Source organism: Lactuca virosa, chromosome 8, assembly GCF_052849685.1.
Source record: "Lactuca virosa cultivar CGN04683 chromosome 8, Lactuca_virosa_CGN04683_v6, whole genome shotgun sequence".
Taxonomy (NCBI): Eukaryota; Viridiplantae; Streptophyta; class Magnoliopsida; order Asterales; family Asteraceae; genus Lactuca; species Lactuca virosa.
This window is the reverse complement of record NC_136433.1, coordinates 4,032,295-4,093,242: the sequence shown is the minus strand read 5'-3', so window position 1 is coordinate 4,093,242 and position 60,948 is coordinate 4,032,295. Positions and strand designations below refer to the sequence as shown.

Genomic DNA, 60,948 nt, shown 5'->3' with positions numbered 1-60,948 from the left:
TAGACAGATCACATATTAGTTGATTAGTATTGGATCGATGTGCAATTAACTCGGCCTTAAACTTTATTATTTATACCATTAAGAAATTGAAGAATAAACTTCTAAAGTAATTAATGACGGTACATATACTTTTGTTTATAACAAGATTACGAGAATAATAGAGAGATATCGATGTATAGTTATCCTACCTGGAATAACCACCCTGCGCATACGAATAAGATATCAGAAGAAAGATAGTCAAAAGGAGGACCATTGCCATTGGTTTCTTAACAAAGAAACACATTTTTATTTTTGTGAATGAATATTATCAAACATCTATTCGGCTTTATACACACATAAATAGATATTTTTCCACAAATAGAACCACGACTTAATCAAACACATATTTTTCCACAATATTGTTTGTTAGCTTGTAGGGATATAGTCCAATCTATAGTATAGTTTAATTTTTAAGTTTTGAGTCTCTAAAAGGCGGTTTCCTCACACTTACAGTAAGCTTTTTTTTAAACAATGATAGAAATATGGTAGTTTGAAAAATAGTGGTAAAAGTAAATCAGTTTTTTTTAATAGGGTCTATTAATTGAATTTGGAATCAATTTAGGGTGAGTTTGGTTCGCTAGAATGGAATGAAATTCGGAGGAAAATGAATCTAATTCCATCACATTCCATTGTGTTCAACTTTATACGATGGAATTGGAATCCTAAATGAAAAAGTTTTCCATCAAATAGGGGAAAACACTTTCCTTCAAGAAAATGATGGGATTAATTATCAACTACGAAGGAAAGTGACATTTTACCTTATTGCCCTTGTTTTATTTCACAACATAACCTCTACCACTAACACCCACCACCACTGCCACCCACCACCACCTTCACCATCGCCACCACCACCTGCCCCCACCACCACCACCACTACCATTACCTACCACCGCCAACGCCACCACCACCACCACCACCGCCACCACAACCTACTACCTCCATCACCACCACTACCATTACCACCCACCTACTGTCACTGTCATCACTACCACCCATCACCACCACGACCACCTACCACTCCTACCACGACCGTCACCACCAGCCACCAACCACCACCGCCACTCCTACCGCCACCACCACCTACCATCAATACCTCCACCACCACTTACTGCCACCACTGCCACTGCCACCACCACCTATCACCATCATCACCACCACCACCACCTACCGCCACCACCATCTACCACAATCACCGCCACCACCACCACCACTACCATCATGGTCACTACCACCTATCACCACCACCACAACCGGCGCCAACGCTGCCAATACCTACCACCACCACTCACATGAATGCCCAATTAATAAAATGAAAATTAACTATTTTTTATAGTTTATAAAATATATATTTAGATGTAAGATAGAAAACAAAGTAAAATTAAGCAAGACAGACAAAAAAGGGCAATTATGTCATTTTATATGGATTACAATTCTATTTCCTGCCAACCAAGGAGTATCTGAAATTAATTCCAATTTCATTTCATGCCAACCAAACACTATATGGAAATCAATTCTAATTCCTGACAGATTCATTTTCTAATTCCAATTCCAATTCCCCAGGAAACATTCTACGAACCAAACAACACCTGAGGACAAAAACTTTTGCATTAATTTCCAACTCTTTACAAGTTTACAACTTTAACCTAAATATATTTTTTTCGTTTACATCTTTTTATCTTTTATTATTCAGTTATTATGTTTTTAAACGTATTATATACACTGCTAGAAAAGTCGCAAATCAGCTACGAAAATTACATACGGAATACCGACGGAAACTGAAGCCCTAATTTTTAAATGTATTATATACACTGCTAGAAAAGTTGCAAATCAGCTACGGAAATTACATACAGAATAACATACGGAATATCGACGGAAACTGAAGCCCTAGCGACGCATTTTGTGACAGAATACTGACGGAATATTGTGTCGTCGGAAATCCGTCGGTAATTACCAATATTGGAATACTGACGAATTTAGAACAAAAAGGATTTTCTATTAGCCGTCACAACCTGTCGCAAAAAAACTTATTTTTTTGTTTTATTATTATTATTATTATTATTCTATTATTATTATTATTATTATTATTATTATTATTGCACTATCAAAAAAAGTTGTGGAATAACAACGAAAAAATTTCGTACAGATTTACAAATTCATTGCATTTCGAAATTTTCATATATTTATCATACATATACACATACATACACGTACACATATGTACTTACATGTATACATACATACATACATACATGACGTGCAATATAATAAAGTTAATAATACATAATAACAATAATTAGGAATTGGAGTGAAATGAACATATGTATATGTATGTATGTGTATATGTATATGTATGTATGTATATGTATATGTATATGTATGTGAGTATGTATATATGTACATGTTTGTATATGAATGAGAATGTGTATGTATGTGAATGTATGTGAATATGTGTGAGAGGATGTTTATTAATGTGAGTGTGTATGTATGTATGTATATATGTGGGTATGTTTATGTGTATGCATATGTATGTATGTGTATATGTATGTTAATTTGTATATATATGTGAATGTATATATATATATATATATATATATATATATATATATATATATATATATATATATGTGTGTGTGTGTGTGTGTATGTATGTGTATGCATATGTATGTATGTGAATTTATATATGTATGTGAATATGTATGTATGTATGTGTATGTGTATGTATGTGAATGAATGTGTATGAATGTATGTGAATGAATGTGTATTTATGTATTTGTATGTACATGAATGTGCATGTATATATGTGTATATGTGTATGTGTATACGTATGTATTTGAATGTGTATGTGTATGTGAATATGTGTGTTTATCTTTATGTGTATGTGAACGATATTAACATCCATAAGTTTGTGAAAGTATAGATAAACATGTATAATAGATGAGTGAAAAAAACGAAGCAGCAAAAGCGATGTTCGGTGCCCGAAAATCGAAAATAAGAAAAAATTGTTGGTACGTCGGTAATTACCAACGGATTACCTACAAAATATGCTTTATGTCAGACTTTCGTCACTATCCTTCGATAACTACCAATGGATTACCTACGAATTATTCTTATTTTTGATTTTTTGGACACCAAACGTCGTTTTTTCTGCTTTGTTTTTTTCACATACATGTTGAGGAATCTTAGCATTAAGTACACATTACATAGGTAGCGGAAAAATCAAAACTTGATATACCTAACTGCACATGCAACCTAGGATCTATGTTTTACTATTATAGCATCCTACTTTGAAAAACAGCATAAAAGGATTACTAACCTCTTGTTCACTTCCTTGTGATCTCATATGTGCCAGTTTAGTTGCAAGATGAAAGATCTAAAGGAGAATCCATCTAATGGAATCAGATCGACACACCAAATAGCAAAAGGAATAACCCACAAATTAGGGTTTATGCAAAACTCAAGAACCGTAGGAGAGGGGATGAGAATTTTGGATTTGAGGAGTAAGAGGGGCAGAGTATGGACGATTTTGAGGAGAGGAATAAGTAGCTCTAGGGTTCACCCTAGCAGTCTATTTATAGGTAACTGTTAGAATCTCATATGGATACAAACCCTAGGGTTTATCCTTATCTGATTAAACCAGCTCTATACATGTCGTCCATATCATCCCTTGCAGAAGATTATGGAATATTCCAATTAATTCCTATGATTAATTAATATTAAACCTTTTTTTAATTTACTAAATCCTTTTAGCTAGTTTGCCAAATTAATTTCTAATTAATTTAGTAATTCCTTAATAATTTAACACATTATTAAACTCCATTTCCTTATGTTATTTGAGTCATGAGGCCAACCCAAAAGGACCCTGCTATTATTAGAAATATTATCGAAACAGTTAATCACATTGCACAATTTTCAAAAGTCTCTCACTTGTACAGGTCGTCTGTAACGTCTCATTTTCACAAACAAAATTTTCATTTTTAATTAAGGTAAAACATTATTTTCATAGAACCCAAGTTAAGAAAACTCATTTGTTCCAAAATACATGTTTTGAAAAATCAGAGTAATATAATAAATGTGGAATCTCCAATGCTGCTGAGGAGTGTGTATTGTCACGCTTTCGCATTCCCACGATCACTAATGGTACCCGAAAAACATTTAATCAACAACTGTAAGCTAAAGCTTAGTGAGTTCCCCCAAAATTCAACACACCACGATACACATACAATGCATTCACACACGATCCTTAAGTCTGACTGCACTGCCTCACAAGGCCTACAGTGTACCTGGACTCCTCTCTTGGGCCTCCACTCCACAACTGGTCCCCCTCCCACGCCTACTGTAACGTCCCCAAAATAATGACATAAAATTTTCGTATTTAGATTAATAAATCGTTAATACATATTTTTCCCATAAAACCAAGGTAATCAAGATTTAACAAAACATCATCAAATCAGAGTAATTTACAGAATGCGGAAACATGTGGTGTGTGCTCTGCAATCACCACGAGCTCTTCTATTTGTAACGCCCCGGTTTTTCTCGGTACGTTTAGTTATTTTAATTTAATTATTCTTGTAACCTTGGGTTAATTTATTTAACCAATGGCTGATTTCTTATGTTATTGGACTCTTTTGATCATCTTGTAAACTCCTTTTATTGAAGTCCATGGGCTATGGGCCTATTTGCAAAGTCCATCTAGTTAACAGTACTTAATGTGTTAATTGAGTCATTTGGAACACACACAAGAAAAACACTCTAAACCCTACTCTCTCTCTCTCTCTCCCTCACAACCGCCTTCTCTCTCTCTCTCTCTCTCTTTGGGATCAAGAGCAGCCAAGGGGATGTTGTTTGGAGCTTAATTCTTGTTCATTTCCAGCCTTGATTCATATTGGTATGAACCTCCTTATCATTTCTTACAACTTGATTCATAACCTTGTTCTAGTTTTATGATTTCATCTTCACTTCTACTCCTTCTTATTTGATTTGTATCTCTTTTGTTATTTGCAAAGAATTGTATGTTATACATCATCTCAAGATCCTATCTTCACCCCATATATGGTGGATGATGGATCTAGGGGATTACATGTTGCAAAAGATCATGGAAACCCTAAAAGGGCGAGTGGTGATTTTATGTGCTTTATGTTGATTATTATTACATTCTTGTGGCAAAATGAAATCCTAATGATACCTAACCCTTTTTAGTACCATCATGATCATGGGGACTAAATTGGGATGATGAACACATCTTAAAATGTGTTTCAAAGGGAGAAGGATGGATAAACCAAAAAGGAATCACGGGTGGCTACGATTCTGTTTTCCATCAGATCTGTAGTCATTTTGTAAAACTCATATCTTGAGCTCTAGAACTCAAACGGACCCCAAACCAGTGCCCAAAGTTCACAAATTGAGTTGTCTAACTTTCTTAAGCAGCCGAATCTCACTGATAAGGACTTTATCTATGGGCAAGAATGGCATCTTTGCTGTAGGGTCTGATCCGGGTCTGTTCTGATATGTCATTTTGTTTTCATCATTTCTAAGGCTTGGAAAAGGATCCAGAGTGATTCCAAGTTTCTATATGTTCCTGATATTATGAATTTAAGATATGGAGCAGATGGGGTGTTATTTCCAATTATAAATTGGTTAGAATGGATCCACACTCCAGATCAGTGGGCAGTCACCAGCTTTTGCTAGTGCTGTGATTGTCCACAATGTGAATTTTATATCCGGAGTTTGGGAGATGCTTTCCATTCAATTCCAACTCTGAGACGTTCATTTGTATGTCCTTTACTTCTCTGAATTTTGGTTTGGACGAATTCTACTCACAAGTTGGGTAGAATTGGCCAACATCACTTGACTGTCTTGTTGGAGACAGAAGTGATATACCTTTTTGTAAAAATCATATTTAATTCATCTTTTGGAGTTAGAAGGAGTTCTTTATAGTTCTGGAATCCTGAACAATCATAGTTTCCTATAAAATTTAGTTAAAGCTATGTTTCTGTTTTAGATTTTGGAGTAAATCCGTTTTGAACAGCAGGTCTGTTTTAGAGACCTTGCTGTGATTACTCTTTTCTCAACTCATAGCTTCATTACTTCTCCTTTCTAACCTTTAGTCCTTCTTAGGTGAGGTTTTGAAGTTTGCTCAAGCTTGGTAGCATTATTTGATTGTTAGCTATCCTTACTACTCACTCAAGGTGAGTTCTCTCACACCGTTGTATTGATGTTTGCGTTTGCTAGTTAGCTCGTGTGTGATTATTTGAATTTATTATAAAGGCATGCTATATAACTGTTGTTTTAATTCGTACACGTGCACTGTATGTAACTAATTATGGATATGGGGACACCACCAAAGGATACGGATTAACGGTGCGGTGGGTAGGTAATATCACCAACATAATACTCATCGTGAGGTGCGGTGATTAGGGCCAAATGATACGGGATCTTCCCGGTGCGGTTCAAACCTACAAGTCCTTCTTGTATTATAGGCATTGATTCGTTCTTTGCCCTTATTATACAATTATAATTGGAAAATGGATTAGGGTTAGTAAATATGAATGTTAGTACAATGTCTGTGTTTGAATTCACTAAGCTTTGTGCTTACAGTTTCCCTTATAACTTTTCAGGTGTCCAGATTAAAGAGGCTAAGGCTTGACATGGAGCACCGGGACATCGCTACTAGTTATTTTTGTTGGGACCTTATTATTATTCCTACTTCCGCACTTATTTTATATGATTATTAAGTTGATGTATTATGTTATGACTATTTCAGTTGTTTTAATTTAATTTAAGATGGGTTTTAAAAGTTTAAAATTTTTGCAAAATTTGGGTGTCACACCATTTGAAAACCAAAGTACCTGAAACATAAACTGAAAACCATAAGCACAAAGCTTAGTGAGTTCCCCAAGATACCACATACCACACATACATAAATCACATACTGGGCCCTCGCCCTCCATCGGGCCTCGCCCGGCATCAAGTCCCACTCGGCCTCGGGCCCCGCCCGGCATCGAGCCTCGCTCGGCTTCGGGCTCCAGAAGAGCTTCTTTTGTGGTTCTGGGTTCAACCGAAGACAGGAAAGCTGCATGGTGACTATAATATCCCAAAATTTTAGGCCAAAAATTTCATTTTTAATATAATAAAACCTTTAATAAATTTTTTCCAGTCATTGAAAACATTTCAATTAAAACAAATATCAGAGTCTAATCCCAAAGATCACATAATGCGGAATAACATGGGTGAATACGCTGCGATCGTCCCGAACTCCTTTTCTTGAAAACTGAAGATACCTGAAACCAAAACTGTAAACCGTAAGCACGAAGCTTAGTGAGTTCCCCAAATACCACATACCATACATATCCACTGAGCCATACATATCAAACATATCCATAATCAAATAAGTTGCTATGTGCCGCACATAGTCTTGCCGTTATGCCACGGGCCGCCACGTGGTCTTTCTTGCCAAGCCGGGGGCCACCCCCCTCGGTCTCACAGACAAGTGCCAAGAGCCACCTCCTGGTCTTCCATGCAAGCATCACAAAGACAACTAGCATACAAACTACTCTACTTAGCTAATCAGCATATAGTGTGATAGGAGCCACCTCCTGGTCTTTCATACATATTGCCTAGGGCTAACCCCGGGTCTTCCTACCATACATAATAACATACTGTGTGCCAGGAGCCGCCTCCTGGTCTTTCATGCATAATGCCTAGGGCTAACCTCGGGTCTTCCTATCATACATAAACTAAATGGACCGGCATTGGTGCCTTAGACCCATACAAACAGTGAGGAGACTCACCTTGCACTGCTGAAGTCCTGCTAACACTCCTCTGGCTGCTAACTCGCAATTCCCCGAACTGCTGCTCCTTTGGCTCCCCGAGTTACCAATACCAAAATGACACTTAGTCCCAAAATGTCCTCAAAAGTCAACTAGGTCAACTTTGGTCAAAGTTAAAGTCAACGGTCAAAGCCAACGCTCTGAGTTGACTCAACTCGCCGAGTCAGTCTATCAACTCATCGAGTTCTTGAACTCAATAACCCTAAAATCACGATCCAACTCGCCGAGTCACCTCCTGACTCGCTGAGTTCCCGGACTACTCATCATCGCGATTTGGCAAACCAAATCGTCGAGTCATCCTCAGACTCGTCAAGTTCCACCGAAAACAGAAACGGGACAACTCACTTCGACTCGTCGAGTCCCTTCCTGGACTCATCGATTCCCTCAGTCTGTTTGGGCCATCTTAACAGATTAAGCCCCTACACTTCTGATCTGAACCCCAAACTTCGTCTATATGCTGGAAATTACCTCTTAAGGGTAAAGTTTCCAACTTTACCCACTCCTAATCCTTCTTAATGGGTTTAGCTCAAAACCCTAGCTCCTTAAGACATAAATCTTTGTCCAAAATCCTTATTACTCCAATCCAAAGCAGGAGAACCGAGATCTAGGCCCTAGACGCCCAATAAACACGTAAAGCCTCAAACTTTACTTACATGCATGGCCCTTTGGGGCTAAAAAAGGCCATAATATCATCCTTAGGGTTTGCATGGGACTCTAATGGCATAAAGTTTGCACCTTTATGCCTTCCCAACTCTTAGTGACTCCAGATCTGGAAGTATAATCAACTTGGGACATCCATGACTCCTAAAGCATACTTCTTGGACAAAAACCCCATAAAAGTGACCATAAGGAGATCTAAGAAACTACAAGGCAAGTAAGGAGCTTGATTACCAGAAACTGATGGGAATGGGACGAGATTCTTGGATCTACAACTTCTCCTTGAACCTTCAAACTCCTTCTTCTTCTTCTAGGCTTCAAGAACACTCCAAATCACTTAAAAATGGCTCACACGCTCAATAAAGACTCTAGGGTTTCGTGGATTAGGTTCTGGACAATGGGGGCTATTAATGAGGCCAAGGGAAGGAGAATAGGATGCTCAAATAGGGCACCAAGTCCCGGATTTAGGGTTTCCCAAACCCAGACCAACTCGTCGAGTTGGTCCCCCAACTCGTCAAGTAGGTCACTTAACCCGGGACTCGAAATCCGCTCCTACTCGTTGAGTCATCCCACCGAATCGACGAGTTGCCTTCTTATCTTGAGGTTTTCCTTTCCTTTCTTGGTCTTCTGGATTCTGGGTGTTACAGTGATAATGATTAGTTAAGTCTGTAGAGGAACAAGTTTGAATACCTACAGATGGATTCCTGATGATCTGCCCTGGTGGGTGATCTTTCGTCTAAATATGTAGACGAGATTGTTGCTGGTCTGCGGCTGCACTTGATGGAATATCCTCAACCTCAGAGGAGTCTTCAGGTCTATTTGAAGAAGGTAGTTCCCCCTCGGTTTGAGATCAACCCGCAGATGAATCTTGGATTTTTGGGATTAGTTCTGCAGTTGGTGATGGAAGTTCCCCCTGGACTGAAGATAGGAGTTCCCATTTACTTGATGATGGTTCCCCCCGAACCAATGATGGGAGTTCCCCCTGGACCGATGAGTGATTGATTAGCCTTGGATCCACTTCGGTATCAATATTTTCAATTTCTTCATCCTCAGAGTCTTCAGAAACAGTTGATTGATTGGTATTTTTGTGGATAGGTACCGGAGCAGCATCTTCAAGTACTGGAACCTCGATGGTTGTGACTTCCAAAGGGTTTGAACTTTCCCCCTCATCCGGCGAGGTGGAAATTTCCGCAGAAAAAGTTGGTCCAGATACTTTTGCATGTTGTTGTGCTACCGGAGACACCAATATATTTGACAGATATGCAGTCTCTGCGGGATCGAAGAGGTCGTCATAGTTGACTTCAACTATGTTTAATGGACCCGAGGATGGTGGGATATCACTCTCCAGGATAAATTTTGTTTCGGTAAGGGGAGTCGTGTTGCGGACATAATAGTCATCAAATTTGACATCAAAACTTTCGACTATTAGTCTTGTTCGCCTTATAAGAACCCTGTATGCAACCTTATTTGTTGAGTAACCCAATAAGATGCCTTCATCAGACTTCGGTGCAAATTTTTTGAGATGATCTTTGTTGTTGACCACAAAACACCTGCAACCAAAAATATGAAAGAAACGTACATTGGGTTTTCGATTGTTTAGACCTTCATAGAGAGTCTTGTTGAGGCTTTTGCAGATGATACTTCGATTTTGAACAAAGCATGCAGTTGCCACTGCTTCAGCCCAAAAGTAGAGAGGTAGGTTGGCAAAGTTGAGCATGGATGTAAGTGGGCAGTGATGGACTCTCCATCCTTCATCTTTGTAGTGATCATGGAAGCGATGATCTCGTACCTTTCCTGCCTCGCACTTTGATGGTACCTTTCCATCAAATCTTGGTGCATCTCGTAGGGATAGTAGTCCTCGTAGGACTTTTGGAGTTCGGCAGTCATGGTTGCGAGCATGATACACGACACCTTTGTCGCGTCCCTCTAATGGGCATCATATTGAGCAATTTGCTCAGCAGTGTTGTGGTCAATCTCCTTTAGCTTCTCGTCGAGAACATACTCTTTCTCCTCGTAGCGGGCGACCATGCGAATGTTGCGAATCCAATCGTTAAAATTGGATCCATCAAAGATCACCCTCCCACATAAATTCATGAGGGAGAAAGAGCTAGAAGGGTTGGAGCCAAAAGCGTTGTGGTTTGAGGTAGACATCTGAAAAATAAAAGAGACAAAGTTTAGATTAGATAAGAATCCCCAATTTAACACCCAAATGAAAAATTAGGGCTAGGACCCAACACAATTATTTACAATTCAGAAAAGGGATGCTGTAATCTAATTGCAAATAATTTGAAGGTGGTAAATGACGATTTACCAATTTCCACCATGAAAAACGAAAAAGAATATTAAGTTTTAAATGAATTGAAATTCCTAGATTCTTTTGAGATTCATTGAACTTATCAATGGCATGTTTAAATCTCGATTATGCCCTTCAAGTTTGTAACTGGGATACCGAGGATCACAAACAATGTGTGAATAACCATGCAAATGTGCTTGGTACTCTCGATGTCATTTATCACCTAATCAATGTATCGGTTAACCACACACGCTCCATTGATCTATGATAAACATCGAGCTACCCTTTGCCACCCTTTCTAGTCCTAAATTAGTGTGTCGGTTAGCCACGCACGCTCCACTAACAACTTGGCAAGGTGCAAAGTGCAATTTCATGGAATAGCATCATTTTCACATTTTTTCTAAAGTAACTAAGATTGGGAATTTGTGAAAACATTTAGTTACTTTATAAAATCATTATACTTTTTAATGAGGAATTAGTTTGTCCTATCCTACCCATTCGGCTAACGACCCTCCACTAGTCAAGAGTGCGGTGGGTAAGAATGGATACCCAATGGTGGTCATTTTACAGGCCGCTTCCTTAAACACCCCTTATAGACCAGCTTCATGAATGAGGCCTACTAACGTTAAGACCGACTTATCTTATACATATATATATATATATATATATATATATATATATATATATATATATATATATATAATTATTAATCTTTTAATATTATAATAGTATAAGGGTAGAATTTTAAACTTTTAAAACACTAGGGTTTAGAATTTAAATATTTCAAAATCAAAACTTTTTAATCAAAATTTTTAAATTCCAAAACTTGAGGGTAAGTTTTGAAACTTTTCAAAACCTTCTAGATCAAATTAAAATAATTTAATTAATCAAATAATTTGTCATTATCTAAATTTGACCTAATTCAATTTATGACAAGATAATTCACATCAAATAATACAAATAATTATCTTTATCATATAAACTAATAATTATCTTATGGTTTGACAATTATCTTCTAACTGGATGAGGATAATCATTACCATATAATAAAAATCGAGTTTTATCAGTCAAAAACGTTTTTGGTAATTATCCCAATCCAATTCTGGTCAAAATCCCGAAAAATCTGCCAACTGACGAGCCGACTCGTCGAGTCAAACATTGGACTCGTCGAGTTCATCAGAGGAATCGACGAGTTCATCAAGCAGATGCAAAATTTCGACTTTTTCAGCTTTGAACAATTAAGCATAGCATCAAATACAATAGAAAAACGACCTAGGAAACCGGGTGTATAGAAAAGTGAGACTTATGAGCCTCCTCGATCACTGTCTGCCGGATCCCTCCGGACATCGGAACCCAAACCCGACCGTGTCGGGTCAATAATCTGCGGCTATCCTGAACAAACCGGGTGTTCTCGCCCTTAATCCGCCCCATCTTCCAGTTCTCTGGTCTCATGCCTAATCACACCCACAAGCGGGGAATCCACCGCTATCCTCATACACCTTGTCGGGGTAGAGGACCCAGCTGACTTGCGGCTCAAAGCGTCCGCAACCACATTCGCTTTACCAGGATGGTAAAGGATCTCACAATCATAGTCCTTGACTACATCCAGCCACCTGCGCTGCCTCATATTCAGGTTCGGCTGATCCATGATGTGCCTCAAACTCTTGTGATCCGTGTATATAGTACATCGGACCCCGTACAGATAGTGCCTCCAAATCTTGAGAGCGAAAACCACCGCTCCCAACTCAAGATCGTGCGTAAGGTATCTCGTCTCATGCGGCTTCAGCTGTCGCGATGCATAGGCTATCACCCGTCCCCTCTGCATGAGGACCGCCCCCAGACCTGTGATGGACGCATCACAAAATACTACGAAATCCTCGACTCCCTCGGGGAGCGTCAACACTAGCGCCTCACGCAAACATCGCCGGAGGGTCTCAAACGCCCTCTGCTGCTCAGCGCCCCACCGGAAATCCACCCCCTTCCTCGTTAGACGAGTGAGGGGTACTGCAACCTTGGAAAAATCTCGAATAAATCTCCGGTAGTACCATGCTAATCCCAAGAAACTCCTGATATCGGAGGGAGATTTCGAAATCTCCCACTGCATAACCGCCTCGACTTTGGCCAGGTCGACCAAAATCCCCTCCTGGTTAACGAGATGTCCGAGGAACTGGACCTCTCGTAACCAAAACTCACACTTCGAGAACTTGGCATACAGTCGTTCTCGTCGCAGAACCTCCAGCAGCTCCCTGACGTGCTCCTCGTGCTGCTCTCGGGTCTTGGAATACACCAAGATATCATCTATGAACACAATGACCGAGCGATCGAGCATCGGTCTGCAGACCCGATTCATCAAATCCATGAATACTGCCGGTGCGTTGGTGAGCCCAAACGACATCACCACGAACTCATAATGACCATAACGAGTCTGAAACGCGGTCTTCTCCACGTCTTCCTCCCTCACCCTGACTTGGTGATACCCGGATCTCAAGTCGATCTTGGAAAACCAAGATGCACCCTGCAGCTGATCGAAAAGATCATCTATCCTTGGGAGTGGATAACGGTTCTTCACCGTTAGCTTGTTCAACTCCCTGTAGTCGATGCACATCCTGTGCGAACCATCCTTCTTCCTGACGAAGAGGATCGGTGCTCCCCATGGGGAACTACTCGGACGAATAAACTGCTTACCCAGAAGCTCCTGCAACTGAGATGACAACTCCTGCATCTCTGGCGGTGCCAGTCGGTACGGCGCCTTAGCGATAGGGGCCGCCCCCGGCACCAGATCAATCCTGAACTCCACCTGCCTCTCCGGAGGCACTCCTGGTAACTCCTCTGGAAACACGTCAGCAAACTCTCTAACCACCGGGACCTCTGAAACTGAAGTCTGATCCCTGACCCGCGTGTCCACCACACACGCTAAATAACCTGCACACCCATGCTGAATATACTGTCGAGCCCTGGCGGCCGAACAAAACCCTGATCCTACTCTGGTGCCCCCCACTTGGGGTTCGAACTACTACTCGCTGTCCCTCACAGTCGATCATGGCGCCAAACCGGCTGAGCCAATCCATCCCTACGATCACACATACTTCCCCCATGGGAATAGGAATCAAATCTAGCAGGAATGATACCCTGAAAATCTCCAGCTCGCATCCCCGGTAAACTGAAGAAGCAGAAATCCCGTGCTCGTTGGCGATCGAAACTCGCAACGGACACTCAAGCTCATCTACCGACACACTGAACTCTCTACTGAAAGTTTGAGATACAAACGACTGGCTCGCCCCCGAGTCAAATAAAACCAATGCAGGCAAAGAGTTTACTAAAAACGTACCTAAACACAGGCACCAACGATAAGCACAACATAGATAAAATGACTGAAACAGAAAATAGAAACATACCAGCAACCACATCCGGTGCTGCCTTGGCCTCCTCGGCCGTGAGCTGGAAGGCGCGCCCCTGAGCCTTCGGAGGCTCCGCCTTGACTGGCCTCCCATCCCCAATCCTCAAAGTAGCCGGTGCGGATCCCTACGCCGGCTTGGAGGCGAGCTGCGGGCAGTTGGTCTTCACGTGACCAACCTGATGACAATGATAACAAATCCTCATATCTGTTGGAGGGGCGGACTGGCGACAGTCCCTGGCATAGTGCCCCTCCTTGCCACATTTGTGGCAACCACCTCCTGCTCGACAAATCCCTGAATGACCCCTGCCACACTTTCCACAAGTGCGGCTCTGCTGACCCCCGGTCCGAGTATCAGCGGTCTTGGACCGCTTAGGTGCCGGCTGAGACTGTGTCAGAACCTGACGCTGCTCCTTCAACTGCAGCTCTATCTCCAACTCGCGCCGCCTCGCGGCTTTCTGAAGATCCAAAAGAGTCTCACAACGTTGCGTAGCAACAAACTGTCGAATATCAGTCTTGAGCATACTCAGATAACGAGTCATCTGAGACTGCTCTGAAGCAAACTCCGGGCAGAACATAGCCCTCTCCGTGAACATACGAGTGATCTCCATCACTGACTCCCCATCCTGTCTCAATATCAAAAACTCCTGAGCAAGCCGCTCCCGCTCAACACGTGGAACGTAGCGGGTGCGGAACATATCCCGGAACTGCTCCCAAGTAACAGCAGTTCGCTGATCATCCGTGTACGACCCTGTCGTCAATCTCCACCAGTCCTTTGCCCCAAGCCTCAGCAGGTTCAGGGCACACCTGACCTTCTGGTCAGCAGGACATGAACATGTGAAGAAACATCCCTCCACGTCAGATAACCACCTCATAGCCCTGATCGCATCCTGTGTACCATCAAACGTCGAGGGCTTCGTATTATCGAAGTCCCGGTACTGGAAAGCCCTGCTGGCTCCTCCTCCAACCCCTGTCGCAGTTACAGCCGAAGTGGCTGCAGCGGCAGCTGTCTCTGCTAGAGCTGCATATCGCTCATCAAAGTACTCGACCAGCGCGGTCTTAATCGACCCAAACATCTCTGGCAGCTGCGCTCGGAACGCTGCAGCAATCTCGTCGTGCATAATCTCCCGGATCCTGGCATCCAACTCCTCGGTCCCTATCTGTACCACGGGCTCAGGTGCTATCGTCACCTCTGACCCTCCGTCTCCCGATCCTGATCCTGATCCTGATCCTGATCCGGATCCAGTAGCAACACGTCTCGTCACCACCATATTGAAATACATATTCAAGTCATCAGATAAATAACATAATATCGGGAGACCAAAACCCACAAACCCTAGGGGTTGTGACTTCCTTGCTACGCGTATGGGTCCTGTGCTTTCAGTAGTACGGGCCCATACTACCTTCCACACCTACCCATATTTGTCTCAAGTATCACCCTAACACTATCATCAACATAATATGCGCTCAACCCTTACTCCTAGGGAAACACCGCCTATCCCACAACTGATCTCACAGCTCCTCACAACCCACACATCCATGAAACTTTCATCAACCCCTGCAGTGCTAGTGCAGGCTATTCGCACATAACACTGGACCCAATAGACTTTTGAATATCTGATCCTATCCGTAGACTGGATCAAACATTCTCAGGCTATAAGATCTTGATTACGCGCAGCCGTGACGCCTACACTAACGACTACAGTAATGATGTCAATTCCATATACAAGAAACCCTAGGCTAGTAGGCATCATATAATCAGGAAAGTCTATCATGTGATTCCTGAAGATCCCTAGCCTAGCACTAGCATGTTGTTCTAACATATCATAATAACTGTATGGTATTTTGGGGTTTACTTACAGGCTCCGGCTGATCGTACCCTCTGCATCCTCCATCCTTTATTTTGAAAACCATTTTAGAATTTATTCCGAAAATTTCCTTGATTTGAGACTGGGTTCACACGTGTGTTTCCCCCAATTCACTCAAACCAAGGCTCTGATACCAACTTGTAACATCCAAAAATTTTACGCCAAATTTAAACTTTTCAAGCATAAATAAAACCCAATAGTATTGTTTACAAAAATGTTTTCAATTCATTATTCAATCAGAGTGTCCCAAAAGCTAGATCATAAGGATGAGGAGCGGTACGGTCATGCCTTCGCCTTGCCATGAACTCCTGAAGTACCTGAAACAATAAACTGAAAACTGTAAGCCCGAGGGCTTAGTGAGCTACCCCCCAAAATACCATATCCGTAATAATCAATCAATCAACATGCATACTGGGCCATCGGCCTGACTGGACCGCCCTACAGGGCCTACAGTCCAACTGAATCTATACAGAGCCTTCGACATGACTGGACCGCCACGTGGGCCTACAGTCTTCCCGGACCGCTCATAGGGTGTGTTGGCCTTCAGCACAAAGCAGGACCGCCTCAACCCAAGCAACAAGCAAGTAACCATGTGCGCATAACTAACATATACTGGCATATACAACCATCAAACATATCTATCTCACTGAGCATCAAACATAGCAATCTCTTATCACTAGAGCACTGACCTAGCAGGTCACTAACACATCAATCCCTACGGATCATAAGAGCATAACATACTGTCTATCCTGATTCTGATCTAACAGATCACATCCACATGTAGCATACCATAACGATAACAACTAAAAAGGTCGGCCTTGGTGCCTTAGACCCTATTGATATAGTGAGGATAACTCACCTTGCAGATGTCGACTCGGTAGATAAACTTCAACCCTCGGATCACTGCCACAAACTCCACCACCTATAACCATAGTATAATCATACCCATAAGCCAACTAATCAATCCTGGTCAAAGTCAAAGTCATCAGTCAAGGTCAACAGTCCATGTTGACCTCGACTCGCCGAGTACCCCCAGCTACTCGCCGAGTTCCTTGAAGTACTAACCCACTCGCCGAGTCACCCGAGTGACTCGTCGAGTTCCTTTGGTTTACGATCGAGACCCTAAGGCCACTCGTCGAGCTTCCTTCTTGCAACTCGACAGTTACCCGCGCATACATAAGTTGGGGCAACCTCATCCGACTCGCCTAGTTGTTCATACACTCGTTGAGTCTACGACAATCTTCATTGGACTCGCCGAGTTGTTCTTCCAACTCGCCGAGTTCATGCCTAATTTCATATGACTCGTCGAGTCGACCATGCGACTCACCGAGTCCCTTCAGTCCTTTTTGCCATACAGACTCATTTGAGCCATGCAGCGGCTCCAAACTACAGATCCAAGCTTCTAAGGCATGCTTTTCACGTAAAGTTGCAAACTTTACGTGCATGCATAGCTACAAAGGCTCTTAATGTCAAATCCAAGCTTACAATGGGGGTTTCATACTCAAAGAGGTTTCATTCACGCCCAAACCAGAAACTTTATGACTCTAGGACTTAAGAAGGGTCTAGATCTAAAGTTACAACTTCAGATCTAGCCCATAGTCCACCTTATCAACTCAAAGATCCATAAAAGCCCCAAACTCAACCAAAGAGATCTAGAAGGGAAAAGAAGTAAAGGTGGCGACTTGATACCTCTGGAAGATGCTAACTGAGGTAGATTCTGATTCCCACACTTTCCCTTGCTCCAATTCCCTTGCCTTCCAAGTTCCTCTTCTCCAAAGATCTTCCTCCCAAGCTTAATACACACACAATAGAGCACCACACGAATTAGGGTTTCTCAAGAGCTCTCTAGAACTGCAAAGAGGCCAAATGAGGCTTATGCTTCCTTAAATAGGGTGCAAAACCCCGGGATTTAGGGTTTCCTCTGCCAGCTCCTACTCGTCGAGTCCTTTCATGGACTCGACGAGTAGGTCACTAAACACGCATACCAAACCCGTTGCTACTCGACGAGTAGGGCAACCAACTCGTCGAGTAGGCCTTGAAACCAATTAAATTCTTATTTAAACAATACTTGGGAATCGGGGCGTTACAAACAAAAGGCGAGGTTCCTTTCATTAATCCACAGTCCACTATGGATTTGGGCCCAATTTTCATAGATATTTATTTGTAGAGGCCCACTATGGATTTGGGCCCAATTTGGAAAATTGGGCCATGGATTGGGCCTTGAGTAGTTTTTGGTATTTGGGCCTTGTGGATTATTAGGTTTGGGCCTAAGTCTTGGTCAAAAAGTAGGTGAGGGGTAAATTGGTCATTTACCCTAGTAATGGATTTATGGTTATGGATTGGAAACCAATTGCTGATTGGGTGATGTTTTGACTTTGATAGTTCGGGGATCTGTCAGCCAGCAGCCATGGATTTTTCTAATTGTTTCGGCAGTGTGAGGTGAGTCTCCTCACTATGTTTAGTGGGTCGAAGGCACCAATGCCGACCCATGGTTTGTTATGCTTAGTATGCTTGTTGTCTGCGTGACTCTTGCATGTGTTATGCGTTTTATGTTTACTAGGTGGGGCCCGATAGTTATATTGTATGCTAGTATCGGGTTATGCATGTATGATTTGCATGTGGGCGGGGCCCGATGATTGTGCAGTATGCTATTATCTTTGTGATTTTCGCATTTGTTTGAATGTATATGATTATATGGTTATATTTTTAGTGGGTGGGGCCCGTTATTCGAGTGTGGGCGGGGTCCGTTATGCGAGTGTGGACGGGGCCCGTATCTCAGTCGGCGGGGCTTGTTATGTGTTGTGTGTGTATGGTATCTGGTATCTTGGGGAACTCACTAAGCTTTGTGCTTACGATTTTCAGTTTATGTTTCAGGTACTTCGGATTTCCAAATGGAAGAGCTCAGGATGATTGTAGAGCACACACCACATGTTTCCGCATTTCGTGATTTACTCTGATTTGATGATGTTTTGTTAAATCTTGACTACCTTGGTTTTATGGAAATGATATGTATCAATGATTTATTAATCTATAAACGAAAATTTTATGTCATTATTTTTGGGACGTTACAAATAAAGTGTCCTTTTGGGTTACACGCAATTGCAAAATAAAGCAGAGCTTAAAAGATATTTATTTTAGGGACTTGTTTTGTTAATTAATTAATAGTTTAATTAATTAGTTAGAAAATCATAAAGAATATGGAATATTTTAGAAAGATTTGATTCGTAGATAATTACCAAAAGCCTAGATACTTCCAAATATATTTGGTAATTATCTCTATGCTTTCAAATCATCTCCCTATATAAAAAGGGGTTAAAATCCGATTTTAGGCACATAAGAAAATAGTCTTTCACCTCCAAAGTTTGGAAACCGTAAGAAAAACCCTAGAAAAGTTGGAGCTCGTCGCCACACCATGGTCCATTGTTTGCCACGTTGTGGTTGCTGCTATATTCGTTTAATCGAGTTTTGTTCCTGATGATTCTCGACTTAGCTTTTAGATTTGTTGGTGTTTTGCGTCTTGGGTGCGATCACAAGAGAATAACTCTACGTTGGGTTCTTAAGTTCGATCAACTGGCGAGACCTAAGAAGTCAAAGAAAACACGAAGGTATGATTCGTTCTATTAAGTCCATAAAATTGCATAGATTGTTTGTGCTAGATCTGGTTGTTACGAGTTTATAGATCAGAAAATATTGTTGCTTCTGTTGTCCCGATTTGGTCTTTGATTAGGCTCGTAACCCATCATGAATATCAAAATTGTCACTCCAATCATCCAAACATGAACGATCAAGAACGATATCCAATCCAATAAAGATAATATAATTATATGAATATTGATTGATAGGTTCATTTTATTTACATCTTTTTTATAGTTTATTTTAGCATATTTCATTTCAATTTTAGTTAATAATCATGCATATTTTTCTTTTTTTGATTTTTTTTTTGTTTATATCGGGTACTTTCAAGTCTTCGTGATTAATTTCAGATTTTTAGAAGACTATCGTGAAGCGGAGATGATCTGGGATTGCAAAATTAATTGGACTTGAAGATTAGAGCAAATTAGGCTTGGTGATTATTGGAGAAGAAGTTATTTGGGCTAGTTTTGGTAGGTATATGAACCAAAATTCAAATCTAAGCAAAGTTGGACAAGAAAAGAGGAAGAGACAAGAAAGATCTTAGTGAAAAGGACCTTTCAGTGCAAGTCAAAGCTGTCAGACTACTTTTGTGCGGTCTGATATTATACTACAACTTACGCGGTCTGCATAAGCTATCATGGACATATTTGTCTTTCTACATTTGGCATCTATATGAGGAAGGTTAGTGAGATTCTTATGCATATTCTTGGATCAAACTTTGGAGCTCTTTTCATTTGAGAATTTTGTAGATTTGAAGAACACTTGAAGGCTTGAAGAACACATATTTCATCTTTCATTTTGGGTTAATGTTTGGTACATTCAAACTCATTTTTTTTCTTCTTAAGTTTAGCCATGCTATGTTAAACTAATCTTGGTGATTTTTGTATAATCCAAGGATTATTAGTTGTTTGAAGATTATTATTAACTTGTGGTGATGTTTATAAAGTATTTTCCATTTCAACATCTTTTCAATCCATATGTCTTTATTCATGAGTTTAGATGTATGTTTAATGATTAGTTGGCAAATTTCTTGATTACGTAATGGATCTTCAAATTAACAAACAACAAATGGTTTTTGTGTTTGTTTTTATTTCACACAATCATACAAGTATTTTCTCTAACGTATTAGTGAAAGCATTTTGACTCATTTTGGATTTGGTGATTTTTAAATCTTAATGCTAATTAACTTTCATTAATTACATGTATCATGGGAATTATAACTTTAACTAAAAGAATATGCTATGAGCTTCTTTAGCTATTTAGTAACTAAGAAAACTCTAGATGATTTAAGCTTTTAGATCATTATAACCATATAACCAAATTAAACCAAGTCATGAGCCTTGCACCATACTATCCAATGATAATTAACTAAATATTCATGTGATAAAAGCCAAAGTCAACCATCTTTATCTCATTGATTTAAATCAAACTCTTTTTCTTATTGGTATGTAGTTTCCAAGTTTTAGTATAAGTTAGTTTTCTTAGAACAATCAAAAGATTAAAACCCTCATTTTTATTTTTATTGTTGTTTTTCGAGCTTTTTTGCAAAGAGATTTTATCCATGGATTCGATCCCTTTGTCATTATACACTATCTAGTGTGCAATTTCCATGGTTTATTTGTTGGTTTATTTGTTGGTCTCGACAACCACCACTAATCTTTCAAAAGAATGAGTAATCATTAAAATAAAAATATATCTTTATTGGTATCTATTTGTAAAATATATATATATATATATATATATATATATATATATATATATATATATATATATAATGTTAGAAAAAAAAAAACAAATAAAGAATGTTTATTAAGGAATATGAACCCAACAAGAAATACAAACTTTGCAGCATAGCAAAGTTTGTTTGGAACATAATGAGTTCAAGATCTTATTCAATAAATTATAAAATGTTGTTTGTCCATGACTTATCCAAGACTTAAAACAGCATTATTGTAGGAGAAATTGCGTGCATAGTAAAATGCTAATGGTCTACCAGTAATATTCCAAATTATCCCAAAAAAATTACACATTCCATATATAATCATTAAATTTCATTCGGTCCGACCATTCAGTACTAATTGTTGCAGAATTAACGAATAGAGGTTAGACCATTTACTGTCTCATTCAGTGCAAAATAGAAACACTATCTGTTTATAGTTATAACACTCTCTCCAAACAAAGTAACATCATCATTTATCCAAATACCATGTTATCTATTATACAACATGAACATGTAATGAAGAAAAGAAGAAACAGGGCTTTAAACTACTTGACATTTAACTCATCGAGTTATATTACAAATAAAAGCTTTGGTACTGCTGAATATCCATAGGAACACGACATAAAGTTTACATACAGTAAGCTACAAGAAGCAAAAAAGAAAAGAAGTAAAACTATATATATAGTTAACAGTTTCTGGAAGATGATATCAATGATGATACATTGAAGAAACATGAGATAATTAAACTGCTCCTAAATAATGGATTATAAATGATTTATGGCCTATGGTTACAACTTATAAAGGAGGATAGAAATAGGATGACAAAGAAAATCCAAGGAATAACAAACCTCCAACTGTTGCAACCGTGCGTTGTGAGATTTTGGAGGCCAGCATGCTTCCACCAATCACTGCAACCGATGTACAGACCGTGTGCCCTATTATGGCCCCCACTGCAACCCCTACTGCATTTTTATGTGTTGCTAGCTGCACAAAAAAAAAAAAAAAAAAAAAAACAATTAATCCACAACAACCGAATATTATGCCTATGGATGTTGTTTCTTTTTTTCATACATATATATACAAAGAGAAGAATGGAAAATGTTACAGCTATTGTGGCTATTTGGCTCCGATCACCCCATTCCGCTAAAAATGTCAAAATAAATGACTGCAAGTGTAACCACAAAAAAAAAAAAAAAAAAAAAAAAAAATCAGTCCAAATAAGAAGTAAACATATCTAGTACACTAAAAGTAAACATACATACATACATACATACATACCTCTAAGAATATAGGAGTACAGAACCTAGAAAAGAATCGGCGGACACTTGTTTTCCCTTGTCCAGACTCCAGTTTCTCCTCCACCTTTTTTCAAATTTTAGAAGCATTAAAATAGGTTTCATTATGATATTAGTGAATTAAGGATGCATACAAAATCCTTATTTGGTATTATTCATTAACCCCAAACTTCTATGTTGGATAACTACTTTATGTTGTTTTGAGCAAAAAAAAATTACTTCTTCCATCTCCTTCTTCTGGGATGCTTTTGAATTTGATCTCCAAGCAATATAAAGCAACCGCAACCCAAAAAAGGCATAAAGAACTGCATCATAAGAATAAATAAATAAAAAATTAGATTTATGTCTGAAAAAAGTGTTGTATACATAAAGTCTGTTTCTTTTCCATACTAAATAAACTGTCTGAATGCGACTAAATGATGATTTTACCCTTTAACTACCAACAAAATTAATTCACAACGTTCATCACTTTTACCCATTAAGTCATTCTATCCAGATTAAGTAAAAAAGAAACAGCCATGCACGGTTTGACAAAACTAAATGCTTAATCCATAAAGCTAATCAAGTCTAAAAGAAACATCACCTAAGTGTTAACTAAACTAAAAGTTGTTAAAAATATTATTGTTTATCAAATACAGATAACAGATAATCAAATATGTAAACAAAAACACAGCAGATTTGAGGCATGCCTGTGGCAGCACTGTTTGTATGCTTCCTGGATATCAGGTTTGGAACAATCCTACCAAGCCCCGTTGAAAGTATCTATATAATAAATAAATACAAAAACAGAATCTCAGTGCATTTTGGTTTTTTTTTTTTAAAAAAAACATTAGTAAGAAGAATACTGAAAGAAAAAAGACAGCATACCGTCATCACAAATAGAGCACTGAGTGCACCAGAGAGGACAATTGACTTTGGATGACGCATTGCCATGAGAGCTGCTATTATAAAAGTCTCGTCTCCAATCTACAACATAAAATGGGACATTGGTTTTGTATCCTAAAAACAAATCTTTTTAAAACTTAAGCAACTAATTACTCACTCAACATAAACCACAAAACTAATACAGGTATATGGAATTGGGAAAGAAAAAAAAAGATGGAGGAAAGAGCACAAACCTCACTGACAAGGATCATTGACAAACTAGCAAAAAATGCATCAAAAACACCAAGACCAGAATCCAAATTTAGTACACCCACAGCCTTTGGATCAATCTTGTCACCACCTATCACATTGTTTTTTAGTCTGTCCACAACCACCTGTACAACAGAAATATATGTGTATATTTTATTAAGGGGTATTTTAGCACTTGAGTACAATCTATCCAAATTGAGTACAGCCTTTATTTCCCCTGTGTTTTATGCTATCGAATATAATACAACTCAGATGTCATCTTCATAGATTTCTCCTTAATTGTGGTCCATATGATATGTTTTCTCAACTTTGTGTTAATGAGGGATATTTCAGCATTTGATCTTTCGTCAAAGACTCTATGTGTCAAATCAAAGTTGCACCTTTTTATAGGGAAGGATGAAATGAATCATGAACAAGTTAACAGAGTGATTGCTCATACAAGTAGAAAACAAGTGGAAAACTAATGACAGTGAAGAAGTAGAAGATGTAATTCAGCTTAAATCCATTCATTTGTTTACTCTTTATATGTAATTTCGTTAACAAAACTAAACTCCAAAAATTACTTGTGTTTTTTGGGGTAATTATATTTCTACAAAAACTATAATGAACTTTAGCTTCTCTTCACATGATTAAACGATCTAAAGGATAACCTAAAACCTCAACTAGCACAAAACCCATAGACAAAAACCCAAATTATCCGCACTTCCACTACATTTCCCAATTTCCAAATAACAAATAGAATAGAAGAAAAGAAAACGAAAGAGAGAGTACTAACTTTACTACGCCGGCCCAGATCTATAGTTGATCCAGTTGCCTCTCCGTTATCATTGTCAACAAAAAGGTCCTGATGAAGTCCAAACCATAGTCAGATCAACGCTTGAACACAAAGTACCAAAAAAAACACATTTGAAGAAAGCATATGCTCCAAACTCACAATAGCAATACCTTAGCTGAAACGCGAGATGCAGCAAGGAAAACGAAGAGGCAGAGGAGGAACAGAGCGAAAGATGTACGCCTATTCATGATTTTCCCGATATGACGATCGGACTGGCGAAGATGTATGAAGTATCAGAGATCGTGTAAAGAAAGCAGCAGGGGAGGGAAGAGATAATCGTTGTTGTTCTTCGATTGCTGCTGCATGTCTAGCAATTTTCTTCACGGGATCATAGATAGTATCATCCTTTCCATGGAAAAGAGAAAAAATGTGTGCGCGCGCGTGGGCCGCCGAGAAGTTCAATTGCGAGACACCGAGGAGAGGGAAGCTTTCGTCACTCGCTTTGACAGCTTTAAAAGATATATCATAAATTGTCCCTCAACTATCAATCGTCTTGCATATTGGTCCTTACTCCAAAATACTTAAAACTTTTTTGGGTTGCATTAAAGTGACTATCCCTCAACTAATCAATTATCATCTTGCATATTACTCAAACCGACAAGATCATTAATGTCATCTATGATTTTTTTTTTATTTATGGAATGAAAAATTTAATCACTTCTAAACTACTCCAAATTGCATCTTATGTTCTAGATGAGACTTTAACCATCGATCTCAAGGAGGAATGACAACACCTGATAATGATATCATTGAGTTAAAAGTTTTTTGGTGTCATCTATGATATATGGATTCAAATGTTGGTAGAATATGAAGATCACAAAACCACCATCAAGATGGCCTAATTGTGATTATGAAACATTCCAAAATAGAGTTGGCTTGGATTTGACTCTCACAAACATCAATCTTAGATTAGCAGGTTGCTTAAAAAAAAAGCAAAAAAAAAGATGAAAGTAACGAAAATTAGAATATTGTGGTGCACATGGAATACGACATTGCTAAATGTATCGGGTACTTAGAAGCTAGTATGAGTGGAGAACTAAGTGGTTAATAAAGAAACATCAAAATATGAGAAAAATCACATTCAAAAGAAAACCTTTGTATTATTGGTGGTTGTCGAGGCCAACAAAATTAATAACCCTAATTATTACACACTAAAATAGTGTATAGTGGTAAAGGGATCGAATCCACGGGGATTGGTTCAATTTAATAACTCTATGAAAAATCTCTTTGTAAAAATACTTGGAAAATGACAATAAATTAAAACTGGGGGTTTTGGTGTTTTGAAATACTTGAAACAAACTAGAATTAACTAAGATTTAAATAGACAATTTCAACAAAAATAAGAGTTTGATGTAAAATCAATAAGAGAAGGATGGTTGACTTAAGGTTCCTCACTTTGACTTTTGATGAACATATCATTAGAATCAAATGGTGCAATACTTGTTTTAAACCCTTAATTTGGCTATAGTAATCCAAGGAGCTTGAGATTACCTAGACTTTTCTTAATTGTTGAAATGGTTAGAGAAGCTCATAACAATTTCCTTAGTTAAAGTCACTAATTCCATTAAGCATGTAATTAGTGAAAGTCAACTAGCATTAAGAACCAAAAAAGTCACCAAATCCAAGAGGGGTCAAATGCTTTCACCACCATGTTGGAGAAAATGTTTTTATGATTGTGTGAAGTAAAACTAACACAAGAATCACTTGATGCTTGCTAATTTGAAGATCATTTACTTAATCAAGAAATTAGCCAACTAATCACCACAAACACATTTAAACTCATGAATAAAAACATGCAAGTAATGATAAGATGTTAAAACACAAAATATTTCATAAAGATTCAAACACAAATTCATGGATTCTTCAATATTCAACAAAAGTTCAAAGGATTCAACAAAAGTCAACCAAGATTAGTTTAGCCAAGCATGACTAAACTCAAGGAAACAAAGTTAGTTAAGATTGTACCAAACATTTAGCAAGAATTAAGAGATGAAATGGTGAAGTTCTTGAGGGTTCTTGGCCTTCAAAAAATGCTCCAAACTCCAGAGAGAAAGTATCAAAATCGGACCTCCAAGATTATGCTAAAGAGGCACACCAACCTTCCCAATATAGAGCTCTAAGTAAAATCCCGAAATTACCCTTGTCAGGAATCCACGCGGGCCGCGGGGAATCTTACGCGGGCCGCGTGACTTCGACGGAAATTTTTGGGCTTCTTCAAGTCTTGGGCCCCCACAGCTAATCCATTGGCCCAGTTCGAATCCAATCTGCTTCTAGCCCATTTCTCTTCAATATTTCTTCAATTTGAGCCCAATTTGACTTTTTCAAATCCTCCAAAGCTCTTGTAATCGCCCGATCATCAGCCTCCGCACACTCGAAAATTCTCCCGCGCCTTGCAAATTTAAAGTTCAAATCTTCCAAGCCTTCAAGCAATTGACAAGCCCACTCCATGAATCACCTCCATAGCCATCAAACATGAAATCCCCATTTCCCTTCAAGCCCAATTGCTTTCCAAAAGATCCCGCTCCGCTAGTCTCCTTAAAATCTGTAATTAAGCTCACAAAACTCGAAAGAACCCGAAAGTGGTCATAAAATAACAAAAAGGAAAATATGCATGGAAATTATCTAAATTGCGAATGAAATATGCTAAAATAAACTATAAAAAGAAGTAAATAAAATGAAGCTATCAATTATCATTATCAAACCTCCCAACTGAGAACTTTTTTTTATCCCTGAGTGAAAATGGCGGAAAGTCTATTATAATTTGTCTTGTTTATCTATTTCACCACTACTTTTATTTTTTAGGCATAAAAGACGTCATGGATTCTATTTTTTTTATTTCGTGTCACATTAAGTAACTGATGAGTTAGCATTATTTAATAACATGGTGCTTAGGTGGCAAGATGGCAAGGGAAATTATGTTGGTTGGTTGACTCATTACTAGCTCAATGGGATAATATGTTAGTTGTCGTTATAAAAAGGGAAAATAGTGAGGGTTTAGTGACAGAATAATATGGTGAGTCAACAATAGACTAGCATTTGAAGTACTCCTATTAATAACTCCTTGGTTTCCATTGCTAAATTTGTAAAAATCGTCCCATTATTGTTCCATAACTAATCTGTCATTGGTTATATTATTAAAGACAAATGGTCATGTCGCTAAACCCTTCGTTAATGTATATTTCCTAATATTGAACATTTATGAGAGAAATAGGTGTTCTTGACCTCAAAATGGTTTCAATCGGTTCAGATTCTGATGCAGGAGCATCCGATCACAGCCTCCTATTGGCTGACTTTTTTATGTTTTAGTCAATTATTTAGTTGATTTGTTTCCTATTTGAATTATGTTAAAATAATAATAGATTTAGTGGAAGATAATATTTGTTTACAGAATATATCTTTAATCTAAATCTTAGGGGTATTTTTTAGGAAAGTTGAGTTGTCTTTTTTTCCAGGGTTATAAGTATTTTCCCAGTAGCACGTTCAGAGGGGTATTTTTTTGATGATTGATAATATAACATAGAGACTTTCATTGTTCTCGTTTTCTTCTACTTTGTGATTTTCTGGCCATTTGATTTTGCTAGTTTTTGGCATCATTTGGTATCAGAGTGCCTGGTTATCTCTCAAATGGTCGAACGTGGTAGACGTGATCCTCCTCCTCGTAGATACGCCGACAGAGGCAACGAAGGAGAACAACCAGATCCACGAGATGTTGAGATCGAAAGGCTACAACAACGAGTTCGGGAATTGGAGATACAACAGGAGGCTCAAAACCAAGATTCTCAATAAGAACACAACCTTCAAGATAACGAAGAGAGGGACGTGAATCCGTTCGGTGGGGGTTTCCACGGAAGGAACGCATTTGAAACTTATCAACGGAATACCCAGAGGCAACACTATGATGACCCTTTTACGAAGCTTGGGAATGAAGATAGAGATCTGTAACACCTGGTTTAAGTTGGAAAGGATTTATGCATGGACTCGGCGAGTTGGGAGGTCACCTCGTCGAGTAGGGTCGTGAGATCATGAAACGCGGAACGGGACCGACTCGGCGAGTCGACGTCCGACTCGGTGAGTCCGAGCTGTTTAGAGAAAACCCTAAATTTTGGGTTTGCCCCCTATATAAACGTCATTATCCACCCCAGTAGCCTCCCTTAGCACCTTTGAAGAGCGTTTACGGCCGCACACCCTCTTGTGAGTGAAGTAAGATCAATTGGGAGCTTATCCTTGAGATTTTGGGGAGGATTTCAAGCTTGAAGAAGGAGTATCAAGGGAAAACACACTAGATCTAGCATCTAGTTCGTGTTGGGCATTGATTTGAGGTAGAATCTGTTACCTTAAGCATAAATTCTAATTGAGAGTTGTGGCTAACTTTGAGGAAATGGAAGCAAGCTTAGATCTGGACCTATCACAAGGATATGGTTCCAGATCTGGACCTTCTTAGGCCCTAAATATCATAAAGTTGCATCTTTTATTGATCTCATTCCCTCTCCATGCATAAGAACCTTGTTTAAAGGTTAGTTTTGGTGTTATGTCCATGTGAGGCTATGCATGCACGTAAAGTTTGCAACTTTACGTGATATCTTCACTAGGAGAATATGGATCTGAAGTTTGAAACCTTAAAATCCCACTGGAAAGAACCGATTACGTGAGAACTCGTCAAGTCCCTCTGGTGACTCGGCGAGTCGAGAAGGTTTACGGCCAAGGGTTCGCGGTCAGGGGTGTACGGTTAGTGGTTTACGGCCTAAAACACCAAGGAACTCGACGAGTCCCTCGGGTGACTCGGCGAGTCGACGAGTTAAGCAAAGAACCCAATGAGTGAGTGATTGTACTCGGCGAGTCAAGGTCAATATGGACTGTTGACCTTGACTATAGACTTTGACTTTGATCAGGGTTGACCCTGGGGGTATTTATGGGATTATGCTGAGTTATTTACTCATTGATTATAGACAGTTTGGGGAGGAGCAGCGTGGGATATATCTGGCTACAGTTTGCCGGTTCAGCCTGTGAGAGGTGGGTCTTCTCACCATACCAATGGGTCTAAGGCCGGCCCATTTTGCGATAGTTGGTTTAATCATTATGTAGAGGTGTGGTATGTAATTGTGCATGATATGTGGTAGAGATAGCATTTGTGGCTAACGGTAGAGATAGCAGTATGGCTAATGGTAGAGATGGCCTTATGGCTAATGGTAGAGACAGCCTTTATGGCTGATGGTAGAGATAGCCTTTGTGGCTAACGGTAGAGATAGTTTCATGGCTGATTGACATGTGATATGTGGTAGAGATAGCTTTATAGCTAATATGATATGTGGTTTGTGTGGAGTATGCTCTGGGGGACTCACTAAGCTTTCAGCTTACCGTTTTGTGGGTTTGTTTCAGGTACATCGGAGTCCAAGGGTAAAGGCAAGGCGTGATGATGCGGCGTGCACTCTATCTCTCTTTTCCGATCTGGTTTGGGGGACACTCTGATGTTTTGAAAATAATGATGTTGTAATGTTGATGGTTTTGAAAACGATTATTGGAATCTTATGTTTTATGAAAATGGTTGATTAATTAAAAATGAAAATTTTCTTTGTAAAATTTGGGTCATTACAAGATCCCTGAGTTTAATGGGAAAGCACATCTTAACGACTTCATAGATTGGTTAAGCACCGTAGAACGGGTCTTTGATTTAAAGGATATTCTCGACGCATTGAAAGTAAAACTTGTAGCCATTAAGCTAAGGAAGTCTGCTTCACTTTGGTGGGAACACGTGAATAGACAACACCAACAGGAGAAGAAATCAAAAATTGAAACATTGTCGAAGATGAAGAAGCTATTATAGGGAAAGTTTCTCCCGGTATATCATCGTCAAGAAGCCTTCTTAGATTATCATAGTTTAGCCCAGAAAGCGTCTTTTGTTGAAGATTTCATCGCTGAGTTCGATCGACTCAGGATGCGATGTTCTGTTGAGGAAGAAGAGGAACAAATTATTGCACGTTTTTTGGGAGCCCTTAAACCTGATATTGATGATATTGTGCACCTTTAACAATATTGGACGTATGATGACGTATGTCGTTTGGCCTTAAAGGTTGAAAAACAGTTAAGGAACAGAGGAAAACTTGGAGCTAGCAGGTTTGTGTCGTCCTCCCGTTCACCACCGACACAACAAAGCAAGGCAACCAGCTCTAAAATTGACACCACAACAAGTATTGCATCTAATCCACCTGCTACACGTGTTCTTCGATGCTTCAAATGTCAAGGTGTGGGTCATATGGCGAGGGAATGTCCAAACAAACAATTGGTCACTTTGGTGGGGGAACCAGACCCTGTTTATGATACCGAAGGGAAGGATGAAAGTGATGGGGAGGAGATCGAGGTGGTGTATGCTGATCAGGGCAATGCTTTAGTTACTCAACGTGTCCTAAACATTGATGTAGAGAAAACAGTAGATGATCGTTCTTGGTTGCACGACAACATTTTTCGCACCAAATGTACATCAAAAGGCAAGGTTTGTAGTGTCATAATTGATGGGGGCAACTGTGACAACATGATGGCAACAACAATGGTGTAAAAGTTAGGGCTCAAGGTGGAAAATCATCCAGAACCATACCAACTAACGTGGCTCAAGAAGGGGAATGTTGTGAAGGTAAATAAACGTTGTTTAGTTCAGTTCTCGATTGGAAAAAAATATGAAGATGAATTCTGGTGCGAGGTTATAACCATGGATGCGTGCCATGTGTTATTAGGAAGACCTTGGCAGTATGACCGAAAGACCAAACACGATGGTTTTTTGAACACGTATAGTTTCAAGAAGGATAGAGTTAATATAGTGTTGGCACCCTTAGACACCAGGGATAGTAGTACTGGTGACAACTTGTTTCTCTCCAAAACAGAATTCATTGGGTTAACCAAACTCATCCCTCAACCTACCATTTATGCTTTAGTTGTGACAACTTGTTCCAGATCTGATCCAACAATTACTCGATGAATTTAGGGACGTCTTCCCTGAGGATATTCCACCTGGTCTACCTCTTATAAGGGAGATACAACACTGCATTGATTTCTTACCCGGTTCCACTATTCCAAACAAGCCCGCCTACCGTATGAACCCAAAAGAGTTTGAGGAGTTACACCGACAAGTCAGCGAGCTACTCGACAAGGGACTAATACGAGAGAGTATGAGTTTGTGTGTCGTACCAGCCTTGCTAGTTCCAAAAGAGGGGGGTACCTTTCGCATGTGTATTGATAGTATAGCCGTGAATAAAATCACGATTAAATATCGATTCCCAATTCCGCGTTTTAATGATTTAATCGATCAGTTGCACGGGTCGACGATTTTCTCCAAGATTGATTTACAGAGCGGGTACCATCAGATTCGTATGCGACCTGGGGACGAGTGGAAAACTGCCTTTAAGACACGTGACGAACTATACGAGTAGTTGGTGATGCCCTTTGGGTTGTCAAATGCACCAAGCACTTTTATGCGGCTGATGAACCATGTTTTTAAACCTTTCATAGGTCAATTTTTTGTTGTTTACTTCGATAACATTTTAGTTTACAGTCAAAGTGTCGAGCAACATGTGTCACATCTTCGACAAGTGTTTGCAGTCTTGCGGGAGCAGAAATTATACGCCAACGGGAAGAAGTGCCATTTCCTAACTAATGAAGTTATCTTTCTTGGCTACTTAGTTTCAGGTGATGGGATTTGGATGGATAATTCCAAGGTTGAAGCTATTACGAGCTGGCCTACACCCACTACGATCCATGATATCCGTAGCTTCCATGGGCTGGCCTCCTTCTACCAGTGTTTCATTCAAAATTTTAGTACCATTATTTCCCATATGACGGAATGTATGAAGGGCGGGAAGTTTTCTTGGACTAAAGAGGCTGGAAATGCATTTGAAGAATTAAAACAGAAGGTTACACAAGCTCCTGTTTTCAACAGAGTTTGGAGTTTTCAAGAGAGTTTATAGTGGTTTTTGGAAGAAGAAGAAGGTGGTGTGAAGACCTTGGAGTGGAGTGCATTGTAAATTTTGGATTTCTAGCTTGTTGGCAACCTCAAAAAGGTATAAAGCTTGCAACTTTATCTTTCAATCATGTAGATCTAGATATGGGTGTTTTAGTGATGCTTTTTGGTCCCAAAATGTCAAATATTGAGCATGACATGTTCTTGACGATTAAGTTGTCCTTTCAGACCCTAGGAGGGGTCCTAAGTCATAAAAATGAAGTCTCAATGGTTAGTTTTGCTCCATGCATCTTTTAGAAGGTCTTAATGGAATAAGACCTTGTGTTAAGCACTTATTGGACATGCTAGGTCATAAAGTTGGAGACTTTATGACTCCTAGGAGGATTTTATCCATGGATCTGAATTATGGATGTAAGAGCTTAAGCCATTAAGCTCTTAATGGAGTTTGGGACTTGCGAGGGTACGCCCCGCTTACTCGGAGTACGCCCCGCGTATGAGGTCACCTACCTCGATGGTGGTCAACATGTGAAGCTGCGTACGCCCAGCATACCTCCGGAGTATGCCCCGCGTACGTGCCCTGGGTGGACTCGGTCGAGTTGACTCGGTTGGGTTGGCTCGGCTAGGTTGACTCAGTTGACCTAGTTGGTTTGACCAGTTGACTTTGACCAAGTTTGTGCTTAAGGGTATTTTGGGTATTTTGGGGATTCTAATTGAGATTGGTCATTTGGTTGGAATAGGAGGTGGTTGGAGCTGAGATTCGGAAGGACCATTTCTGATGCCCTCACACACATATGCTAAGCGTACACAGATACACGCCCAGCGTACGGAAGGACCATTTCTGACAAAATTGAAATACTTGAGGGTGAATAATGGAATACCTGAATTGGAGTGTTACACTTAAGGTACTTAAATTATTGAATTCTTACATTTTAGAGGAGGGTCACGACGTGAGCCATAGTGGTCACGACGTGAGTGACCGTTGACCATTTGACCCGCATTCTTGAATCTCACGAAGTGAGCATGAGGCCTTATGACGTGAGCAAGGCCTGATGACCCAAAACCCTAATTTTCGAATATTTAATGGAATGAGAGAGTTAGGGTTGCCCATCCTCAGCCTCTCTCACTCTCTAGCCTCCTGAAAACCCTAGATTCGCCTTGAGACCTTTGGCCATTGTTGGTGACCTTGAAGAGCTTATTTGGTGGTTTTTGGTCCATTGAAGTGTAAGAGGACTCTTGTGGTGCTTCATTTTGGCAATCTAGCTTCTACCTCTTGGTCTTGCTGAGCTTTTGCACCTCTGCAAGTCATAAAGCTCTTACCTTTTTGCCTCTTGCATGCTAGATCTAGGTCTTAGAGCTTTTTATTTGCATGGTTGGGTTGTGTAACATCCATGGGATCCATAAAGTTGGCAACTTTATGGATCATTGAGACATCTTCTGTATATGAGGCCTTGGATCTGAGTTTTGGTGTTGGTTTTAGACTCCAAGCATGAGTCTTGATCTTGTTACCTTTCTTTTGACCTAGTTAGTATGTAACTCATGCATTGGACATGTATAACTGAAAAGCTACGATTTTTATAGTCCTTAGGGTCGATGAAGGTCCTCTGGAAGGTCCCAAAGAATTTCTTAAGGGACTAAGAGCTTAATGCTCAAAGTTAGTCAGAACAGGTCTCACGACGTGAGAAATAGGAATCTCATGACGTGAGAAATGAGGTTGTCCCGATCTGAGGAATCTGGTTGGATGAGTTGTGACTTAGCCGACTCGCTGAGTGGGGATGGGATGAGTCTATTCTCACGATGTGACCAGAGAACAGGTCACGACGTGAGGGTGAGCTGATGGGAATGTTGACCATTGACCTTAGGCGTTGACTTTTGATCAGAGTTGACTTTTGGTCAACTCTTGGTTTTGAAGGGTAGACTAAAGTTTTGCCTTGTATGATTATCTAGGTGTGGAGTAGCACCGGTGTAGTTGACCGTAAGAGCAGCAGTAGTTGATTATTGATCGAGAGGTGAGTTTCCTTCACTATACTCGTGGGTCGAAGGCACCAATTCCAGCCTACTGAGTTATGTTTAGAGGTTAATTGTTGTCTTTGTGATAATTTCCTGTTATGCTTGTATATGCTTGTTGTCTCTATGACTCTTACTGTTATGATTATATGCTAGATGTAGGGATGAAATAGACCCGATACCAGTTGAAAGATATCGAATGGGGTGAAATAGACCTAGTACCAGTTGAAAGATACCGAAGGGGTGAAATAGACCCAATATCGGTTGAAAGATACCGAAGGGGGTGAAATAGATCCAATACCGGTTGAAAGATACCGAAAGGGGTGAAATAGACCCAATACCGGTTGAAAGATATCGAAAGGGGTGAAATAGACCCAATATATTTTTGACTATTATGCATGTATGGTATGGGGTAATTTGGGGGAGATCACTAAGCTTTGTGCTTACGGTTTTCAGTTTATTTTCCACGTACTTCCAGCGCAAAAGGGAAGAGACCGGCTTGATTGCACCGCATCCGCCCATGTTTTCCGCATTATGTGATTTTGGGATTTGTACTTTGATATTATTCACTATGATACACTTTCGGTTGTTTTGATACGATTATTGGATTTTTAAAACGAATTAAAAGTAACAAATTATCCTGGAATTTTTGGGATGTTATAGGCATTACATGATCTGTGGATCTGGCATGCCATTTTTGGTTCCCCCGGTTCGATTAACGACATCAACATTCTTAACCGTTCACTTATATTTAACAACATATATGACAGATCTACACTAGATTCTTCTTTTCAAGTGCATGAAACGCCATATAAGGATGATTATTATCTTGTTGATGAGATCTATCCTGAGTATTTTGTGTTTGTTAAATCATTTTCATGTCCAAATGATTCTAGACGGAAAAAAAAAATCAAGAGGGCTCAAGAGAAAGCTAGGAAGGATGTCGAGCGAGCCTTTGGAGCTCTTAAGAAACATTGGTATATACTCAAAAAACCAACATTTTTTCGGACAAGGGAAAACTTCAAGAAGTCATGTATGCATGTATCATATTGCATAATATGATTATTGAAGATGAAGGAAGAGCGATATGTGCGTATGACGAGTATGAAACCATCCCCGAGACACAACCAAAAGAGATTAGTGGCGATGAGTACATGGATACGAGAGCGGAGATACATAGCACTGAAACATTTCACAATCTTTGCATGGACTTGGTGGAACACATTAACGGGATTCAAAACATTGATCTCAATTTAGATCCTCCAGATCACTCGAAAGACGAGTTCTCAGGTGAAGACTTCATGTAGTATGTTTTAGTTATTTTAGTTGTGAACTTTTTTTTTTAAAAAAATGTGTTTTTCATTTTTTAAGTTTTTTATAATTCTTCTATGTATTTTTTTATTTGAATTAATGAAATTTTGAGTTTATATTTAAATTAAATTGTTAAAAATTTATGGCACCACACCTACTTTGTGGCAAAGAAACCACATATTTGTGGTAAAAATGACATGACAATAACCTGACAAAGAAAAAATTGTAGTTTTTTGGCACCAAATGCCCTCATATTTTGAAAGCCATAACCATGAATTGTTTAACTATGTTTTGGAACCTAATTTATGCATTATTCCTTAAAGTTGATTAAATGTTTTCAAGTTATCCTTGAAACTTTTTTACTCATATTGGAGGTGTTACATGTTGGTTTGTCTAAGCATGTGTCCAAACATAAAGAAGTCAGATTATACACAGAGCATAAACAAAACTCTTTGTAGATATACTTCTATGTCTTCTACAAAATGTGTTATTAGTGAGCTATATTCGAATGTAGCTTCACCTAAAATGTATAGAAGTATAAAAAAATCACAGCATATGATCCATCCAACGGTTGTAAAAATGTAAATTGGATTTTGATATATGAACTATACGATTATTGACCGTCTATTGTTTTGTCTACTAGAACACTCGATATAATATCACGTGATGAAGCATATGACAATGCCAAAGCTCTTGGAAGTGGCAATGTTGATGAGAAAAAGCAAAGGAATGATAATATGTTGGATAAATTTGGGTCGTTTTCTTTTAACTAGTTGATGCATAGAATCCTAAACAAAATTTTAATTAGGATTTTTGGTTAAAAAACCTTATTGACTATAATTTCCTTGTTATCTTTGCTTCTTTTTTAGCATTTTATTAATAATAAAATTCAGCTTTTTTAAAAAATAATACCAAGCCAAGTTAACGAAAGTTACGGCAATAACAACTCGCCAAAAGAATTAAAATATCAAGAATAAAGATTGAAGAACTATGCACCCTATAATATATAAATGCAATTTTACAATATTTATTTGGAATTTGAAGTATTATTATGTTTTCTGCATTCTGCAGTACTTGTTAATTTATATTATTATGCTCACTTTAGCAACCATTCAAAGAAATTTGATGGAGGCGTTTTTTACAATAACTTATTAAAATTAATGTTCTACTAAACTATTATATAAAAATTTGAACATCATAGTGTCATATAATAAATTATTTAACGAGTTATAATGTAATTATTTATCAGACAATAGTGCTAACACCACATGTTTAAGAAAATTGTTTGAACCAACCATGGCCTAAACTAAAAGACCAAGAACCGACCTAGAAAATTGGTGTTAGAGGCAATGTTTTAAAAACCGGTTTGAACCGGCCGGTCGAACCGGTTGGACCGGAAAGCGGGGAAGGAAGCGGTTCAACTATCACCGGTTTTATGTCTATTTCTGAACCGGATTGAACCGGTCGGTTTTTACAAAAATCCGGTTGAACCGGTTAAATTAAATAAAAACACATGAAATTGAAACATTTTGCATAATAAACTTTGGTAGTGTTTTTACATTTATTAAAAAAATTTCTGAATAAAAACATATGATAAATGTTATGAAGTTTTTTTTATGCGATATTCATCTAGGACTTTATTTTCTTTTTAATGCACGTGGATTGATGTAAACTTATGGTTATGAGTTATTTTAATATATTTAGATTGATCTACAACTTGTTTTCATGTGTATTTTAATGTTTGAACTTGTGGACATCAAATTTTTGATTTGTGTATGTATGTATGTGTATGAAAATACGAAAAAAATATGAAAATTATAGAAAGCGATTTACTCAGCGGTCGAACCGGTTAAACCGGAAACCGATAACATACCAGTTCAATTAAAAAACCGGTTTTTAAAACATTGGTTAGAGGAGAAAGACAGCAAAGGCTGCAAAGCAAGCGAGACAAGATATGGGCCAATGGGTCGTTTGATCCTACTCCTAAAAAGCCCAACTAACTATATAGGTTACTTTTATTAGTTTTTGAAACCCGATGGGTTAAAAGACCAAAAAAACCCCATTGTTTATAGTTGTTTTATGCAAGGTTGTTAAAATCGGGATCTTACTCATGATCGTTTTATGTTTTGCAATATCGTAATCATAAGATCGGATCGGGATCGGAAGATCCTATCATAATTAACTTATATTCAAATTTGTCTGTGAGGTCTTAGGTGTATAGTATATTATAACTTGATGTCAATTAAGACGTCAATATTAGAGTCAACTTTAACTTTTTAAGCATGAATCGTAATTTTTGTTGCTATAAACCATAAAGATTTGGAAGAAAACATTTTTAATTACAAAAAGAAACAAGATCATTATGATCTACAACTAAAGGTTTAAGATCATAAAGGAATGTTATGAGTGTAACTTGCCTAATTTGAGATGAAGTGTTGAAGTGATGATGGTCTATGAGGATTTTGCAACTTGAAATGCTCGATTTCAAGTTAAATAAAATATTTTTTTAAGCTCGACTATATAATAAAACTATAGATGTGGGATCGAATCGTATTAAGATCTTAAGATCTTAGCTGGGATCATAAGATCCCACTATAGATCTTGCTTCAAATAGATCCTAGTGAGATCATGATCGTTTTTGGTTTGTAAGATCTTAAAATCATAAGATCTTAACCATGGTTTTATGTAAACAATTTCATTTCTATTAATGTGTTTCATTTTTTATTTTCATAAATAGGTTAAAAGGGACTGGGCTGTAACCGGTTACACCAATCTTTGATATGAGTGACGACATTATATAAAAAAAATATTAATCCCTTTGGTGTGTTACATAACACATGGTATACATGATGGCCTTGTTCTACCTTCGACATACATTGAATTGAACTATAAGACTGGTATGGTATCAAAACAAGATTCACCTCACCCTAAAAGGTGGGACAAAATCTTTCAATATAGGGGATGCTTAATATGGTATGACACAATGGTATTGATAGTTTGATAGCATACAAAGAAATTTAATCTGGCATTGATGGCGTCTTAAAGCTCTTTCTAGTGGCGACCAAACAGATATTATGACCATGATGCTCTAATCACCATATAAACAACTGTAATCCATCATTAATCACGTTTTAAGTAATACTTACTCAGACCAAACAAAATGATAATTCAAACTTTGAGAACTTTCAATCAAGTGAAAATTCCTACAACACGGTCTTTATATAGGTCAATTGGTTGGTTTATAGACAAGGACTCCACAATCAAAAGTTGTACAACTTCCAAACTTATTTGCAGGATGTTATTTCCCGGGTAAATTGCTGAAAATAGCAACAAACTTTACACCCTTTTTAGCAATATAGACAATGTACTTTATTTTTTACCCATACTAGCAATATAAATACATTTCTTACTGCATTATAGCAACATACCTTGTTAGAATGTTAGACCACCCACACAATTTACATATTCCAGGGATAATTTTGTCATAATAAACAGGGGAGGGCACAAGATTAAGTGGTCAAACATTGAGTTAAAATATTGAATTTATAAACAACATTAAATCTAGTAAGTGATATGTTGTGTCTTATTGAGTTAATAGAAAATGACAACTTAATAGGAAAAAAGACGCTTTCCACCATACTTTTTCCTTCCATTTTCTAAAATATCTGTTAAACATCATTTATCCAAAAGAGAAAAGATTCGTAAATGAAAAAAGAGGATTACATAAACAAAGAGATACAAGGATGGATGGATGTAATGTAACATAGCACAATCTGCGACCAAAAAGAGAGAGAGAGAGAGAGAGAGAGAGAGAGAGAGAGAGAGAGAGAGAGAAGAATAATAAACAACATGCAGCTTAGGTTATTCATAAGGGATTTGGATATAAGCGGCATCAGACACAAAGGGGACATCAGCATACATTCCAGCAAGAGCACAGCGAACACACTCCAAAACCGTAAACAGGAAAGCAAACGCGAATGCGGTCCAAAAATGCATCCCAATCTTACCCCAATACCAGGCGGTAGGCAACCACCGCCATATGGTTCCAGTCACCTGAAGGGCGATCTCCAACAGCATCCCCGACACCACATGAAACCGGATAAAGTGGGGCCACTCTTTTCTTCTAACAATCGCCAGATACGCGATTATGAAATACGCGATCAAGAACCAGCTGGGTAGACCCCCGAGGGCGCTCAGAAAAGGGTAAGTTAGGAACTCGAAATCTTCGAGGAAAGGGTGAAGGTGATACGCGGTTTCTGCATACATCCATGTTTCGTGGAGCGGCATCAGGTAAGGCAGGCATGCTAAGGATCTCCAGTACCATTTTGGTTTTTTTTCCATTGGGGGGAATTTGTAGCTCAACGGTGTCGTGTCCTTTGATGCTTTTGGAGATATGCTCGAGTAGCGTTTTCCTTTTCCTTTTCCTTTTCCTTTTGGAGATAAGTTGGTTGCTGTTTTTTTAGGTGTCAGGTGGCTTACATCTCCACCAGATGATGCGGCTGACAGATGAACAAACGGAGTGCCTCCCGCTGTTAAAAAAAAAAATGACAAAAAAGGATTAGAGGAGAAGAAAAGAAACTTACAAAAAACGATTCAGAGGTATGGGTATGGGCTTCAGTCAGTATATTACTCAAACATAAACATACATGATCTTGGCATGCCATTAGACCGTTACACTTCTTAGTTCTTACTTAGCCCTAAGGGAAATAACTCAATAAGTAGTAGTTATGTAATAAAAGATTTGGTGAGGGGGCAATTTCGTAACTCTCCTAGTTAGGTTTAGCTTATATACAAGTTTGGGTGGAGTTGGTCATCATCTTTTGACCTATACAGTGAGAGTCAATCTCTAGGAGTGTTCTAGCCACTTGAAAGCTAATTTTTGTTTCCAAGATTCAGTCCAAACTGTATCATAGACTACTTAAAACTACATGATTTCAAACATAAAACAAAAGGGTTAAATGCAAGAATTAGCAACATATTTTATTCATTTGTTTATTACAGCAATCTACTTTCATTTCTCCTTGTCACAACATTCTACTTTAAAAAATCTACTGAAATTATAACAATTCCATTCACGTATCAAAATTTTTTAAAATTTTATAAGTACAATGTCCTAATAAGAAAAAAATTGAAAGTGCACTGTTATAATTGGGGTAATTTTTCAAAGTAAACCACCTCATTAAGAAAAAAATGTTGGAAGTACAAATGAAATGATAGCAAGATGTACTATGTTGATATTTCTTACATTTAACCTTAACAAAAAAGAGTCTTTACTTTTGTGGTTTCATTTTACTCAAAAGTACATGATCATGAACATAAATAAGGAGAGACTTTATGATAACTCCAAGCATCCAAAGAAATATAAAAAGAAAACAGAAGCAAATTGTGTGTGAAACCTAGAGTTCAACTCCCACGTAAATGTCCCAGTTTTCTTTGTGAATAAAACACCATCTCTAATCAGTTTAAGATCATAAAGCAATCATGCATTAAATCTGAAGAATGTTGGAAATGTCCAACTCTTTCCAGAAGTACAGTTTTCCAGAAGTACAGTTTTCCAGAAGAGAGATTGATTTCTGAAGGAATCTGGAAAATGCAACTCTGAAGATGATGTCTCTGGAAGACCAAACTCTTAAAGTTTTCATGAAATGTAACTGTATAGTACACATGTTACTTTCTTATTTGTTAGGGCTTAACCAACATGGCTGACATGTCCTATAAATTGTGAACTCTTATTGACATCGTGCACATATTCTCATTACAAGCACTCAATGTAAACCTGTCTGGTAAACTCTGTGTGATAATCAAGCATTAGGGCCCTGTTCAACACTAATTCATTGTGTATTGTGTGTTCTTGATAATTCTTAGCCTTGATTCCGCAAGTGACTATTAATCTGGGAACTCTCATTATGATCTAATTAGTCTGATATAACAAACATGGAGGCATTCATTCAAACTTTAAAGACAAATTAAAGTAGCTTGAGAACGCACAAACCTTGCAAACAGAAAAATCCTGTCGCCTGATGAGATCTCAAAGAACTTCTAACCCTAGAAATTGAGAGTGTATATGGATGCAGAACACATTCAGACATTGACTTCAATGGTTTGGTCTTACATGCCTTGTAGTTCGTCCACTGCCCCCCATATAGGGAGTGACCATTTAAAATCATATTGAGAGACCTTGGTCCAGAGTCCAGACCTATACAAAAAACAACAATGTATGTTCCAAGTTCACATTAGGAGTAAGTAAGTAACAAAAGCTAGAGAAGATCACATTAACCTACCCCATATTCATTTGCATAGACACATTAGAAGCTACAGTATTGGAAGATCACTTAGATTCAATTCCGACTAAAGGGCTACATTGCAACTTTGTATTGCAAAAAGTGTTGTTATTTTATTAAATTTTGCAAACTGCAATGACTATTGAATTCAGTAACTGCTACAACGTAGAATGTAACAAATATTTTAGGGCTCATAGCTCATATCTTGTTTCCCAAAATGAGCTAAAATATGAAGTATGAAAGTTCAAAGACAACCAAATAGGCAAATAGATGGACGCTTTAGCGTGAAGGATTTAACAAAACTATTTTTGATTATTGCTTCCATCGATTATATTTGCTCGTTGAGTAACCTATTCAAACGTTGAACGCGAGTCAACTAAAACATAAACGAGCACGAAAATTTCCTAGGCAGAGCTACTCATAGTTAAAATATAACTAAAAACAAATTGACAAGTGATGGAGTACTGCGAACCAAGTAACGAAATTCACCAGCTGAATGTCTTCTTCAGCGGCAACAACAATTGATTGATGGGCGACTGCGATCACGAACGATGGTGCACGGCCTCGTCTCCGAGTAGGGCTGAGGGTTTTACATAGAGAGGATAATGCACCGGAGCAGTTTTATCGTCAGGCATTTCCGAGTATTTACGGAAAGCACCCTGTAAATTTGGGTCGGGATAACATTAGTTAACGGTGATATGTAACGGAATTAACACTAGAATGACCGAAAATGGATCACAAAAGGGTCACCAATTTGTTAAATAGATAAAATTGCAAAAATGTTCCATTGGTTTATATTTTCTATGGTTAGGGTCTAAAAAAAATTGCACTTATACTAATGGTCTAAATTTAAACATTTTTTTTTGGTGATTTTAGTCTTTTCAATGTAATAATCGTTACCATGAGAGGTAACTTTATGCACCTCATTAGGGGTGTCAAAAAAACTCGAACTTGGTTAATGCGAACCCCAACCCGAATAAGATAATTAGGACTGGGTTTAATAGGGTCTACCCCAGTACTTGATATCTATTAGGAGTTTGTGGATATGGGCTCACATAGTTGTAAACCAAGATGTATTTTTCTGAAAATCTAATCGTCCACCCAATGACTATCATATATAGTTATTTTAAATGTCTTAAAATCCAAAACACTCAAAAACTAGTGAACATTCGGTATATTGGATGTAAAGTTGCACAAAATGTTTGAATTAAGTAATCATCAAATAACATTATATTATAAATGACTATTACTTAGGTAATGTCATCGAAACACAATTATATTGTATCTCACTCAGGCCACGTTGGGTAAATGGATCCATCAGTCATGTTACTCCAGTCATATGCATATGTGTTGAAAGTTATAGGCACAAACATCCACCGAGCATCATCCGGTCTACGCTCTGTAACGTCCCAAATTTTATTTTAAAATTTTCATTTAAAATTTTAAAATATTTGTTCCAACTACAACTTCTAAGATCTAGTAAAACCATTTAATTCAAAACATTTATCAGAGTATAGTCATAAGAGTTATTAAGTGTGGAAAAATCTCCAATGGATGCGATACAATCAAGTTGCGCCCTTCCTTCGATATAAGAAAACCTAAAACAATTTAAACATAAAACCGTAAACACAAAACTTAGTGAGTTCCCCGAGATACCACATACAACCATACATAAAGTAACGAATCTATTTCAACCCAAAGTGAAAGTTATGGGCCAAATCATAGTCTAACAATTACTTCGTGTCAGGTCCAGATCCTGGTCTTTCATACAATTGTCAGGGGCCAAATCTTGGTCTTTCATACAATTGTCAGGGGCCAAATTCGGGTCATTCTTATAATTGTCACCGGCCAAATCCTGGTCTTTCATACAATCCATGCAAGAGTCACAAAGACAACTAGCATCAAGCTTCCTACATAGTATATTGAGAAGACTTGTCTCGCAGTCAGATTAAACTAACACCACAGCTCGCAAAATATGTAAAGACTGGTCCTACATACCACCTAAACATCAATAAGAGGTCAATCCTTAGTCTACCATCTAAAACTACTCAGTTGACCAAAAGTCAACCATGTCAAAAATTAAAGGACAAATTCAACGGTCAGCCACCACACCGTGGCAGCGACACGACAAAAACAGTCACTGATGAAACCCGCCACCGCATTATAGCAAGCTACACGCTGCGTTGTAGAAACTGGCCAAAACAACTTAATGGATTAAGCTTATAATCTTTTATACCCGACACTCATACTTTCCATAAAGCTTTTTAACACTTAAATGATCCATAAAAATCCTTAATTTATAGGCATGCATGTCCAATGCATGTCACACTCCATTATAGGTCAAAATGGTGAGAAATGGGGTCAAAACCCATGCATGACATCAATACAAGCTAGAATTTTAGATATAAGATATAAAATGCATAAGGGGCTTCATTGATCAATAAAGTTGCAAACTTTATTGAAATCATTCACTCAAATGTTCCCAACAAGAAGAATTATCCTCAAATCCTAGATATATAAAGAAGTAGCCACAAATATAAAGTCTTGGAGACTTACAAAGTTTCAAGAGATGCTCAAAGAGGTTGGGATGATGCTTGCTTGCTGATCTCTTGCTCCACAACTCCTTCTTTCTTCCTTTAAAGGGCCAAAACCACCAAATGGAGCTCTAAAAACATATGTAAGTGAGTTAGGGTTGGAAGGGATACTTATGGGGGTGATGGAGGCCGAGGGTGGATGAAACCCTAGCCCCCATGTTCCTTATATAAGGCCCTAGGCCAGAAACTTAGGGTTTTGTGCACATTGCAGTGTCGTGCTGCAAATTCATTTAACCACAGTGTCGTGGTGGCGTGTCACCACCACGCCGCGAGAAACAAAACACCATGTCGCGGGAAGACAAATCTCCTAAATCCAAGACTTAAGCATAAAAGAAATTCAAAGAATAATACCTAAATATACAAATGTTACACCCCCCCCCCCCTACTTGAATCAGATTTCTTCTGTAACACCCGTTTTCTAGGATAGATCGGTTTAGGGCATTAAGTAGTCAAAATCTTGGGTTTTGGGGAAAACCGGGTGTCATGATGTCACAACTAGCATTTTTGGCTAGGAAATTCTATCTATGTATGGTCAACTCTTGATGTATCTTGTAACTCTAAGATTGATGTCATACATGTTATTCATTCAAAAACAACTATTCAAATCAAAAACTCACTCGTGAAGCCCTAAACCTAGTTTAATGCACTATGTTCACTCTACTTTGGGTTGTAACCCTAAATTCCTAGTTCAAACTCTTTTTTGGCCAGGAATCATTTATTGGGCCTAATGGGCCAATAAACCCACAACCTAATTGTTTTGGATTAAGAATACACATTTGGGCCCTAATTGGTTTTGGGCCACAAAACTCTTCATGGGCAATGGGCCGTAAACACTGTTGTGGACATCATTGGGCCGAAAACCCATTGTTTATACCACTTTTGGGCCGAAAACTCGTGTATGGGCCTCTCCAAATTCCCTCTCCAAATTCGTGTGTGCTTGTGTGAGAGTCCAAGGATACTTCATCAAGGTTTATCATTTTGAATCTCCTAGAATTCGAAGATCTCATCAAAGAAGTAAGCTAGGCCGAAAACATCTCCTTCACTCCACCAAAATCGATCCATCACCCCAAAGTGAGTTCATACCCCTATTTTCGGTTTTTACTATGTTTTGGGGGAGGATACAAGTTGCTTTGTGTTAGATCTATGTGTTTATGTATGTTTATGTGTGTTTTCTATGTTATATGTGGTGATTATGTGATGAAACTTCATAAATCTCGAAAACTCTACCAAAACTTGGTGATGTTTGTAAACTAACACACATTATACAACTTACTATGAAGTGAAAGGAGTAAACATGTTGTGGAACACTAGAAAACTAACAAAGCCGTTTAAGGGGCCATTCTTGACAAATAAACAAAAAGGTGAAGCCTTTAGGACATTCACGGTTTTTCAAGGACTAAAAGAGTCATTTTTATATAAAAAAATGGGTCTTAAAGGTATTTATGGTTTTAAAAGGGCCAAAAGTGTTAATTTTCACAAAATGGGCTTAAAGTTGGGCCTTCACGGTTTCATGGGCTAAATTTGTAAACTTTTGACTTTTGGGGGTTAAATTTTCATTGTAAACAAATTTGAGCCAAAAATGTAAATTTTCGGTTAAATGGGCTGAAAATGTAAATTTTACTAAACTTGGGCTGAAAAGGTTAAATTTCTATACATTTTGGGCGCAAATGTCAACTTTCATCAAAATTGGGCCGAAAAGGTTAATTCTAACAAAGTGGGCTAAAAATGTTTTTTTTAAATAAGCCCTTAAATGTAAACTTTTGGTCTTAATGGACCTAAAGTGTCATTTTTACCAAAAATGTGCTTTAATTGTAAATTTTCGGCTTAATGGGCCAAAAATATCATAATTACAAAAAGTGGGCATTTTATGTCATTTTGGTAAACAATTGAGCTAAAACAAACAACGTAATAACAAACGGACTAAATACGTCATTTTCACTTTTATTGGGTCTGGAATATACCTTACATGTTTATTGGGCCTTAGTGGTCAATTTACATGCTTATTGGGCCTGGAATATAAATTACATGTTTATTGGGTCTTTGTGGTCTATATATTACATGTTTATTGGGCCTTTGTGGTCCATTTACATGCTTATTGGGCCTTGTAAACATAAAACATACACGAAAACATTATTTATTGTGTTACATAGTGTGATACAATATTTGCGTAAACATAGTTAAGGTTCTTGTGAGACGCGTTCTTTCATTCGTACCTACCTAGTGTACAACCTTTAGTCCTGTAGTTATAACCAGAGTCTCCTGGAGGGAGAGAGAGAGAGAGAGAGAGAGAGAGAGAGAGAGAGAGAGAGAGAGAGAGTTTGTGTATAGATCTATACGGGGTTGACAGCCCTGCACCTGAGCTGTTCGCTACAGCTAGACTAGGTCAGTCTAGGGTGACAAATGTTTTACCTTAAACAAGTCGACGCCTGAAAAACGTCATGACAGGCAATTCTGTCATATCAAGAATGGTTATAACGACTCACATAGAAATTAACTCCACTATAAAATTTACGGAATACATAAACATTTATACAGTTGCGATACTATACAAGCACCATTCTACGGTCTTTGGGTTTTAAGACCACAATACTTTTACAAGCAAAAATATCGGATTTTTTTGGAAAAACTTACAATTATACATTACCTTCTACTTACAACAGAAAACATGGGAATTCTGGAATACACTCTTTATACATTTTCAAAATAGAAACACACATGCTTTAATACAAGATTTGATACAAAGCGATTAAACCATTTATTTCTTTTACAGAAAATATCGGATTTTCTGGTGTTTACAAAATGATACAAACTTTTCATACAAATATGCTTATGAACTCACCAACATTATATATGTTGACCATTTTCAAAATAACTTGTATTCTCAGGAAATCGTTAAGCAGGTTGGCCTTCAAGAACTCATGGATTTGATATATTTTTGCTATCATTGTACACTTATATTTTGGAATTGTAATATTGTAAACCAAAACACCGATGTAAACAATGACGATTGTATTATTTTATGTGTGATGATGATGTTGTCGTGATTCAGTTATATACACTGTGATGGTATTACAAGATGAAGTCACCCAACCCCCAGACGTTTCCGCCGTTTCTTCGGTTCGGGGGTGTGACTCAGAGCAATGTTTATAGTGAATTGGCATATCTAATCATACAAGATATGCAACTATAAATACATTGGGACTAAAATACTCTGAACAAAAATAAAATACATACCTATGTGTGCATCGTTACAATAACAATAAAGGTCTTTGGAGGAATTGAACATCGTGGTTAAACCCGGACAGTTATGTAGTCGTATTGGGGATAAATATAGCCTGATCAACTATATTTTATTCAAAATACGACCAACATGTGTTTGGGAGTGATCATGATGGGCAATGAATCTAGAAACTTACCAACCTCGTATCCAAAAAGCTTTAAGGAACTCAAACATAAACAATTAAATACTATAGGAGTATTTCAAAATGCTATCTACATACACCCCCCTTACACACCTCCATTTCTCGCGCAAGCATCATGGCCGAACACCAGCAAAGTGACCTTTACTATCAGGCCTTGGTGGCCCACGGGTGGATAGAGGAGGAACCTGAAATGGTTCAAGAGGCAGGTCCAGGGATAGGACATGAGGAGTATCTGTTGGATAAGGTGTCTAAGTCCATAACTATATTTGGTATGTACTTGACCCGACCCAGCATGGTCCATTTGGGTTGCACTTCTCCGGAACAATTTGTATGGATAGTCTTTTGAGAATAGTATATATATGATTTATTAATATAATATAAGTTATAATATATTAATATGAAATCATATTATTTAATTAGTATTGATCAAGAATTAATTTGGAATTAATTTAGTGATCAAAAAGAAACTAATTAAATATGGACTCTTATATATATAGAATGAGCCAATGTTCATTTAGGATGGGCTAAGCTTGCATGGAAGTTGTGACAACCCGGAAAATTTTTGCTTTTAAGACCCAGTCAATTAACTCAACTGAGTGTCAAACTCATTAGTACTGAGTTCTAGCCCGGTTAAAGGTCATTCGAAGGAGTTTTAGCCTAGTACACTTAAGGAATAAGTGTTGGATTTTATCTGCTAAAGGCCACAGTACAAGATTCAAGCCCTAAACTCCATTCTATGGAGTTTACGACCGTAAACATGGAGTTTACGGCCGTAAACTCATGTAGGCCGTAAACTCCTCCATATAAGTTCATATCCTTCAACTTTTCTTCATTCTTTCACTTTCACCTCAAGAACACATGAGTTTTCTCTCAAGTATCATCCCGATCTTCATACTTGATCTTCAAAAATCGTAAGTGTTCTTTCTCCAGTTAGTTGTTAATCATTCTTAACTAGCTTCATCCTCATGATTCATCCATGAAAATCATGTTTTCATAGATCTTCAAGTTTCACCAAGAACACCAAGAACACACACTAGTGTTCTTGGCCAATATCAATCATTTCAAGCTTCTAGCTCGTAAGTACTCTTCCCTATACTTCATATCTAGTTAGTATCCATGCTTAGAGACTTGAAACATGCCTTTTCCCATGAAGATCTTGAGTTTACGGTCCAAGATCTTCCAGGACCGTAAACTCAATGTTGAAGCATGTAACGTCCATAAACCCTATAAGATGCAAGGCAAGTGACCCAGAACCCTTCCTTGATGTTTGAAGGACCTTAAACTTCACTCAAATCCATAATGACCATGAGTTTACGGCCATAAACCCCTTTGGGCCGTAAACTCATCAAAAGCCTCATTTGTGTTGGCCTTTCTCATACAAGTATAGAGCAAAAGTCCTTAAAGCATCCCTAGCCTTCAAATTTGCACTTAGCCATGTTTGTGTTGGGTTTTGAGCATTCTAACACTTCCTAAGTGTACATGCAACCCTATTAAACCTTGGATCTATGTTTGTCTAAGATACATGCAAAATATTATTTTCCAAGGTTTATAACCTATCTAGCATGGCATGGGGTACTTTTAACCATAAAAGAACTAGATGAATTACATACCTTTTGTTGATTGTTGATTCCTTGGAGTTTGAGAGCCAAGCACCAATAATGTGAATGCCTCAAATGGAAATCACAAATCACCACAAACTTGGAAAATGTATGAGAGAGTATACTAACTCTTGATTTTGGCCACCACACTTACACACACATAAGGGTGTTTTTCATGCAACATAAGCTTGTTTATATAGTGTACATGGTTAGGGTGAAACCCTAATAACCCATGTCTTTTCCTCTTCCAAGGATCCATGGGTAAAAGCTCCATGGATCATCCATGGACTTCCATATAAGCTTAGCCCATTCCCAAATGAGTGTTAGCCCACACCATATAAATATAATAGCCCATGATTTAATTAGTCTTCCTTTTAATCACTAAATTAATTCATAATTAATTCAAGATTAAAACTAATTAAGTAACATGACTTTATATTAATATATTATAACTTATAATATATTAATAAATCGTAAGTATACAACTCTCATAAAATTATCCATAACTAGTTTGGGTGAAGTGCAACCCAAATGGACCATGCCGGGTCGGGTCAAGTATATACCAAATAAGTTATGGACTTAGACATCTTTTCCAACAGTTTGACCATGAGTTTACGGCCGTAAACTCATGGCCGTAAACACATGTTAGTGCCATTTCACTTTCCTTTGTTGAATCACATGTGATTCCAACACTTGGTCAAGGTGTTTCCTAGTCCCGGAAGGTGTTTCCTTTCATATAGTTGTTTATAAACACTATATTCATGTCAATATGTGTCCCTATATGTCATTTAGGACCTAATTTGTCTTGGGACTTCATTCGTGGAACTTCTCATCCTTACACGCATACCCGTTTGAATCACCCACATCAGGTGAGTTCATACCCCGTAATGAATCTTTTAACTGTTTTTAACTGTTTTAAGGGGGGGAATACAAGTTGAACACAATGATAATTGTGTAAATGTTTGATATTAAACATCTTTCAAAATGTTACTTCTGTCATTTATAAGTTGTCAAAACATTTCAAAAACTCTTTTAAAGTTATGTTACTTTATAATTATACAACATTCCATTTTAAAAGTACAAGCATAACTTAGTAGACAAATGAGTCTTTTCAATAACAGTCCAAGTAGAACATTAGTAAACTATAATAGGTATAGTTTAGGAGAATGCTATTCATTACTTCTAGTACAATGAAGCATACAAAGAGTCAGTTCATACATGAGTCAAACACACAGTGAAGAGAATCAAACAATACCATACAGAACATATAGTGAAGAGAATCAAACAGTACCATACAGAACATATAGTGAAGAGAATCAAACAATACCATACAGAGAGAACACATAATTACGAGAAACAAACAGAACGTACAATATACAGTACAAAACAAACAAGTTAGGTTGCTATAGCATGAGAACACATACAGGATCTAATTATACCAATGAATCACTAACTCATTGTTTTAAACAAAAGGTGATAGTTATATTGGGTATACATGATCATACACTTTAATGTGAATTACACGGCTTGCAAGAATTTGCAGAAGTCGCGTTTGGTTCCCTTAATCTCTTGACAGGGAGAGCGTTTAGTAGGGGTTCTAGCCTTCACATTATAACCGTAATAAAACAAATATGTTTTTAGGTTATTATACATCCGCATGTCATTATAAACGACAACTGTGTACTTACATTTCCCATTACTTTCATAAAGTGACAGTACCACTTGAAAGTCAAACTCAAACTATTTTCGAGTCAAGATAGTTATAAACTAGGGAAAATATACATTTTTACAATCGACAAACGGAATAGTCGAGTCTAGCACATAACAAAAGATGCCTTGGTAGAAGGCTACGTTTAAAAGAAAGGACCATAATGCTAGTCTTATGATTCCTTAATGTATACATCACAGGATATATATACCAATAGAGTCCGACAGGTAATAGGATGTGTGCTCTCCGCTTCATTTCCTGTTCCTTGTTTGGTTGTGGGCTTGGAACGAATTCACCAAATCTATTTTCTACCCGATTCTATATATATGTATGCTTAGTATACATTAAGTCATCATAAGGGTACCAGGTATGGGTCAGGTTATAGGACACAGAGTCAAAGCATAGTTTTTCTAGTACAAAACATACTTTCCAGTACTTTTGGTATTCAAAACTAGAAACTTCCCAGTAAAGGGTTTAATCCATTTTATTAAACCAGTACAATTTAAAGGACCTTAGGTGAGTAACTCTATAATACCTTAGTTTATACTCCATGTTTATATATAAAACTAATACCCAATAGGTAGTTGGATGTGTGCTTTCCGCCTTACTTCCTGTTCCTCGTTTGGTTGTGGGATTAGGGCAGATTCACTCAATTAACTTTCTATCCGATATTAGATTATATATAGCAGTATAAACTAAGCTATTATAAAAGTAGTCATTGTGTTCACCATTTTATTATAAGAAATAAGGGTTTTCCTAAAGAACTTCTTCATTAGATATAAAGGAAACATTACAATTAACTCCATGAGTAACAAGTGAATACACCAGGGTTATATATGACGATAATCTAACAACCAATGGAATGTGTACTATCCGCCTTAATTTCTATTCCTTGTTTGGTTGTGAGCTTAGGGCAGATGCGCACAATCGATTGTTTGTTTACTCTAAGTCTTATATAACTTGTACCCACTTAGTACCCATAGAAAGGGTTGTAGTGTCATTTTACTCAAACTCCCATCAAAGTAGGAAATATAGGATTTTTCTAGAGGAACAGGCGAACTTTTCAAAACAGAACTTACAACTTACAAAATTTTACAACTACATGTTACAACTACATTTCAACACCATTTTACATCTACATTTTCAACAACACTTTACAACTTACTCACATCACTAAACTCTTATGAACTCACCAGCTTAATTGTTGATCAACTCTTTCAAATAACTTGTATTCTCAGGAGACTATTAGACAGGTGCTCGTGCTGAGGATTCAGAAGATGGAGCATTATAGCTTCAAGTCTTGTTTTGTTATTTGTGTATGAATTCTATGTTTTGTGAACACACACATTGTAAACACTTTCTTTCGAAATGAAATGGTTGTTCATTACTAGCTTACCATATACATATCTCGTGATACTAAACATGACGTCCTCCACCCCTGAACGATTCCGCCGTTCCGGTTTTGGGGTGTGACAGAAGTCCATGGATAGTCCATGGAGCTTTTAACCCATGGATCATATGGAAAAAAAAGGTCATGGGTATTAGGGTTTACATGGATGTAACCCTAATCCACCATACTATATAAAGAGTTCTTTGGCACTTGAAATGGCACTAGTATGTGAGATAACAAGGGTGGGCTGATTTCAAGAGTGCATCATATTCTCTCAAAGTCTTCCAAGTTGTTTTGGTGATTTGTGATTCCACTTGATGCATTCACATTATTGGTGCTAGGCTCTTAAAGCTCCAAACAATCAACCACAAGAAAAGGTATGTCATCCTACTAAGTTTTATATTACATGTACCCCTATCACATGCTAGTTAGGATGAAACTTTGGAAAAAGAAAGTTTGCATGTATAATAGCGAAAACATAGATCCAAGGTTTCTAGGGTTGCATGCACACCATAGGAGTGTTAGAATGCTCAAAACGCATCAGTGGTATCAAAGCCTAGGCTTGTTTTCAATTATACTTGATGCTACATGTTTTTCCAAAGTTGAAATTCTGCCATTTTTGCATCTGACTGCTCACCACGACGTGGCAGTCTTTACCACGACGTGGTGATGCACCTGTGTGCAGAATTTCGGGTTTTTGTTTGCTATTGGATGAGGATCACTACCCTAAACTGTTTTTTGAACCTAGAAACCTGTTTTTCAAGAGGGTAATGTTCTTGCTTGTCCAATTGAAAGGTGATGGTCAAAATTTCATACTTTGTTTTTAGTTTATATGATTAATCTAAATTACATGGAATTTGTTTGATTTGAATTACCTTAATCATATGAGTTTGATCTAGAACTTGAACATTCTTGTGAGTTGAATTGTTGTTCTTGATGATTTTAATGGACTCCATAACTTGTCCTCAAGTTATGGAATTCCAAAAGTTTTCTTTTAAATGGATCATTAAAAGTAACAGGTTATAAAAAATGAAGAGTCTCATTTTCAAGAACCATTAAACTCATATATTATGAAGTTGAAAGGTTTTGAATAGTTTCAAAACTTGCCCTCAAGTTTTGGAATTTGTAAAGTCTCACACACATTAATACTTTAATTCCAATCCCTAGAATTTTAAAAGTTTAAAATTCAACCCTTATACTTTATAATATTATAAGTTAATAATATATATATGTATAAGATCAAGTCAGTCTTACCGTTAGTAGGCCTCATTCACGAAGCCGGTCTATAAGGGGGGTATAAGGTTGTTGCCTATAAAATGGTAGCTTAATGGGTGTCCACTCTCACCCACCGCTTCCTTGACTGGTGGAGGGTCGTTAGCCGAACGGGTAGGACAAGGACTATAATTCTCATTAAAAGTATAATGATAAATATAAAGTAACTAAACCTTTTATAAATTCCCAATCTTAGTTACTTAGGAAAATGTGAATTTGGTGCTAACCCATGAAATTCCACTTTGTACCTTACCAAGTCGTTAGTGGAGCGTGTGTGGTTAACCGGCACACTAACATGGACTAGTAAGAGTGGCAAAGGGTAGCTTAATGTTTATCATAGATTGGTGGAGCGCGTGTGGTTAACCGACACATCGATTAGGTGATAAAATTAAGTGTACCAAGTTAATTTGCATGGTTATTCACACCTTGTTTTGTGATCCTTGGTATCCCATTCACAAACTTGAAGGGCACAATCGAGATTTAAACATGCCATTGAAAAGTTCAATGAATCTCAAAAGAATCTAGGAATTTCAATTCATTAAAACTTAATAATTTATTTCGTTTTTCATGGTGGAAATTGGTGAATCGTCATTCACCTACCTTCAAATATTTTGTAGCTTGGATTACGACATCCCTCTTCCAAGTTATAAAATATTGTGTTGGGTCTTAGCCTTAATATTACATTTGGGTGTCTTATTAAGGATTCTTTATCTAATCTAAACTTGTCTTTCTTCTTTTCAGATGTCTTCCAACAATGCTTCTGGATCAAACCCTACCGGATCTTTCTCTCTCATGAACCTTTGTGGGAGAGTCATCTTTGATGGTTCCAACTTTAATGATTGGATTAGGAACATCAGGATGGTCACTCGTTATGAGGACAAGGAGTATGTCCTAGACAAGGAGCTGAAGGAAATCGATGAGTCGTCTGCTACTCTTGAGGAGATTGCTGAGTACACTAGCCATGAGAAGGATGCCACTAAGGTGTCTTGTATCATGTTGGCTACCATGACAGCAGAACTCCAGAAATCCTATGAAGATTTCTACCCTTATGAGATGCACCAGGACCTGATGGAAAGATACCATCAGAGTGCTCGTCAAGAGAGGTATGAAATCATCTCTTCCATGATAACAACCAGGATGAAGGATGGTGAATCCATCATGGGCCACTTGCAGAAGATGCAAAGGTTTGTGGACTGATTGCTTAAGTTGAATGTGAACTTCCCCGAGGAGCTGACTATTGATATCATACTACACTCCTTACCTCCATGTTATGATCAGTTCCGTATGACCTATCATATGAAAAAGGAGGAGGTCACACTTAGCAAACTTCAAGGACTTTTGAGGACAGCCGAAACTGGTCTCAAAGGTAAAACGGTTGTATCTACTCCTACCACATCCCCTGTTCTGGCAATCGGGCAAGGTAAAGGGAAAAAGAGGAAGGCCTTTTCGAAGGGTACCAAGGGAAAGTCTCTTGATGGCTCCTCTTTGAGTGGAACCAAGGTTGGTTCTGCTACTCCCTCTTCCAACCCGAAGGATGCACAATGCTTCTACTGTCAGGAAAAAGGGCACTCAAAGCGAAGCTGCCCCAAGTACTTGCAGGATCTTAAGGATGGGAAAGTGAAACCCACCCATGCAGGTATTTACACTATATTGTCTAATAACTCACCACATACTAATTCTTGGGTCCTTGATACAGGGTGTGGAATTCACATTTATTCTGATTTGCAGGGCCTAAAAAGAAGTGAGGATGTGGAGCACGGGAAAATAAAATTGATCATGGGGAATAGGAAAGTTTCACCTGCCACCAATATTGGAGTTTATTCTTTATTGCTTAGTAGTGGATTAGTATTAGATTTGAATAAATGTTGTTACTCGTCTGAAATGGTGAGAAATATTATTTCTTTTCATGGTTTGTACAAACAAGGATTTACTTTTTCATTTGATAATGAATGTGGTGGTATTAATGCTTTTTATAATGGCGTTCTTTATTTTAAAGCATTATCTTGTAATGGTGTATATGAACCTGTGTCGATTTGTAGACAACTTAGGAAATAATGTATTGCATATTGATTCTTCCACTAGTTTGGATCAGGCATCCTTGTGGCATTGTCGTCTTGGAAATGTCAACAAGAAGCGCATAGGCCAACTCCAGAAGGCTGGAGTCTTGGAGTCATTTGACTTAAAGTCAGATGATAGTTGCGAGTCTTGTTTACTTGGAAAAATGACAAAGTCACCCTTCATTGGTACTTGTGATAGGGGTGAAGGTTTGTTGGATCTCATACACACAGATGTGTGTGGACCCTTCAAAACCGCCAAAAGGGATGAGAACCGCTTCTATGTGACTTTTACTGATGATTATAGTAGATATGGCTATGTCTACTTAATCAAGCATAAGTCAGAAACCTTTGAGAAATTCAAAGAGTTTAAACAAGAAGTGGAGAATCAGTTGGGCAGGACGATAAAGATGCTCCGATCCGATCGGGGTGGTGAGTATCTTAGTATTTAGTTCCTTGACTATCTTAAGGAATGTGGAATTGTTTCACAGTTGACACCTCCTAAGACACCACAACTTAATGATGTGGCTGAGAGGCGCAATCGAACCTTGTTGGACATGGTTCATTCCATGATGAGTCGAACTTCGTTACCAATCTCATTATGGGGGTATGCCTTAGAGACTGTCGCCCATATCCTTAATCTAGTCCCTACCAAGAAGGTTGCCAAAACACCTCACGAGATGTGGACTGAGAAAGTTCCCACTTTAGACTACGTCAAGATTTGGGGTTGCGAGGTTTTCGTGAGGCGCGAGACTCACGACAAGCTCGAACCTCGAAGTGAGCGGTGTATTTTCATCGGCTACCCACAAAAATCCTTTGGTTACCTCTTATACAGACCCAGTGAGAATGTGGTCTTTGTGGCAAGGAGAGGAATCTTTCGTGAGAGAGAATTCATAAGCCAAGGAAACAATGGGAGGCAAATTGACCTTAAAGAGCTTCAAGAGTCAAGCGGTGAAGGAACCTCAAACCCTGGCAATCAACCTGAGGAGGAAACTCCTGTTGAACCAACTGACGAGTCTGTACCTCTGAGGTGTTCCACTAGAGTTAGGAATCCACCTGAGCATTATTATGGTTTCCATATTACTAAGGAAGGTGATACATTTATCAGTGATAGTACACTAGTAAATCTGGATGAACCTAACAACTAAAGGGAAGCCATGGTCAGGCCCCGAGTCTGCTAAATGGAAAGAGGCTATGGACAACGAGATCCAATCCATGTATGATTATCAAGTTTGGAACTTGGTTGACAATGTACCGGGTCATAAGACACTTGGGTGCAAATGGATCTTCAAGAAGAAGACCAACATGGATGGGAAGGTACGCACTTACAAGGCGCGACTGGTCGAGAAAAGGGCTTCACTCAAACTCCGGGAATTGATTATGATTAAACCTTCTCGCCAGTAGCGAAGATTAAGTCTATTAGAGTTATGCTAGCCATTACGGCATTTCATGATTATGAAATATGGCAAATGAATGTCAAAACCGCTTTCCTTAATGGAAAGTTGGTTGAAGATGTTTACATGAGTCAGCCAGAGGGCTTTGTCATTGCAAAGTACCCTGATAGAGTGTGTAAGCTTGAGAAATCCATTTATGGATTGAAACAAGCATCTCGTAGCTGGAATCTTTGTTTTGATGAGAAAGTCAAAGAGTTTGGTTTTTCAAGAAGTGAGGATGAGTCTTGTGTATATGTCAGAGCTAGTGGGAGTATAGTTAGCTTTTTGGTACTGTATGTGGATGACATACTACTCATAGGAAATGACATCCCAACATTGCAAGAGGTTAAGTCCTGGCTTGCGAAGTGTTTCGCTATGAAGGACCTTGGAGAAGATGCTTATATCCTAGGGATAAGGATATTGAGAAATAGGAGTAAAAGACTAATTGGACTTAGTGAAAACACTTACTTGGACAAGGTGTTGAAGAGGTTCAACATGCAGAATTCCAAGAAAGGTGATTTACCGATCCAGAGCAATGCCAAACTGAGTAAGACTCAGAGTCCAAGTACAGAGGCTGAGATAGCTGAGATGAGTCAATTACCATATGCTTCCGATGTTGGCTCGATCATGTATGCTATGACTTGTACTCGCCTTGATGTGGCCTTTGCTTTTAGCATGGTTAGCAGATATCAAGGGAACCCTGGTAAAGCCCACTGCACTACGGTAAAGAACATTCTCAAGTACCTGCGAAGGACTAAGGACTAGGTTCTTAACTTCGGTGGGAGTGATGACTTGAGAGTGGTGGGGTATAGCGACGCCAACTTTCAAAACCGGCAGAGATAATTTCCGCTCTCAGTCGGGTTGGGTCTTTACCCTGAATGGAGGAGCAATTACTTGGAAAAGTTCCAAGCAGGAGACAGTAGTTGATTCAACTTGCGAATCAGAGTACATAGCAGCAAACGAGGCGGCGAAGGAGGTGATATGGCTGAAGAACTTCATTGGAGACCTTGGAGTTGTACTATCTATAAAGGAGCCTATGGAGATTTTCTGTGACAGCAATAGTGCGGTTGCCTTTGCCAAGGAATCGAGAGATCATGGCAGATCCGGACACACTGACAGAAAATATCACTTCATAGGATACAAGATAGAAGAAGGACTCCGCGTGGCAAAGAGGTTATCGTCAGAAGAGAACCCAACAGATCCCCTCACGAAGGAACTGACTAGGGTTAAGCATTTGCAGCATGCGAGGCGCATCGGGCTGAAGGACGATATTAGTTTTACTGATTAGATAGCTATTTCTGAAACTTGTAAAATGTAATTGACATTTGGTGATTAAATAAAAGTTGTTATTTGTTTATGAGTAAAGTGTTACTATCTTGTGTCAATCGTTTACTATTGTTTCAACTTTGCATGTTTTGACTTCCAGAAGAATTACTTTATTCAAACTCTCCACAGTCAATCATACTTTGGAAGTAGGTATGAATCAAGACTGTCATGAATTGGGCTTGTAGATGTCTAAGGTGTTTAGACATAGAAAAAGTTGCTGCAACATTCATGAGTGCTCATAAGTTCTGAGTATTGGATTAAACCCACGCTCACTTGTATCACTTCATGGAATTTATCTCGAGTGATCGTGAGACCGTAATATCATATAAATCTTCAAACCTAGAGATATGAGTTGTTGACTATGAGTTGGTTGTACATTGATTGTACGAAAACGCATCAGTAACTTGATGTTATAAAACATGCTCTTGTGTATGATTCAACAAGTAATTAGTACAAGCATATGAGTCAAATTTTATATGTTCCTTTTAGTCCTTGGAGGATTAGAAGAGATATCTTGGGCCCCTCGATGATTTTGTTTTGACCTATGTGTCGGGCCCGGTCAGAACTGAATTGATGTGTTCAATTGAGTTCTATGTCAAACAAAACGGAAATCAGGAAACAAACTGCTGGACAATAAGTACGACGTTGTTTCATGTATTTGTCCGGCTGATATCTTGAGAACAAAGGATTATATGATCACTTATCTAAAATGGAACTTGATAGTTCAACAGAGTTTTAAGAGCTACGATTGTTGGTCGATTCCTGAAGTCATACTTGCAACTATAGTTATCAGACTTATCCAAATGGGAGACTGTTGGATAAAGTTGATGGGTTTTGAGCATTCTAACACTCCTATGGTGTACATACAACCCTAGAAACCTTGGATCTATGTTTGACTAAGATACATGCAAATAATTATTTTTCCAAGGTTCTTATCCTAACTAGCATGGCATGGGGTACTTGAATCAAATAAAACTAGTAGAATTACTTACCTTGTAGTAGTAGTTGATTGCTTGGAGTTTGAGAGCCTAGCACCAATAATGTGGATGCCTCAAATGGAAGTCACAAATCACCACAAACTTGGAAACTTGAGAGAATAGTCACAAACTTCTTGAAATCGGCCCTCTTAGTTTACACACATCAACTAGTGTTATTTCAAGAACCAAAGCCTCCTTTATATAGTGTGGTGGATTAGGGTTACATCCATGTAAACCCTAATACCCATGTCTTTTCATTTCCATGAGATCCATGGGTTAAAGCTCCATGGAGTATCCATGGACTTTCCATGCAAGCCTAGCCCATTCCAAATAAGCATTAGCCCACACTATATAAATACAAGAGCCCATATTTAATTAGTCATACTTTTGATCTCTAAATTAATTCTAAATTAATTATAGATCAACACTAATTAAATAATATGATTTTATATTAATATATTAGAACTTATAATATATTAATAAATCATAACTTATACTATTCTCAAAAGATTATCCGTAAATTGTTCGGGTGAAGTGCAACCCAAATGGACCATGTCGGGTCGGGTCAAGTACATACCAAATATATTTATGGACTTAGACACTATCTCCAACAGTCTCCCACTTGGATAAGTCTAATAACTATAGTTGCAAGTATGACTTCAGGAACCGATCAGCAATCGTAGCTCTTAAAACTCTGTTGAACTATGAAGCGCCATTTTAGATAAGTGATCATATAATCCTCTGTTCTAGATATCAGCCGGACAAATACATGGAACATGGTCTAGCTTATTGTCCAGCATTTGTTTCCCGATTTCCGATTTGTTTGACATAGAACTTAACTGAACACATCAATTTAGTTCTGACCGGGCCCGGTACATAGGTCAAAACAAAATCATCGAGGGGCCCAGATATCGCTTCTAATCCTAGAAGGAACAGATA

General features: G+C 38.2%; 2 protein-coding genes across 4 annotated transcripts; both read right to left on the bottom strand.

The window, feature by feature from the left end:
- Positions 1-21,799: 21,799 nt before the first annotated feature.
- On the bottom strand, positions 21,800-25,130 carry LOC145128541 (GDT1-like protein 3). 2 transcript variants are annotated; one of them, XM_079063342.1, is made up of 9 exons: positions 24,805-25,129; positions 24,635-24,703; positions 23,844-23,984; positions 23,593-23,691; positions 23,415-23,487; positions 22,945-23,030; positions 22,709-22,792; positions 22,536-22,595; positions 21,800-22,414 (listed from the first exon to the last, which is right to left on the bottom strand). In XM_079063342.1, exons 1-9 carry the CDS (start codon positions 24,880-24,882, stop codon positions 22,226-22,228), a joined length of 879 nt encoding a protein of 292 aa, XP_078919468.1. In that variant the 5' UTR covers positions 24,883-25,129; the 3' UTR covers positions 21,800-22,225. The 2 variants fall into 2 exon arrangements, with proteins under 2 accessions (XP_078919468.1, XP_078919469.1); XM_079063343.1 differs by having other exon boundaries at positions 22,264-22,414; positions 22,502-22,595; positions 24,805-25,130.
- A 14,437-nt stretch (positions 25,131-39,567) lies between these two features.
- LOC145133712 (protein TIC 20-I, chloroplastic-like) lies at positions 39,568-42,876 on the bottom strand. 2 transcript variants are annotated; one of them, XM_079068671.1, is made up of 3 exons: positions 42,725-42,876; positions 41,947-42,150; positions 39,568-40,483 (listed from the first exon to the last, which is right to left on the bottom strand). In XM_079068671.1, the coding sequence occupies exons 2-3, from the start codon at positions 42,119-42,121 to the stop codon at positions 39,816-39,818; spliced, it is 843 nt and encodes a 280-aa protein (XP_078924797.1). In that variant the 5' UTR covers positions 42,122-42,150; positions 42,725-42,876; the 3' UTR covers positions 39,568-39,815. The 2 variants fall into 2 exon arrangements, with proteins under 2 accessions (XP_078924797.1, XP_078924798.1); XM_079068672.1 differs by having other exon boundaries at positions 42,708-42,873.
- Between the last annotated feature and the right edge of the window lie 18,072 nt (positions 42,877-60,948).

Excerpts from the sequence above, each read along its gene's own strand:
- LOC145128541 (XM_079063342.1), bottom strand. The coding sequence starts at position 24,882 with ATGAATAGGCGTACATCTTTCGCTCTGTTCCTCCTCTGCCTCTTCGTT. Across the intron at positions 23,985-24,634 it reads ATCTGGGCCGGCGTAGTAAA|GTGGTTGTGGACAGACTAAA; the intron begins GTTAGTACTCTC and ends TCTGTTGTACAG. Across the intron at positions 22,596-22,708 it reads GTACTCCTATATTCTTAGAG|TCATTTATTTTGACATTTTT; the intron begins GTATGTATGTAT and ends TTACACTTGCAG.
- LOC145133712 (XM_079068671.1), bottom strand. The coding sequence starts at position 42,121 with ATGATTTTAAATGGTCACTCCCTATATGGGGGGCAGTGGACGAACTAC. Across the intron at positions 40,484-41,946 it reads AGGATTTTTCTGTTTGCAAG|CGGGAGGCACTCCGTTTGTT; the intron begins GTTTGTGCGTTC and ends TTTTTTTAACAG.